Source organism: Numida meleagris, chromosome 3 (assembly GCF_002078875.1).
Source record: "Numida meleagris isolate 19003 breed g44 Domestic line chromosome 3, NumMel1.0, whole genome shotgun sequence".
NCBI lineage: Eukaryota > Metazoa > Chordata > Aves > Galliformes > Numididae > Numida > Numida meleagris.
This window is the reverse complement of record NC_034411.1, coordinates 42078553-42150641: the sequence shown is the minus strand read 5'-3', so window position 1 is coordinate 42150641 and position 72089 is coordinate 42078553. Positions and strand designations below refer to the sequence as shown.

At 41.5% G+C, this 72089-nt stretch overlaps 1 protein-coding gene and 1 long non-coding RNA gene across 2 annotated transcripts; one reads left to right on the top strand and one right to left on the bottom strand.

The window, feature by feature from the left end:
* On the bottom strand, nucleotides 53241-67436 carry DACT2 (dishevelled binding antagonist of beta catenin 2). The gene is made up of 4 exons (XM_021392402.1): nucleotides 66708-67436; nucleotides 61082-61214; nucleotides 59176-59463; nucleotides 53241-55852 (listed from the first exon to the last, which is right to left on the bottom strand). Exons 1-4 carry the CDS (start codon nucleotides 66933-66935, stop codon nucleotides 54057-54059), a joined length of 2445 nt encoding a protein of 814 aa, XP_021248077.1. The 5' UTR covers nucleotides 66936-67436; the 3' UTR covers nucleotides 53241-54056.
* Nucleotides 61226-69324, top strand: LOC110396627. Its single transcript, XR_002437116.1, has 3 exons — nucleotides 61226-66656; nucleotides 67537-67674; nucleotides 68865-69324. It is a non-coding gene; the product is annotated as an uncharacterized LOC110396627 (long non-coding RNA).

Sequence of the window (72089 nt, the reverse complement as noted above, 5' to 3'; positions counted from 1 at the left end):
TATCTGGCTGCAAACACTTATTTAGTCATCTAAGTAACTTGCACCAGGGCAGAAAACGGGCAGTTTAAGTCATGTTGGTCCTTAAATCCCAAAGGGGCTAGACTAGGTTTGCTGACAGGTTCGGTCCTGGGGAACCTTTGCATCACTCAGCCCTATGCCCATGATCCCAAATGTCACTGGGACTGAGAAATCCCTGCTCTGCTCCTGTCCTTTCAGTGTTGTGAAGTTTTAAAAGCCAGCTGCTTTTAGGAGAGGCCTGGCTCGTCTTGCCCTTGAAAGCGCTACCTTTTTGTCCGAAACCCCTTTGCTACCAGAAGCATCGGGTTTGGGCAAAAAGACATCAGAAGGGCAGTTAGCACCAGAGTGGTTGAAAAAGCCACAATTTCAGCAAAGAGGTTGAGAAAGTGCAGATGGCTTTAACCTCTAGCTGGCTGCTGAACATGAAGATTAGGGTGTCAAACCCCAGCAGACAGAAATAGAAAAATAGAGAGAGATTTAGGTTCTTCATTCCGAGAAATAGTGCCAACTCTGGAGTTAGAAGAATCCTAATGACTCTAATAGCTGCACTCTTTCATTGGAACATTTTAATAAGTAGGAAGGTAGCCTGCTAACAGGTCTCTGCCACAGACAATTGGCAATGCCTATTTATTACAAATGTGTACAAAATGTCAATAACTTACCATTTCCACTAGAAAGAAGGGGATAATGTCTCTGGTCTCAGAGTCAAAATGAGAACGAAGTATCAAAAAATTAATGATTGAACAGCACTGTTAAATTTCTGCCTTTTATTTCATAAACAGAGCGCACAGAGCAGCAACAACTCACAGTTCAGGAAGGACACAGCTATCCCCTATGCTGACATCCACTTACGCTCTATTTAACATGTGGAATTTAAGTGGTGCAGAAAGTACACTTGGCCAAGAGTCGTTGTTTCTAAACCTTCCCAAAGGAAAATGCATTTACTGCCAAAAAATATTTGCCAATTTCTTAATTTCATGCCAAGTCATAGATTTTTCTTCCACTCTTCAATTAGACATCAAAGGAATGTCTGTTATTTAAATTAAAATATACTGATTGAAATCCTTTGAAACAGCAGCACTGTATATAAATAATTAGTCATATTTCTTTTAGTTTTAATCTAATTAATCTACTGTTGAAAGCCATTGTTAAGCAAGCAGTCTGACACTGGAAAGAGTCCTGTTAACTTTCACAGGCTCTGGAATAGGCTCCAGCACTTAACAGGTTGTGCTGATGAAATAACACCCATTATATGTACTACGCATATCTGTCCACAGTTAGCTAGGACAGGTTGCATTTATTTCACTTTATATCTGGCAACTGGGTAAAAATGAATGGCCTTTACTATGTGGGAGGTCGCTCAGAGCAAATACCCAAACCATGCCTGCCAGTCTCGGGTGGTGTGCATTGCACATGACATATTAGTTAGGGTATGACATGGCATGGGAAGTCCAGAAGGCCTTTGTCAGTGAAGAGAAGCCAGTGAGCATTGGAGGCTTGCCAAAACCAGAGAGGGTGGAGACAGAGACTGGTGATCGCAGGCGAGTTTGGAGTGGAGGAATATGGAGGCTCCCCATGTTCCATTTCAGTGGAATATAGCAGACCAATGGCCGTGTTTGTACCTGCCTGTCCCTGTCCCTGTGAATATGTAAGCTCAGGTCAGTGTAAAGACGAAGCTGGCAATACAGGACCTTTACAGCCTAACCATTGCTTCTGGGGGGATCATTTGCTTAACCTTTGTTGGTACAGGAAGACAAACAGCAAAAGCCATTGGGAACAAAGCAAGCCATAAAAGAAGGGATGGTGCCTAACTAGTAATCAGAGGTGTGGTAACTGGATGCAGATAAAGTGTTTTTAAAATGTCAGCACACAAGTCCTTGGCATTTCCATCCAGCCTATTTTCTTTTTGAAAAGATTGTCTAACAATTGTACTGCATAAAGTATAATAACCTACCTTGCTGTGTCTGAATACATCAATTAAAAGAATCCCAGCTGCACAACTGAAACTCTTCAGACACTATTTGTTGTTGTTAGTAGTAGTAGGCATTGAGTTTATGTCAGTTGTTCACACAGTGCACCAATGGATGTTTGATGTATGTGATAAAAGAGAACTACAAAATAGCATTCATCACTGACACGCCTACTCTGGATTTCAGAGGATGTTAACAGTTTTTTTCCTGATACTCTGCCACTCTGCCTTTCTTTTGCCTTGTCACCTAACCAAGATCAACAGAACAAAGTCAAAACTAAAGGTAGTAAAAGGTAAGTTTCTGTTCTGTTTGATTTTTATCTGGTAGGACAATCTTAAACTCTCATGAAAAAAACATAGAGCAGTACAAATATTGATGTGTTTGCTCAGTCACTCATAAGTATAGAAAGTGGGTCCTAAACAGCCTTTGATATTTCTTGATATCTCTTCTTTGTGTTACAGTAGCAGTGGGAGACCAGAGCCCTATTTTTGTTTGTCTCTGAAGAAAAATAAGCAAAAAAAAAAAAAAAAAAAAAAAAAATCAGAGCAAACTCTGATTCCCATTAAAATGCTCCTAACACATACCTCAACCAAGAGGCAAGAATGAATGCAACAGTGAGTTGCAGCGTATTAAAACAGTTCATCTGCAGAAATCACGTCCTCTTTTTAGATAGTATCCATGCTCCTTACGGTCATATTGACTGAGCAGTTGTTAGCAGTGGATTCCTCAGAGTGTTTGTTCAATTAAGGATTTTTCCATTTACCAGCACTTTGGAAACAAAAGGATTTTGAAAGGTCACTCACTGTCCTTAGTCTTCAGCACATTCTTCTACGCCAGACATATTTTCACAAAATACACCGAGTTCCCTGTAACTGTGCATCCATAGAGCAATACGCACCGGCTATATCAGCTCTCAGACTCAGTGTTTCATGGTGTGTTTTTTATTGTAAATCTGTAAATCTGTTTTTAAAAGAAAAGCTACTCCAGCCAATTTCTTACCAATTTCATTATAAAAATCTTTGAAAGAGGAACTCTGAATGTAACATGCAGTAAATGTCAATTATTTCAACACGCCTTGTTCATCAGAGCCCTGAGATTAAATCTGTCAGGCTGGAGTCTCTGTTTCTGAGGCTGCTAATGATGTTATTCCTGTGCTGAGGACGGGAACCAGGATTCCACCTGTCAGCATTCATTTGCTGTGATTTACCTGAGGCAGTGAGCCACCTATTAGCACTCCTCTCCAAGAGATATGCACCAACAACACTTATTGTGCATTTGGTTAACTCTCTGTTTATGAGCCATGGGAGAGCTCCCTTTCAGTTTATTCTCACCCTCACCTCCCTTTCCAAGTCAACGCCTTCCAAAACGTAGGTTGGAGTACTCTAGTCAACTTATGTCCTTTGCTCTGAGATGTTTTTTCTGCATTAAGCTGTACTCAGCACATGCTCGAATGACCCATCTAACTGTGCAAACTAAGCCACTCTGTGATGCTGCCCTGCCCTTGGCTATATTTAACCAGTGTTTGCAGTCTCTGGGTGTTTTATCAGTCGGACTTTTGCCACAGAGCCTGGATTTGAAGGTCATGACTTTCCCAGGCATGAAATCTGGGTGATGTTGCTGTTTTTGAAAAGCCAAGAGCTTTCTGCTGCTTGATGGCCTGAGGCACTTGGGTAGGCACTAGGAGCTGCAAAAGAGAGATGGCTTTATATAAGAAATCTTTGGTGTTGGTTTGTTGTGGGATAACTTGTTTTACCCCCTTCTCTCTACCCCTGCCACCCCAACAATGTATTGGCACCTCAAATAGAGAAAGGCTTTTAAGAGCAAGGGATATGCTAATTGCAACCCTTGGTTCAAACTGTGGTGAGGGTGTAATGAATCTTTCTCATACAGCAAAGTGGTGTCTCTCAGTAGCGCCCAGATCTGCAGTTATTCTTCCATCTCCTTTTCTCTTTTCCATGTTAGGTTTTCCAGTCGACTGGCATCTATTCTCCCTTGGTGGTTTAAGCCCTGCAGAACAATGATATTGTTTCTTCTGTTATGTGATTCTTATTCTGAGTGGGCCTTTGGGCGGCTCTACTCTAGATAAGAGGAGCAACGTGATTTAGAGTGGAAGTGCACCTTAATGAAGGAAGACAAGTTATGATTATCAGTGACACTCACCCCATAAGCACATGCAGGAGACCAAGGAATAGATGCCTCTCCCACCTGGGAGAGCTTCTCTATACACATTCATACAAATATATACATCGCATAATTTTAGTATGAGTTGAAAAAAGGAAGCAAAAACACATTAAAAATTATGCAATTTCAGGTTGAGATTTGAATTAGGCTTGTGTCTCCAAATATCTATTCAATCCTGGGCTTAGCTTACCAGCTGCTTTTCAATCTGCCTTTCAGTTTCCCTTTTGGTGCCATGGTGGCCCTGCAAAGCTGAGAGTTGTTGTAAATGATGGTCTTTGTATTTCATTGTGCATTTACACAAACAGAAGTCAAAAGGCAAAGCACAGAGCACAAAAATTGAGATAGTCTTTTGTACTTTCAGAGGGAGTGGAAGATGAAACAGTTTACAAGAAAAGGTGACTCACTGGTCTGCATGGATGGGCACAAACAGGTCCAAGTTCCTTTGCTCTACCTAGGTCTGGTTCAGAAACCACAGAGCTGTACTTAAGCTGTGCTCAAGTTGACTTGCCTTGCTGAGAAGCTCGTATACTTGTGTGGCTTTCAAACTAATGCTGGACCATCACCAAGCCTGGAGCACAGATAAAGTGAGCTCATGTCTGTCTGAATCCACTCAAGGAGGTGAGGCCATCAAGGCTCTGTTTAACATGAGGTGATCTTGTAGGTCTTTTCCAACCTAGCTAATTCTATGATTCTATGACTGCAAGGATACCATTTCTATGTGTCTCAGGCCTTAATGAGCATCACACTTAGGAACAAGGGCTTTGGGGTTTGCCTTGATCAGAAAGAAAAAACAATGCATAGGATGTTCCGGGGAGCACTTGCTGAACTCAGCAGAGACAAGGCGACAAATGAAAACCTGGGGTAACCTCCTTTTAAAATATGGCTTGTTGGATGACAGTGCTACCTAGCAGACGATACAACTTGTTGAAGTGTTAAGTGTTCTGCTTTTTTTTCCTGAAATTAAATTAGCTTCAGAACTGTTTTGTTTTCTTTCATTATCTTCTGCTTTTATTTCTCTATCTTGTGCAAAGCAGAGGGTTCTAATTGGAGTTCTAAACATTTCAAAATCAGTTGCTCAAGTCTTCGTGGGAACAGTCTGGTTATATAGAGCCTATTTATGTACACTCAGACAGCAGCTCCAGCTTTCTATACTTCTAACATCATAAAAACGAAATTCAAAGAAATAATTGTTTTCCATATGATGTTAGATTTATTAAACCAGCCAAAGAACAAATTGGCATCTGTCTCTAGCATTTTTTTCCATTATTTAGCCATAGTCTCTTTTGAAATCATGACATTCCTTCCAAAATACTAACGTATAATTAGGTTGTAAATTCATCCTATATATTCTTATAATTCTTTAATTATGAATCTAATTGAAGAAGATCCTGTGGTCAATACATGCGCCACTATCACAAAGCCAGCAATCAGATTTCCAACAAATGAATGTTTAAAAAATGGTATCAATTTACTGTCAAATTTTAATCTAAGTAGATTCAATACATTAAATATGCAGACACTTCTTAAAATATCTCCAAAGTGGGAAAAAGAAGTTGATTTCAAAAGTACTATATTCTGTAATGAGAACATCTTTAAGGTTATTGCTTCATTATGAACTGCCTGTTAAAATTTCCAAAACATTAGCAAAGCAAAAACATTGCTTTGGTTTGGAAACAGATACCTAAAGTTTGTTTTCTAACACTATAATGAATGTCACACTATTCCTGCAGATAGTGACACTAAGATGCAAAAAATTGCTTAGGAACATGATGCTGCCGTCTGGATGAGACTTCTGATATTTGGACTAAACTGAAAATCTGGGCATCTTGGTTTTGCAAGATTTATGAGATGAGGAGTAAATCGTTTTTTTATCACAATGACTTGCCCAAACCTCCCTCGATTCAAGGCAGGTCTTCACCAACAGCTCCCCATGGCTTTTTTGAGACACTGAACAGAACAGGATGCTCACAGTGAGAGCTTATGTTCTCACAACAGTAGCATGTTTCCAGTATTGTATTGTGGCAACACAGTGTTTTATTTATTAACCAGATTTCAGTGAAAGACTGAACAGAGACAATGTTCCTGTGAGTACTGGAACAGGTTTTCATGATCTGCATCCTCCCACTGATTTTAGCAGAGCTAGTTGAGATTTTGCCATGCAGCTGGTATTTAAATGAGTACTTTATACATCTATATGAAAGGAATATAACTCATTATCTCTTTACATGCCATCAGTAAAATCCTTTGCATCAATAATTTCAGTGACTTTCTGAAGTCAGTGTCGGGTCTTTCAAAGGCTTGGCTTGTCTGTATTTCTGAGGCTTGTCAGAACAATGGTTAGCAAATTCAAGATATTCCATTATACGCATACATATGTCAATACCTCCTTCACACAGCTGTGAGAAGATTTGTAGGTTGTAATGAACACTTTGCATTTGAGATCAAGCATATTGTTTCACAGCAATAATAGCAGGTTTCCATTGTTTTTTTTTCTGGGTTAAGCCAGGATTTGGTCCTGGGTGTTGGGACAGGACAAGAGGTTGGCAGATCAACAATCTTTAAGAAGTATTGTAGTTAATGACAGAGTGCAGTTGGATCTGCCTAAATAAGTGCGGCTTATTTATGGAGAGTTCCTGGGTATACAGTGGAGAGCAGAACTTGACCCAGTGTACATGGATAACCTCTTTAGCATGGAAGAAGAGCAAACAGACAGGGAGCTCCAGCAGTTCCTAAGAGTCTTGTCAACAAGAGGGAGAGCCTCCATTCATTATGACTAAGAAAATCATGCTTCAGCAGGTTGCCATAGCAGTTGAGCTCCTGGCCAGCACCATGAACAACTAAGAGCTAAAGGCTGACAATATACTTAAGGTCTGTCGCTGAAGATTAAGATTAAGCAGCAGCTGCCTTTCAGGGAAGACAAACAGTGGAAAACACCCCTGGAAATGTGCTTCTTCCACTGACACATCTACTGCTGCACTCTCAGCCAGCTCCTTGGAAACTACCAGGGAGCTACCTGGGAGGTTTGCTGCTCCAGGAGCCACCAGAAGCACAGGCAGATACTGAACAGTGCTTCCATCAGGGCTGCTCAAGTGCATCGCGTGGACATTGAATGTGCACTCTCTTGTTACTGATGTAAGAGTGCAAAATCTCCCTATTCCAGAATTTTGGTCCTCTAGTTATTTTTTATTTCACTGATCTGAGTGTCTGTTTGTTTTTCCCATTCTATACAGAAAATCTTTCCAATTCTCCTCTTTCTTCTGTGAAGAAGAAATACTTATTTCAGCTAACTGAAATAAAAAATAATGCATCTGAACCCTGTAATTTCCAAAGGGAGTTGCAGAAGACTCTTCTGCCCCCAAGGGACATTCCCTCCTATTCAGAGAGGCTCTGGTGGAAAGTGCTCTGACAGGAACATGAAGATTTCTCTCCCTTCATGTATAAGGGTCTTCCCCTTAATGCATATTATTTTATCTGTTATTTTAAAAAGATCGTTTTATTAATCACCATTTATTAACCACACAAAGTACCTTCTGTTGAGAGAAGAATTAATAGTGAGTCTGAAATTCATAACCTCTTGAGGCTCAAGAGGTTCTGATGCCTCTTGCATTTAGTGTGCAGACTCCTGGCCAAGCCATCTATGAATTAAACAACTTGAGTGCTATCTCTTGATCAGTCTAGCAGAAAATTTATACTCAGCCATATTTCCCAGCAGCACTGAAACTATTGCAAAGGACCAAAAACAAAAGAAGATCCACAACTCTGTTTCACTAAATTTAGATAAGTTGGACTAATTAAAATTATCAACTCTCTCTGCAAGCTTTGCCCTTGTAATGCACATCTTAACTGTAAAGGAGATGTGACCGTGCTGCAGTAGTTGTTGTGAATGGGAAACAGTGATTCCCCTTTAACCTTGGGATAGTGTTGTACAAGACTCTCAAAAAAAAAAAAAGTAAATGATGAAAACTTTTCTAGGAAAATATCCGTACATGTCAGACCTTCTCCTTTTAGCTGAAATGGTACTCATAAGGTCAACAGGGTAAAGAAAACCAATGTGTATTTGGGCTGGTAATTTTAAAATGCCTATAGTTAGCTTACAGGGGATTTCAGAAGTACTCAGGAGTTTCATGACTAACTTTATTTTCCTATGTACCACTGAAAGAAAGATTGCAACTGCACTCCTGAATAGTGAAGAGCTACATGCAAAGTGACATGACGCTGTTGTTTTTCTTCCAGGATGAGGAAACCAACTCTAATGTTATAACTGCCACCTGCCCAGCCAAAATGTCAATAGTACACAATACCTCTCAGAGCAGTTAGGATTGAAGTGAGCTGAAATGGCAAGACATGATAGAATAGGCAACTGTTGTTTAGCATCATAAGAAGGGAAGTTTCTAACAGATTTATTTTTGAAAAAAGCATGTAAATGCACAGGGTGTCTAGTAGCAAAGTAGGAATTAACCATGTTACTAGTATTTAAACATCTGAGCTTGCCAAGCTGTTTTCACTAGGAAAGCTGGAAATAAAGAAAGCTGAAATGAAGCATGTGCTACAGCAACCACCAGAGAGATATAGAGTATGACTGACCCAGTCCCAAGTTCCTTTATGTTTATGAAGAGGGAGAACAAAATTCACAATGGAGGTTGAGTAGATAGCAGGTAACAAGCATGGTCCTGAAAGGAACAAGCAGAACCAGAATGTGGTTAAGCAAATACTCTAAAGGAATAAAGAGTCTGAGGCATGCTATTGATATGGTATTATAAAATCACATTAAAAGTAGTATCAGGCCAGATCAGATGTCCATATCTCCTTTGTGGCCAACAAGAGCCATGACGCAAGAAAGAAGATAACAAGCATCTGTGGTTTGTCCCCTACTATTCCCCAGTCTCCAGATATTCCTAGCTCAGAGACTTCCCAGGTTTGATGCTGGGCATCCTCCTAAGCTGTTCCTCCCACAAAGACCCAAGGGACAAGGAATAAGAGGCATATTCTCCTCTAGTTCTTCCTTAATAATTGTCTTCCTTAAGTTATAATCACAGTTATTCTTTAAAGTTAGGCTTAGCTGATGGTCATATTCTGCATTTTTTATGTCCATTCCATGTCTACAGCTACCACAAGATAGATATATGCGTACATATGTAATTAGGCATATAAATATATATGTTATGAAATAAGAAAATAAGTATAGTCTTATGTAAAGTTACTTGAGCAGACTATTACCGAGTTTTAAAAAATAGCATAATTCAGAAGAATAATATTAATATCAAGATCCAAATTAAACACAGCCTAGACGTCAAAACTTGTAATATTTTCTTGAACATATGCTTCTCTGAGAGTGTACAGCTGGAGTGACTTAGAGAATGCCAGCTGAAATAATTGCTGTTTGTATAACGCAATATTGAATACATTTACATTACAGATGATTGCTGTTGTTACAGAATGCAAGTAATCAAGTTAAGTTCAATAATATCCAGCAATGCAGTCCTGAATTAGAGAGGATTTTAATTTCCTTAGGAGGATGAATACATTGATTTTCCAGTTTTCTTTGCCTCCATCAAGAATTATCTTGGCATATCCTTTTTCTTACATTGATTTACTCTTTTCTGTATGCCAGGAAGACTTGAAATTGTTTTAAATCTATTTCTCTCCACATTCCCATCAGTGAATAAAAATGAACATCATAGATTAAACTTTGATGTAAGCAAAAGAAACATAACACATCTCATCTGAGAAGATGGATGCTTCAGTTCAAAGTGTCTGCTTCCTAAGTGGATTCAACATGTTTGTGATGTAACAAGGCATCTGAGCTCAAAGACTCTTCTCTTAGGAATACCATGTCTCCAAGGGTACTTGATGGCATTTGGAAGAAATGTAATTTCAGTAAGAAAAATTTCAGCAAAGTGACCTGGCAGAAAGAAATTGCAGAATTTGCACAAGAATTGGCCAAGAAGTGTCATCAAGAAACAAAACCAGATTATCCCTGGGTTCAATGTGTACTGGTGTATATAGTGGTATCAGAAAAATCTCTCTGCTACAGTATAAAATACCCATGAATTAAATTCAGTGCCATTTTACAGAAGATCTGTTTAGGCAAATAAAAGTGATTAGAACATATATTTTAAATTTTATATTCTTTCTGGACAAGAGGATCACTTTTTTTTTCTGTGCACAGAATAGAACAGAATGCTGAGATGAATACAGCAAATTAAAATTTTGTGGCATCTTCAGTCAGTGATTAAATTATAATCTGAAAGCTGTTGGGTCCACAGAAAATGGGACCATTTTCAACCCTTGGAGAAACAATGTTAACCTCACATTAAAAAAGAAAAGCAGGCATGAAAACTGTTGAAGAGATCAGCTGGGGAAGGATTAGCCGAACTAAAGAAAGAATGACTCATTTATAATGCATGAAGCCCCTTGGCCTTCATTAAAATATAAGTATGCTCTCTTGGATACCGTCTTACCTCACCCCAGCATCTATAGCCCTTGGTTTTGGAAGATGTCCAGATGAAGGCAATAATGATATGTAAAGATAAAAGAGAATGTACTAATGGCTTTGAGGTTACATCTTGCCCAGCCATGTAAAGGGAATCCAGCTGGAATATACAAGCACCCGTGAGAGCAGTGAGTACTAAAATGTCCTGAAAGTTGCATCAGGTGCCACTGCAAGCAAAGCCCACAGTGCGTGTGTGTGCAGCCAGCAGTGAAGGTGACCGAGGATGGAGGAATGTGCTCTGACAGGGAAACAACACTGGGAAAAAGAGATGGACCTCAGGAAGAATCTCTGCTCAAGGCTGTGCTGCACAGATGTGTGTTAAAAAAAAAATTGCTGGCTGTTACAAGAGTCCCTGCAGAAGAGTTTTGAGGTGAAATGCCCAGGGGAATGCCTGTCTAGCCTGTTGGCTTTGTTGCTTGACTGATCATTGCAAGGTAGAGAGTAGGGAAAAGACAATAAGAAGATGTGAGTACACTCTTTGGAGACAAATCTGCAAATCCTTACTCAGAAAAAGTCAGGGTTTTCAAAACTGGATCTGTCTAAGACCCAAAGAGAAGCTCACAATTCAGGGCCTGGCCCAAAGCCACCTGAAGCCTGTGGGTTATGGACTGGATGGGCTGCTGTAAGCAGGATGTTACAGTGTGTCCACTAAGGGTGCAGAAACATTGAACATCAGACTGGAATAAACATCTTCATTCCCTTTCTATCAGTCAGCCATGAAATATAATCATATTTACATGTGCACCAAAGGATATTTTATACTGTTTTGGAAACTTTGTTTTTATACGTAGAATGAAATCAGCTGAGCTGTGCTTAGAGGCAATGGAAATGGAGATGAGTACAGAAGAAGATGCTAGATGGAATTATCCTTGTAGAAACATATGGATAGACAGCAGGAAGTGATTCAGTATTTCTGCCAGAACTCTCATGACACTGAAGGAAAAGTCTCAGTAACAGAGTAAGCAATGGAGAAAACAGAGAGTCAAAGCCTGTAATTAAGTAAGATGTTCAACTGGGTATTGAGAATATCTTTTCAGCTTCCAGTCCAGTTACCTGCATGGACACTATACTGAATGCATGTGTTTTTCTGGGGATATCCGTACATCAATATATACATCACAAAAGGGCATCAGGTAGGGTAGGAGTTAAATTCTTACATGGACAAGCTGAAACTAATGTGACTAGAAAACATAATCACCTACAAATGTAGAAGATATTGTAAAAAGTTACATTTCTGAAAACGTCAAACATTAAAATCAATTGCTAAATTCACCGCCTGGAAAGCAGTGAATTTAAAATTGAACTTTGTGGTGTAGTGGGAGCAGTAACAGACTGATGAGACTTCGGCAGGAGGTGTGCTATTTTAAGTAACTGTTATAAAAGCACCTAGATGAAAATTAGATGATTAGGGAAACTGCGCTGACTTATGCCAATGGAAAACCTTCTTTCCAACTGTAACTACATGGATTCATTGAAGTGTCAACGAATCAGTGGGTAAAGAAGCACTGGAAGATATAATTATTCAGATTTTTGTTAAAGTCCCTCAAAGAGGCTATTGAAGAAAACCAGGCACCTACAAGGTGAAAGGTAATGCTTGGCTGTGCTGTGGAAACTGGCTTGGAGACAGCAATACAAAGGATAAAGAGCCAGCTTTCATCTAGGAATGAGGTTAATAGTGAAGTGTTTGCAATGTATCTGCTGGGACTGAGACTGTTAATAATCTGATGGCAGGGCAAAGTAACAAAATTTGTAGATGGTGCTAAGTGATTTAGATCAGTCAGGGATTAAGACGTGCAGACATGACAAAGCTAAAGCTACTGGGCAATGTATCAAGAGTCTGATTCTAGCCTTTTTTTTTTGTAACTAGAAATGGGCAAAGTCATAAGTATTAAAAGAAATTTGGGGAAGCATTGGACGGTATTCTAAACAAAGTGATAACAGGTTCAGAGGATGAATTGCATGTTATTACAGATGGCCCAGAAGAAACCTCTGCTTAATGCCAATGGAGGCAAAAGGGTTTTGATGGTATTAAGAAGGAGGCAGCAAGAACAGGGCAGAATGCTCTAAGGCTGTCATATCTCAAACCCCATCACCTCTTCACTTTTAATAATGTTTACAGTTGTAGTCAGCCAGCCCTCATCAAAATGTAGCCAGGAAAGAAAATCAGTTCCTTCTAAAGAGCAACAGATACGATCTCCAACATGGAAATCTTTCCAGATACTGAGAAAGATCAATGAAGACATTAATAGGAGGGAACAGAAGCTGAGAGGCTCATGAGAAAGAAAGGAATGCTCATCAGTTTTTAATATAGCTTTTCATAACAAGAAAGAGATGAATTTGGTAATGTTTAAAGAGAAACAGTTTTGAAATAGAAAAATAGCTATTCATGTACAGTATGTAATGAACTCGCAGAATTTGCTGCAGAAAATATTGTTAAGGCAAACAGTTTAGGAAGACTGTCAAGATGAATAATAAGAATACCATCAATAACCATAAGAGCTGGATGAAAACTTGGCAGAACTGCATTTTTACAACAGTGCTGACTCTGAGACATGAGCTAAGCACCGTGATAAACCCTGTATGGGGTTGGAAAAATGATTTCTATTGCCAGACTTTCTCATATCCTTGTACTACACATAGTTGCGGCTGCAGTGAGGTACACATTCTGTCATAGAACTTTATGGTACTTTTTCCTTCTCCATTAAAAAAGTCAGAGACCTGTGGTACCCTCCAGCCTCTGGGATTATATTTTCATTTAATTATTTAGGAAACAATTCAAGGCAGCAATTGACCCTCATCAATGAAGAAAAGCTCTGCAGTAAATATGTTGTCTGAATAGTAGTCAAGCTGTCATCTGCTTCCTTGGCAGGGGTAATTTTAGAAAGACTGGACGGTACTTAACATGAGAGCATTATTTCAACTGTGTTATTAGCACCAGAAACTTTGAATTAAACAGGAAGGAAAAGAAGTATAGAGAAACTTCAGAGTGAAATAGAATGGAGCGTATGTGTTCTGAAAGGTCAATATAAATATAAAGGGCAACAGGATAAAGAAGAGACATTTGGAAATTAAGAAATGCTTTGTATTAATGGATTATAAGAAACTACCATTGACAATCCAGTAAGCTGCCCTTTCCACCCACCTTCCCCTTCTTTCTTCTACTGATGGCTAGCTTTTATGTGCACATTAAGATGCCAATCATATGTTTGTAGATGTTGAGTATAAAATAAATGTCATTGTTGTCACACTCTGATGTACTGATCTGTCCATTATTTCTCTTTGAACATCATGTAGAAGCTGAATCTAAACTACCATTTTCTTATTATAACAGACTTACCTTAAGGGTATACCTTTATTAGCATGTATGGAGAAATTTAAAAGTGAAGTGTCACTCATTAATGGATACGAACCTCACCTGACATGAGGAGGGGCAGACTAAGGGCCCTCAGAACTTTGATCCCTCCCTGACATGATGGATCCCTGGGCTCCTTTCCCTCTCTTTCCCCTTTCCAAATTTCATAGCCCAGTGGACTGAACAGTATTTGTTATCACAGACTCAAAGAGGCTGTCAGTGTGAAAAATCAATTCAGCCCTTCCTGTTAATTATTGGCTGTCCTGTGGGCACCAGCCCTGCAATCTGGCTCATTATCACTGTGGCTTTCCCGGCTCCACCACTCAAGGCTGTGTCCCCTTTGCAGAGGGCAGAAGTCCATGCACAGGGCTAACCATAGCATGGGGGCGTAAGTTATTATGGGGGGACTCAGCCCTGTGTGACACGAAGAAAATGTTCCCCAGCCTGCCACCCTTTACTTGGGATCACAAGAGTCCTGTCCCCTGCCAGAAGGGGATGGACTTCGGGCTCATGCTGCTGAGTCAAAGCTGTGCTACCCTCCTCATCCCTCTGCATTTGGAGCAAGGGAAGAGGAGCCCTTGTGTGCCCATTACAGAAATGGAGGGACTTCAAGCAGGGACTGTGAGAAGATTTTACTACCCTGTGGGTTTTTATTACATTTTTTAATTAATGCAATGCAGTATTAGTCCAATTTTAAGGTATCTATAAACAGCATTGGGCATTTCTAAACTGAACCAGAGGGATTTATAAACAGAGGTGCCTGCTACTGTGCTCATAACATACAGTAATGAGGCAGGTGGGGAAAGACAGAGTTTTACATAGAGACTAACAGCTCTGACTAAACAGACTGACAAATAAGGGAGTGTTCCTAGTGACTAGGTACACATGATCACAACTGGCTGTGTTCCCCTCCCCTGCTAGGGCAGGTCAGAGCACATCCCAGCTCCTCCTCTTCCACCTTCCCCAGGTGAAGGAACGCACCTGTGCCTGGAGTGCAGGGGACAGCTGCATGCTCCAACCCATCCACAGACATCAGTGGCCATCAACCCAGGACCCCATGGTGGACCTTTGTCCTTGACAGAGCTAATCTGCTTGCAATCCTGGAGAGGGCCGATAAACTCATTTTCCACTAATGAGTGCTGTTTCCTGGCTTTCTGAAACTCAGATGGGGAGTAGACTGTGGGATTCCTGAGGGAATTTGGCTTTGAAAGTTTGTACTTGATGTGTACTTGAGCCATGTCCTTTCTTTCTTCCTGCCTCTGAGTCTCCCACTGGAGACCTCACCTAGTGCTCCACTTTGCACACAGATGTCTCTGAAGCTGCTTAGCCATCAGTCTGTCAGTAGAAGTCACGGGGCTCAGGGAAACTGTGCAGAGACCATGCATCAGTGGAAGTGAGAGTGTTTTGGACACTTTGGTTCCCAACCTCTCCTGGATTGCAGCTCCAGAGAGAAATGAGACTTCCCTCAGGGAATAAGACAATGTTATCCACCAAGCAGCCATGAGATGCCTTTAAAAGCAAAATGTTTTTCTTTGAAGGTTTATTGCCGAACTTTTAAAAGTCTATAAGGCCCTCTGAAGGTACCAAAAGGCACAGGATAATATCAACATCCAGTTATACTTACCTACAGTTTGGTTGTGTTTTTCAAGTCTGCTCATTCCTCATTGCACCTAGATGCAAGACAGTCAATGGCGTTCAGGTCCCTAAGTAATCTGTGTGGGGAGGAGCAGGGTTTCAGACTTCAACAGTATTTTAATGTTGACCATTAAAGAAGATAGCATCACATTCTGAACTATGATAAATTAGGATGTGCGTATTTCCAAGGAGTTACAATGATTTATATCATCCACCTGGTTTTATACTAGCCAAGGGTGTAAGGTAACTTACTGTTAGTTACAGTACTACTTACTGTAGTTTAATAAAAATGACTTGAATTTTGCTGTTGAGCTCCGTAAGATCCCACCTTCAAAACTCAAAAGCAGCCAAGTACCACAGAATTCGTTTCAAAGCATCATATTTTTCTTCCCGAGGGCTTTTTGTTTCTTTAATACTCTATTTGAAGTATTTGAAGAGAAGAAAACTGCAGGTAGCAGAAAAACTGACATTTGGAGTTGGTTTTGACCTCATTATGGTGACAGAAAAGACACTGTAAGGAAAATTAATAAAATTCCACAAATCGGATAGAAACTAAATCACTTTTTTGAGCTAAAGGCACCAGACATGAGTCCACCCTTCTGGTAAACTTTGCAGGGAAAAGACTCTTGACTGGACTGCTGTCAGAGAGAGAGTCTTTCCTAAAATACCAGCGATTACAATTTCTTTGTGTCAGAAACTGGCTGACACTGAGGCTCTGGAGAGAATTAAACTGAACCTAGTTGATCTATACACAAAGCTTATGCAACCATGTATTCTTCTGGGTGGGGGAAATTCTTCGATCCATCATTGTTCAGCTTCATTCTTCAGTAAATTAACATCTCAAATGACTGTTCGGGTCACATAGGTTCAAATCGCTAAGGCAGAAGCAGCTTTGCCTCTTGAGGACTATCAGGCAGCAGAGAAGGTAAATAAAGAGTTTTGTTTAATGTTTAAAAGAGCATACTAATGGACAATTAGCCAGGGGATTTGTGAGTACTTTTTAAATCCACAAAAAAGCAAAGCTTCAAACCCTCGGCAAACTGCCGTGAGAGTGCTGTGTTTTGGTTTTAACACCACAGTGCACATTTTAGAAAAACAGAATTGTTGGCGATGGTATCCCAAGATTGTAACAGCTTCTGACGGGAAATGATGAAAAGAAGGTTGCACCTGTTTTGAAAAGAGAGCAGTAATTTTAAGCAATGTGAAGTCTGCAGGGAGGCAACATCTAGACCAAAGGATTTGCCTCTAACCTAAGACTTTGACTCGTATCTTTAGACCATCATGGCTGTGACGTTGCTATTTGTAGTATGGATGTTTTGGGAAGAAACACTGAGTCACCTAGTGCAATAAAATTAATAGAGTGGTGCAATACTTTGGGTGCTGTTAAGCTCTTCAGAGAGAGTAGACCATCTCTAAAAGAACATGGCTAGTAGTTATTTCATTTCTTATTTACAGTAGGATGAGAAACAATTCACATGGTTATGCTGTATGTTGGTCACTTCATCCCTGCAGTCAACTGAAAAAAAGGAAATGTTTTTTCAGAGGAGCAGATAATTTCAGAGGTGTTTCAGAGAAATTGTGGCTCTGGAAATTAGGCAGTAGAATAGGACTGGCTTTGCACAGTTCAGTTTCCAAATTTAGACACTACCCTCATTGTTGAAATGAAAAGCAAAAGGGAAGAAAAGAAAGATGGCACATTTGCTTGGGAAAAGCAAAACCAGCTATTTCTAAGATACTCATTTTTGAGTTTCACATTTCATTTACAGCAGAGGTTACTGGAGTTTATATCTCTGTTGCAGAAGCAATCCTGCCTCTGAAATGAGTTCAACAACTTTATGGAATCTTTTTAAAGCAATCTTTCCATAGTGGCATTTCCTTCTGAGACAGCATCAGGGCTCTTTCTAGCTTTTGAGGAGTAAAATTTTGCATTGCTTTCCTAATCAATTGATTGATGCTTCCCAAGTCTACAAACAACCTTTGCAGTTCTCACACATCAGAGATTGATGGAGAAACCCTGGACAGAGACAACTAAGTACAAATATACCTGGAATTAATAAAACAAAGTCAAATTAAGTAACCAGCAAAGAGCTAAACTATACAGTTTGTGTGTCGTAAGTATCAGATCATTTTTCAGTTTTCTGATCTGGAAGTGGGTTACTTGTTTCTCTGACAAAATTCCTTCCAAATTAGGGTTGGCAGACACCTGAGATGTACATTACACCAGCAGTCTGTTAAAAGAAATCTGAAAAAGTCTTAGAAGTCCTGCTGATAACTTCATGTCAACAAATTATTTGTTTCCTTCATCAAAGCAATTTTATTCCCTCTCAGGTTGTCATTTCCCAAACCATACTTGTCAACTTTTAGATGCAGCACCGTTACAGTGTAGAGTGTGATAACAAGTTGATATTTTCCAGACATTAAGTCAATTCTTGCTTTCTTAACACAACTAGACCCAGTTAGATTACTAGTCTCAGTCTGACTGGGCCAAGGATGTCAATAAAATAATCTTTGCAGCACAGAAATGCCACTCGCAGCACAATTCAAAGAAGTTTGAATTTATCAAACCAAGTTAATGGGCAAGTTTCGAGGAGAGGCTATCTTACACTCTGCCGAGACAAGGGCTGACATTGTGTATACATTATATTTCTGCACATAAAACTGGCTGCAAGTATCCTTACATCATGTACATGCCAAACCTGACTAAATGCCTAATTAAATCAAGATGAAGCCCTTACTAATATTTATTACAAATGTAAGTGCCAAACAGGAAAAGTTATAGTGTGTTAAGGACATTATTTGAACATTTCTTATCACATTATTTTCTTCCCTATTTAGAAATGTAAGATTATTTCTGCACGTTCTACACCACAGGTACTAGAATAGAAATGGGTTTGGTACCCTCCAAACACAACACACATGACCTGTGAACACACAACTGTTTCCTATCTGTGAGCATCTCTAAGATCTAAGGATTAAAAGAGAGAATTGGAGACAAAATATTCTTACTGTTGAAAGGAATTCGCTTCTCCATGAAAAGATTATTCAGTACTCTAAAACATCTGGAACTACTTCACCTAAAACCCTCTGTAGACATCTGTGGTTTTATCAGGTCTGTGTCTGGTGCTGGAATTCATTTGTGGTGTGTCAAAATATCTGTGAAATCAGCTTCTTTCTTGAATTTGTAGCCATGTTTACAAAGGAACAAGTAATTAAAAATGCTTCCTCCGCAAGTATTTCAGTAGAGTTCAGTTGTGAATTTTGCTGGAAGATGCGTTACCTAAAACAACATTATAGGTGCTGTTGTATTTATTTAAGGGGCTGTGTAACACATGACAGTAGTGTAACAGCCCTGGTTAACCATGCAGCCAATCCTGGCAGCCTGCACCCAGGCCAAGAGCAGAACTCATCTCTGAAATGTTTATAGCGTATCATTGATTGACCTCTGACAGATACATGGCTTGGGACAACTTCGGACAATGGCAGTGGTTGCCAGGAGCCTCCAGTCCCTGGACTTGACCATTTCAGTTGACACATGCTTAAAAGGGTCCAGGGATGGTTTTGGCCTCTGCCAATGAGCAGTTGTGTTCTACATGAAACCTTCCATCCTGTTCAGATGAAAACCTGAGGCACGCTTAGTAATGGTAGAAGGATGGGAGGAGGAAGATGCAAACCAAGTAATGCCGTGACCCATGACAGCACTACAAGTGCTGGAAATGTGTGTCACCTCTCATTTTCTCCCTCTTGTCTTCCTTTTGTGCAGGAGAGTAATGGGCTTTCATGGCAGTCAGGAACTTCTCAGCAGGCATAGCACTCACAGGATGCAATGCATCCTCTCTTGTCTAACACTTAATTTTTTATAATCTGCTCCAACTGCCACTTAATCAGAACAAAACTGAAATAGTAACATAGGCAGAAGTGGAGCAGATGTTTGGAAACAGGTTTTTATCCTAATGAGTTATAGCTGTGCCTCAGACAGTCACAACGCACTAGTTTTCATTTTATGGTTTTGGTGTGGTGGTAGCCAGGTGCAAATGGATGTCTCACAACTGTTGGGCTTTTAACCCTTTCTCGTGGCCTATAAGGGCCTTTTCAAGGCTGAAAACTTCTTTTTATTGCAAAGGTGATTTAAAAATTCTGAGGGAGACTAGTTCACCTTTGTGCTACCTCCTGTACTCTGCAGACAGAGGCAATACCTTCTTGAAGGAGCAGTCAGCCTAAGTGAAATACAGTGGGGTAATAACAACAGAGAGGCAAAACCAAGAAGACAATTCTGGTGAATTTAGAAGGCAAGAGATCAGCAAGTCAGCTGCTTTACTATTTTTAAGGTGACATAGACTTCTTAGCAAAGTTGACTCACTGATGCTCAAAAAACAGCAAAGAACAGTTAAAATAAAGTTGTAGGAAGGTTTGGTGCCTTCGTAGCCTTGGGCCACATCTCTCATCCAAAACTTTATGTGACAGGGGAAGTGTTCAGACTATGTGGAATGTCATGATTAAAACAGTGGTGACAAACTAAGGTTACAAACTGGGAGTGAGGTCTTCCTGCACACACAACACCTTGAGCCGAGAGCTTAGCTGGCCCATAGGCATGCAAGCCAGGTAACAACTTTATCACTCTCTTATACCTGATAATTTGCCTTTTTATGTAGCTATGTACTTTACACATTCAGTGAGTACTTGAGAGTTGAGGAAGTTTGCCAGTTTGGAGAGTTTTCAATCCTTCAATTATCTTGCTTCATTAACATTTCCTCCCTTTGTTCCTGAGCTGATCTAAGTGTCCACTTCCTATCTTGCAGGGACAGTTTCTCACAACATATCACTAATGTTGGTTATTTCTGCCTCAAATTAAAACCCTCACTGGTATTATCCCTAGTGCATATATTATCAAAATAATCTGCAAAGAGTCATCTTGGAAACCTGCCTCAGATCCAGCAGCAAACTTGAACCCTCGGGCACAGAGGTGAGCTAGAGAGGTTTAGTATTTGTAAAGGATTGTAAAAGCGTCCAACCACAAGCTCTAAGAGGAAGGATCCAAGCTAAAGCATTTCACTGTGGCAACAGAGCTTTTTGCCCTGCCTAATTTCTGAAGTGACTTCTGGCAAACCAGTTGGGACTTTGCTGTTCAGTGTATATAAGAAAACTGAGCAGGTCTGTAGCCACCTTCATCCCTTAGCTGTAGCAAAACCAAATGGTATGAAACAGGCTGAGGTCAGTTATAATCCTTGCAAGTCCTCCAGTCAGTCTGCCATGATCTACCCTGTCTACAGGAATAGCACTCCCAGAACAAGGCTGCATCAGCTGTGCAAGCCCACAGCTCATCTTAGTCCTCACACCTCCCACATTGAGAAGAGAGAAGAAAAATTGTTTTTAGGGCTATCAGTCCAGAGTATTTCATAACAAAAATTCTCTAACCCCTCAGATCTTGAGGCAGTCTTTTTTTTTTTACAGAATCATTTAAAAATTATTCATAACTATGAAACAGAAACCCTCTGCACCTGTGACTCACAGAACACAGGTTAATACTTCAGTACTCTGCGTCAAGAACAGTGGAGTAGTATAAAAATAGGCAAAAAATCATTTTTTTTTCCCAAAGATATAGCTTCTGACTAGCTCAACAGAAGCAGACCCATCCTCTGGATGCTCCTTAGAAAAGAGGATCAGTACAACCACAACTTCAGATGATAAGCCGTTAGATATTACAGATGTTTCTGTTCTTCCTTTCCCCTGTGGAAGGAACACATCTACCCACTGACAACTAGGAATGGAGTTTTGGTCTGAAGCCGTAGCATGATGCCATCTGGGTGCAGTAACCAGAGCACTGACTAGTTATCTGCATCCTGAGGGCAAGCTTGTGTCTCCACCAGGTCAGGATGGGCCTGGGTAAACCTGTCACAAAGCTGGAGTCTCACTCATTGCCAGTAGTACTAGGTAGGACTCACACAGTCAGTGAAGAGGTTTTAGAGAAGAATGTTACTTGTTATGAGCCTTTATCTTTTGTTTAATATATTTGTTTAATCCTGAGGGATACAGCCTGTCAATGAAAAATCTAATATGTGAGATTTGACATTAAAAAAACAGCACCATATTCTGTAAATTCCAGCCGGGTGTATTTGGCTGGAATTTCTCTTTTATATTTTCCGCAAGAAAAAAATGTGAGGGATAGTTTACTATAATGATCTCAGGTACCTCTCTGGGAAAGCTCAAATGAATCTTGGTCCCTACGAACCAGGAAACATTTCTCAGAACTCAGACAGACATCAGTGCAAGAAAATTGCAATGTAAAATATAAATAAATAATCCTTCAATGCAGACTTAGAATCTGCAGCCAGTCTGGCACAAAAAAAAGTTACTGAAATGTGTATTGAACAATTTTCCATGTGCTCTAGGCACATCAGTAAATGAAGTTTCATTGCTCGTTCAGCTATCATGACGTTTATTTGCTGGATGATTATCACACATTTTTTTCGTGGTTTAGATCTATTTACCATCACAGTCTGCTGACAGGATGTTGGGAAATAGTATACCTGTTTCTTTTTGTTCGGAGGTGTATTGATTTCTAAACAACTTCTTTGATAGCTGACAGTTCCCCAGTTTCTGGCCAGAGCTTGATGTGTATGCTGTATGAAGAATCAACTGCTGACAGCTGGAGTGCATTTATTTTTAGAGTCTATCCATGATTCACAATTAGGAACTTTCAAAAGCAAGTTTTTATTCTGAAAACAGGTTGAATCAGATGCTGATATGAGGTAACTGATCAAAATATTGTCAAAATAAGAAAATAAAGTGGCAAGCCATGTTAAGTTTGACACATAGTCTCACGCAAAACAGAATTGCTATTAGTCAGCAATTACCTGTGCAAATTCATGATTTTCTCCCTGCATCTGTCAAATTTATTCTTACATGAAGGAACACTTAAGCTACAAACTGCGATTGGAGCCTCAGGATACATGCCTCTGATTGTTTATGGCAATTAGAATACAGTCTAAGTTTTGTTCTGAAGTAGGTCAGTACATGCACTTCCATTTCATGCAAAAAAACAAAGCGTACAGTCGAGGCAGGAATCAATCCTGTGCCTCTTGATCCTGGCCTGCACTGACCATCCAGCCAGACTTTCCCTTTTGTAGCATAATAGCATGCAGGAGCTGAGGAGGGGAGTGTGCATGGAAGGGCTGCTTTCTGACTGCATGGACATGGAGTGACTCTGTACTCAGGGTTATAGGACTGCGTGAGCACAGCCTCTTCCTAGACACTTTGCAGGGAAGAGTTATGCTGCATTTGAGCCTCTTGGCCCCTACACTAGATAACTGCATCAGCTGAGCCTATGTGCCCCAGGGCACACATAGGTGACAGAGCCACCAAACAACATAACAATTCTGACCACACAACCTCCAGGTGAAAGCAAGCTCTCTGGTCTTGTACAACTGGGAACAAACAATTTCTGTAGCAGCACTTTGGGAAGAAAGGGGTAAGATGCTATCTGAGTACTTTTGCAAGGTCTGAGTATCCACCTGTTGCGAGCACATAAAATACATAAGCACTCCTCACTAACACTTTCAAATATCAGCATGATAGCAGTCTTGGATTGTGTCATTATCAATAGAGAAAGGTATCCTGATGTGCCTTAGCAGCTCTTGCCTGGTGAAAACAGCACAACTATAGCAATAAACAAGCAGCTGGAGTGGCTGGGTAATTTTGTTAAGCTGTTGTGTACTTTCTCTTTGCTCAGCATGGAGGAACTTCATTGTTTTGTTCTAAGAAACACCAAAAGTAGAACCCTACCGCTCTTTTCATTTCACACAGAGCTTGGGGACTGCTCTTTAACAATGAACAGCTGAGTTACACTACCCAGGTGTGTCCATTTAATTTACTAACATAGGCATAGCCTAAGTCCTTGAAAGGATGGACCGTGAGAGAGAGCACAGCTATAAGAGGTGAGCTCTGAGTAGGATAAAGTAGTGTAGAATCTGTGGGGGAAAGGGGTATTGGGCTGATGTGAGCATTGCTCGTCTCCAATAATATTTCTGCTCTAGAAAAAGGATGGCTAAAACTTTCCACGCATGCATTAATTGTCATTATTTTGTGATCCATCTCTTCTTCTTTCATTTTTCTCCTTTGTAACTACAAGCCTTTCCTGGAGCTGATATCTCTATCCAGAATGACTCATAGAGATGTCTGAGATATGTCTGAGAATCCTTTTATTCTGGATAATAGTGATGGCAAAATTCCTACTGATGTGAGTGAACTTCTACAGACCACTGTAGATTTATTGTACGCTCTTAATTCCAACTGCCCTGAGGTAAGAACGTTCTCAAATACTTGTATGTTCTCAATTTCCTAACAAACCATCCTTTTTTTTTTTTTTCCCCCTCTGATTTAAAAGCAGAAATCTGTAAGGAATAACTTTTTGAACCAGCTGGGCTGAAGAAAACTTTTTTCCTGGCTTTTAAGCAGATCCAATTTCTTAAACCGCTACGCTAGTTTCTTATTAACGTTCAGCTCTCACTTTTATCTATCTCCTCTCTAGCACAAAAGCTCATCTGAATGCTATTAGTGTCCCAACTTTGGAGCTCAGAACAATGCATCTGTTGCTTATAAGCGTGGTCTGATACCAGTGAGAGATGACTCCACCATTCAGCACATTTATCATTCTAAAGGGGAAAAACCAACTGAATACGCTGCTAGAAAATGTACGCGTTCCTTAAGTAAACAGGCCTCTGTCTGAATTTCCTATAGGTCTGGAAAAAAAATGAGAAAAAAAAATTATGCGCTTTAACTAATACCAATAAATCTCCATGCACTTCTGCCCTTAAGGTGGGAAGGTATTACAAATTCAAGGCATCTGAAAGGGGTATGTTGGGAATAAAACATCTTTCATGTCTACGGACATTATTTGGATTTCTCCTGTAAACTGATTCTGTATAATAACATATTATAATTTGTTTTAGAGTTGGATTTTCTTTCCTTACGAATATAGAGGTGTTATTTATAGGTAATGAATTTAGGCATGTTATTCTGCCTCATGCTGCATTATACCTGGCTTTTTTGTTGTTGTTGTGGAATTGGTTTCAGTGAAAATACCTGTTGTGCACAAGTCAGAATCTGCCTTTTAGGGAATATTTTTAGAAGTGAGCGATGGTATTTAGTGCTCTGAGGGTGTGCTTTCCACTCACAGAAGTGTTATGTTCATTACAAGAGTGGACAGACACCAAAAAGCCAAAATGCTAAGTACTTGTTTAGAGGACTAGTGCCAAGACTCCATTCAAGAAAACAAGTACAAGTCCTAAGTTTCAGAGTCCTGGTGGATAGCAGATAAGGACATATCTGCTCACAGAGAATGCTACCACATCTTCACAGCTAGAACTTGTGTAGACACACTTGCACAGAAGTTGAGTGACTGAAGACTTTCTATGTAAGTGCAGGATATTTTGTGGCAAAATGTCAGCTGCTCTGCCCAGGCTTCAGCTCAGTACGTTAGCTGAGCTTGTCTAGAGATGCCCCTTCCTATGGCAATGCTTCTCAGCCCTGGGTACCAGAGTTTCACATCTCCTGCTCACCGGGGAGCACTGGCAGCCCTCAGTTGCCTCTGGCTACAGGAAACGCTGCAGAGAACAGCCTCAATAAATTTTGGCAGCAAAATTTACTCAGCTTCAGCGATCAGGCAGCAGTGTGTAAAACAGTGACAATCACTGAAGAGCTTGCTTGCAAGTTATTGACTGAAGTTGTTCCTGCATGGAAAGTTACTCAAGTAATGTTTTATGGATTTCCACACACAAGCAATATAGGCTATTTTCAGACAATTTGTTAGAGGAAGAAGCTATGTTTGTTAAATCAGTTATTGCAAAAACAGTGTTAGGAGTACAATAAAGCTTCCTTGATCCTTTCAGAACTCGCAAAGTCAAGATAAATGGAGAAAGAATAGCACAATAGCTAATTTGGTGATTGGGAAAGATGTATGACTTTCATGTAGCCAAAAAACTCCCTCCTCTTTAGGGAAAGGGTATTCTGCGGTACAGGAATATGTAGTATACAGCTTGCATAAGCATTCATGATTCATGAAAGCTTACATTTCTTCTCTGGTTCAGAGGTTATAAGATAGATAAAATGGATAGTTGTATTTAGGCTTTAGTGGTGTTTATTCCTGGGACTGATTAACTGGAGACCAAAGACAGTCGGAAGCAACACGTTTCTGCCTGCTTGCCACGATGTATATGAGTGTGCACTAAAGTTCACTATTGTCAAGTAAATTAACCAGCTTAAAATATATGTAATTTCTCCCTGAAAACATTTCCTTTATTATAAACAAAGGTGCAGAGGGAAAAAGAAATCATGTGAATTATAAAGACTATCATGAATACTGTTGTGTATGTACGTGATAGAGACCTACGTTATCACAATGTCTTCTTTCATTCACGAAAAGAATGAGATTTCTTTAGTACTTCAGTTATTGCTGTGCAGTAACTGATTTGTTTGCAGTATTTTATAAAACAAGTGCAGCTCCTGGGATGCTTTGTTCTGACTGTTCTCATCATGCTTTCACTTTACTTCTACTTTCACCATAATACAATCCTTTTACTTGCCATTTCAGATGAATGAAAGCTCAGTTATCAGCACAGGACTTACCTCTGGTGAAGGAAGCATGTACTCAGAATAGAAGTATTGTGCCACCAGCTGTGTTAAATTGCTGCCTCTGAGCTATTGCGGGACAATTCAAGCCTGCTTGTAAAATAGATAACAGGAAGGCATGTGTGTTGCCAAGGAAACCCTTGGCTGCAAGTTTATTGTATAAATAACACCGAGGTGGAGAAGATGTAGCTCACAGAACAGAGGGAGGAAAAAATGAAGAAGTGCCTGGCATGTCTCTGTGGCTGGGGGAGGGTCAGGGGCAGAAGCAGTGAAACAGCTTTACCACCTCAAGTGGCCGACCTTCATAGAGCCTGGAAAAACAGGGAAAGTGAGTCCATCTTTCAGAAGTGTTTGGGAGAGCAATTAGCGGCTGGAAGGTGGAAATATGACTGTGATAGTCAAGTCAATGCACTGCAGGGTGGAGAAGCAAGAGAGACCCATGCACATTCTCACAGTCACTAAAGGAAGAGAACCGCTACTGGATTTGCCCAGAGCTACACAAAAGAAGAGGCAGATCAGGTCTGTGCAGTGCAGTGCAGTGACAAGTAGGGAAGGAAACTGAAAACAAAATAAGGAAGACAGAAGCCAGTATAGTACTATATCTAAACTTTGTAACAGATTAAAAAACAGCAGCAATACATTTATGTCCTTTGAAGCTTACCTATGTATAGATTCTTAGGTCTTCTAGGCAAGATGCTATGGGAATTCAAAGCTGAGTAGTGGGCAACAAATCAACACGTGTGCCATTGACAGCAGGTGTGTGCACTGAAAACCTGTCGCTTACCCTAGATCTTGTAGATAGTGTCCACAATTAATTAGTAGCTTCTGCAGTCATCTGTGAAGAGGTCACATTAGATTTCATCCATTTGAGATGCTTTACTGCTTTGTAGCTGGAACCTGAGCACTGCAGTGCTATGAGAAGGACAGATGGGGCAGGGGTTTCTAGCAGAGGAAGCAGCAGGCTTACAGTTCAGAAAGGCTGATTTCCTTGCTGCCAGTGATGGGTATAGGTTGCTTCAATTCCTCATTCCTTACGTGCTTCATTCAGTAAAATGGGATAACACTGTTTAGTTGTAAAGCATTTTGAGCTATGGACCAAGAGAGCACTGTGTAAGAGCTGACAGTATTATTAACTTCAGGCATCTGTGTAAAGATGCTGAAGTACTCCAGAGCAGATGAGCAGTAAAAGTACCCACTTGGCTATGGCACCTGGCTAAATACCAAATAAAATGTTGCTAGTGGGATTAGTTTGAGTGACATTAGTTATTCATGACAATGTTTTTATTTTCTTTTGATATTGTGTGCTTACGTGCACCTTTATGAAGCTAACAAAAATCCAGACAATCCTTGTGGAAAGGCAAAGGTGAAAGCAAAACAATTAGATATGCAAAGTCCTAATGAATTCTTAAGAATTCTCACTACCGGAGAGCATAACCTAAAGTGAACGGATCAGCATGGTGGTGTGCTGACTGCCAGAGCTCTCCTCCACCAGAGGCACAGTCCAACTCCTCTTTTCTTTGTGCGGTCAGTCTTTGCATCACTTCTGAAAAGTGTTCTCAAGTGCATCTCTAAAGATCATTTCAGGTGGCTGCCCTGGCTTCTTTTTGCCTCTCAGGGGCTGTGTGGACACATTAGCCTCTTTGCCTTCAGAAGAAGTGAAAGGCCAAAAGTCCACAGAGTAAGCTGCGGATGAGGCAGACTAATTGGTCTCAAAATCAAAACATATGGCTTCTTTCAGGATCTTGACTTTTTAAATACTTGTTTAAAGTAAACATTTGCAATTCCTCATGAAAGGCACTTTCCTCCCTGAATCCTCTTGACCCTTAGTGACCTTTCTTACCAATTGCACATTGCTTTACCCTTGGGGATGATTAAATCTGGAGAGGCTTTTTTTCTTTTCTTCTCTTATCCCCTACATTTGTCTCCAAGGACTAAGTTAAGATCCAGCTTGATGAAAGCCAACCTGGGTCAGAAAGACTGAAATCTGCCAGATGCCCACCTGAGGGACCCACGTGGGGTCTCTGCTGGGGCCAGAGGGTAAGGAAGCTGCTATTCACACTTGTTGGCACAGATATTTGTAGGCCAAGAAAATAACCTGGCTCACAAAAGCTAATGCCTTGTTGCCCCCAGGCGGAGGGGGTGGCCTGAGGCAAAGCCATACCCAAGAGGAGGCATTTGGAAGCTGCGGCCTGTGGTTGCTCTTTTCTCTGGCAGAAGGCTGACAGAAGCCCTTGACTCCAGGCTACTGTAGCTGGGGAGCAGTTTCACTTTATCTCATGTGTGTCTGTGCAGGAAAGTTGATTGAAGTCTCTCTGAAGCCACTTTATTCATGATTTGTGTCCTGGGCTTGGAGGGACTCCCTATCCCCAGTGTGTAAGAGCTGGTATGAGAGCCAACTGACGTGAGTGTTGCCCAGTTTCCTGCTCCCCAGCACAGCAGGCCCTGTTCTCACTGGAAGTACAGGGTGAGAGACATTGTTTGAGTCAGGACAATTGTTCAAGTGTTTCTTTCACTCCTGTTTGCGAGAAGCTAGGCAGAAGGATAGATCTCATCAGGAAAAAGCCGTATCTACAGTTCCTCAACATGCAGCCGTAGTGAAGGATTCAGCAGGAAAACAGACATTCCCATTGCAGGGTGAGGGCTCCCTTTTGCAAGGAAGTAAGCCTGTGCAAGAATTCCCATTCTGCTCAGTTTGAATTAGGACCTTGAATCCAGATTTCTCATGTCTACTGAGTGTACCCTCACTTCCTCATTGCTGGATATCCTGGCCTGCTTAAGCAATTTAAGATGCAGGGAAGGTACCTGACTTTGTCTGTTTCATTTCTGGTAAGTGCTTTAACTGGTGCATTATAAAGTCACAATTTTCTGATATGATTGATATTTATTTATTTGTGAAGAGTGGACTTAAATGCAAGAATCAAGGCAAGCTAGGCTGAAGAAGATTCTTGAAGTAAGAGTATAACCAAATGTCAAACTTTACTATGGCTTAATTGGATATCTTCATAAGCTTATTTATAATTCTCTTTCATGGACATCATGTTTTGTGTATATGGCCTTACAGATTGGCAAATGTATATCAAAAATATGCAGTTTCTTGAGGCAGGAGGCTTCATAGCCATTTTGCAGGGAATCTTTCTTCAGAGTTTAATATACCCATACATATGCTCATCAGTTGTCTTTGCTGATTAAGTTATCCCCTCAATTACTGTTTTCCTTAAAGTATCCTACCTGATTACATTGGCTGACACCACATGTACATTAAGAACTACGTGTTTTGTAGGATAGATGTGTTGTTATAATCCTGAAAATAGAAAGGTTGGCACTTAAAACTTCTATGGCATGCAAAAGTTAATGGCTGGCATGCTGTGCTGCTGAAATTAATCACTGGAAAAGAGAAGATAAATCTCAGCAGTATCTGCATGAATGACAGAATGAGACACAAATGAAGAAATTCAAGTCCCAAGAGGGATACTCAATGTGTTAATATTAGATAGACTGCACTGAGTGAGGATAAGTGTCCATCTATAAATTTTGTCTCACATAAACATAGCTCCTGAAACTAGATGGGGAAAGTTCTTTCCTGATTGCTGATAATGAGGCACCACTCTTCTCATTTTCAGGTGAGATGGAGACATGCCTAAACTTATTTCTGTCTATACCTACTCTGTGTATTGGTTGTTTATCATCTAGATCTTGGTCTGGATGGAGTGTGCCATAACCTATTGCAGCTTGCATGCCTGAATTCCTCTGGACATTTGGGGAAAATAGTGAATGTGCAAGCACGGAGCCTGGGTGGGGCTGGGCATCTTCTCAGAGCCCTGGAGGAGCTTAAGGCAGGCAGCTGCTGAAGAGCCAACCATTCATCAGGAGGAGCATCCTGCAACTCTACAGGTTGGTGCAAGACAGAATTATGGTTCTGAAGGTTTTCCATAGAATCCTTAGATTGTTTATAGATAAGCTTACAGTTTGATTCTGAAGGGAGCTTGCAGTACTCTGTCAAAAATTTAGGCTGCCACTGTATCTGCTGGTTGAAGAAGTTGTAAAAATAAAAGAAAAATTACCTTGGAAGTATCACACAGAAGATGTGCAAAGAGGTTTCTTCATCTAAGTTATCTCTTAAGGTGCTGATAAGAAATTTCTTCCTCCCCACTCCCATCCCAAACCTCATCATGAACCCTCACTGAAAACAACTCTCAGTCTCCTGAGAGGTGAGGCAACTCCTTGCACTCCACCCTCCTTTCTGCTCCAGCACAGACCAAAAGCTGAGGATTGAAATACCATAGAAGAAGGCTGCACTTCACACAGTCATTGCAACAATCACGCAGGGTTTGCAGATGTAATGAGTACAAGTTGCCTCGGGAGAGACCAGGCAGATGTCCACTTGTTTGTAGAGTGACTGAGCCTGATAATTTATCTGATAACAAGTTTGGCATTAATTTCATGGCATGGCTGTATGGACATTTCACTTCCACATGTAAGATGGTGACTACCAACAAGCACCACTATCAGTTAACATACTTGGAAGTGTGTTTGATGTTTAGCAAAGAGTTGAGCTGATGGCACTTTGTAGCCCCCTGAAATCCTGCCATGTAAATCCTGTATGTCTCAAAGGCCCCTGGACATCTGAGCTGGCTTTGGAAATACCAGCCTCGTTAGCAGTGACATTAGCAGATATTCTGAAATCAGAGTGATTCAGGTAGTGTAGAATGAGGAGAAAAATACCCACCTCCAGAGCTGTCCTGAGTTGCTAGGCTGCTCTGCAGTCTGATGCCTAAGAGAATTATTTTTAATGGTAGGAGAGCACTCTGGGACGGGGCTGTCCCAGTTGATGTCAGACACACCAGCTCAGCTTCCCTGACATCATTTGGCAACATGATATAAAAAAAAATGACATACTTCATGGAAAAGGCATGAGGCACACCCTGACCTTGTTGCTCTGCACAATAGTCACCAACAAAAGAAAAGTCTGCATAGCTAGACTGTTTCCATTAGCTGAAGTAAACACCACTTTAGCAAAAGTAGGAAGGAGACATACCTCCTATTGAAATATCTGAGTGCTTTCTAACAAGGAGATCTTTAAATGTTTAATGTTCTTTTCCCGAGACTGTATTTATAGGTAATAGTATTGTGCAGTAGCAGCTCAGCCCAGCGCTTCTCCTATTTTTTCATGGATGAGTTTTTGAATGGATTGATTCAGATTCTCTTGCTGGGGGAAATGAATCTCACAGAGAACACAGAAAGCAAATTTGCACCATGAACAGAGACTATTCTAGTGGTAAAAAAAATATATATATTCTCTTAGCTCAGTTTTAATCCCCCCCCCCAACACCCTTTGTCTCAGCTGATTCTCTTTAAAGAACTGGAAAGTTACATTTTGGCTATTCTGATAATCAGGGACTCAACATAGGAAGAGGACTCCAAAGAGTGTACCAGCCATTGCTCAAGGGCCAATTCCTAGGCTGAGGGAGAGAATGCCCTCTGAAATTCCAGCTTGCACTGTTACCTGTCTTGATGACTGCAGTCCATAAACCCCTGTGCAGAATGGTATTAGCAGCAGTCACCACCTCTCACATTTTTTAAAATCAAGTTGGGAAGAGCATGTACAGGATGCTAAGCCCATGCCATGACCAGCTGCTGCAGAGCCAATGATCTTGCTGCCTTCCCCAGCAGCAATCCAAAGCAGACTATGTGACTGTGGCTTGGAGGGTTGCAGAGAGGCTGAGCTGGTCAGAATAAAGTGAGCAATGCTGCTACAAGCAATTTGTAGTAAGAATTTTTCAGCATGGAAATTCAACAGCAAATAGTTTGGAGTATAAAATCTGTGTTAAAATGTTTTGGCCTGAAAACAAAACTCAAAAAAACCCATATTCATTTTAAAGACTGACTCTTAGATTGTCAGGGCACTGGCTACAGCATCTACTCAGGCAAGGTGGGCTTCACCACCGCGCAGATGGGGAGCAGACAGCAAGGAGCATATCCATCAGGTGTCCTCCAGCACCAGAGCTGTGCTCTGCTCCCAGCAAGTGAGTCAGTAGGCAACTATGAGTGTCCAAGCTGAGTGATGGCACAGCTTCCCTCCTGGATGCTTTCTCCAGCTGATGGGCTCTATTCTTGTTTTAACCATCATATCTACTCCCATGATACTCACATGCTTTCCACTTTGTTTGCATGTAGGAAACATCCATTTCTGTGTGACTGAATATACCATGCTCTCCTTTGATTTCCTGTCCAGCTGCAGCCAAAGTCATCTCTTGTTGTTATATACAAATGGAGTAGGTCCCTTCTGCCACAGCCAGAGCTGACCCTAGCTTCTTTCTGCTAGTCTGCACTACACTCTTAGGGCCTGCCTTTAGTCTAGAGGAACACAACAGACATGTTTAAATGGGGCCTTTCCTACAAGGTGAAAGCCTCTTTAAGCCTGGAGCTCCAGAGATGCAGATAGGATGATGCTGAACACAAGTGCTTTTAATTATTCTCTAGTGGAAATAATCTTTTTCTCTGGGATTAGGTAACTACTCTTCTGAGCCAAGGACTTTTGTATATATTGACAATCCTCTGCTTCTACCACCTTCAAAAGCACACTCATCCACAACTTCCATTTCATCTTTTTGGTATCCCTACCATATTCTCTTTATTAAAGCTCACTGACCATGCTTTGAACTGTACCCCTCCAGCATTTTGACCTGGTTTAGCCCTTTCCATTCCACTAGAACTATTTCTTCCAAAGCAAATCCATTAAGAGAATCATTTGTGTCCAAGTTCACGCTCTTCTCGTTAGCTATCTGCTCTTCCTCTGTCTACCTATTTCTGAAACTTCGTCCTCTGTCAACTTTTCTGACATTCTAAGTGGAGCACCTCAAAATATTTGCATCTTTTCTTAATAATTGGCTATTAAACTTGGGCCTGGAGCTAAAATGCTACTGTGCAGCATCAGTCAGATTTGGAGTGTGGGCAAACAAGTGCTCTCTTGCTAGCCAAACACAGTGGACTAACGCTGGGGCATGTTGTTTCTAAGACAGGAAGGATAACAGCTCCCAGATAACTGGCATGTTGTGCAGAAAACATTGTAAGGCCCTCAGATGCATTTGTGACTGGGGGCCACATAAATATCAGCACGCAGATTTCAAGTAGGTAGATTGCAAGGAATGGATAACTTCGTGAACTTCTAGCTTTCTTATACTACTTTCTAAATGAGAAGAATTACAGAGCTTTTTTGCCAAAGGATTGAGAAAATACTCATCTCTGAGATAAAGATCTGTCTTGTTATAGCAGTAAAAATTGTAGAATGATTGATTTCACCAATACGAGCACAAGCTATCGCTGTGTGCAACTGGCAGTAAAATTCTGCAGTATTAAGAGATCAATGAGAGAAGACACTGATATAAAGCAGATAAAATCTAGATCACTCTGGCTGTGTGTTGCAAATCCATGCACATGAAATATGCGATGCAATGAGTAGTCAGCAGAGAATTTCAGGCATCATTTGATAAATCTTGAGTGTTTCTAAATAAAAAGGAATAGGAGAACAAAGACAATGTTTTGCAATTATATTTCAGATGAGTTTCTTTTAATATGTATATATTTTAAAGAAGCATGAATTGTTATGTAGAAAGAGAGAAATGAAGAGTGATTTTACATGACCTATAGTAATGTGAAGAATAATTTTGGCTGCATATGTTGTCCAGCCACAGTTGTTTAAAACTTGTGTCTCGACAATCTGTCCATCACTGCAGCCCGTTACATGGCCTGCTCTGCTTTTTTACAGGTTTATATAGGAAAAAGGGGCAATAGGCTACAATGTGACCTCTGCAAATAGATTTGCAACTTCACGTTCCCGGTCTGTGCCTGAAATTAGATTCCTGAAGTAGTGGGGGGAAATACTGCAATGAACTGAATAGGGGATCTGGTGCTTTTGTAGGGGATTATAGGTTGGTGGTGCCTACAATAGCCAGGAGGCAATTGAATTTCCACTGGTAAACATTGGTAGCAGAAAAGGAAAAAAGGAACAGAGATTAAGTCAGTATAAAATACGCAGTTCAGAAGAAGTAGAATGAAAGAAGAGTCTCCACAGGACATGGCTGCTGTGCTGCATCGCAGCAAGATCTCGGGGAGCAGATCACAGATTTCTCGAGGTTTGAAGCCATTACTGAAGGTAGCCTGAATATATCAGGAACATTTCTCATTTTTATAATCCCTTAGCAACGGGCTACACTATCGTAGGGTATGCCAGGGTCATTAACTTCTGGTATAAACTGCAGGAATTGCGTGGCTGTTTTCTCCCAAAGAAGATGATGAGAGCCATTCGTGCTCAGTGAGGACTGAATTATTTTCATCTATGTGGGTCAATTTAGACAGCATTATTAAAAACAAGCATAAAATTTGTCATCTTAATTGTAGGTATTCCTGAGGGTAAAAGCCACAGACAAATCCATTAACGAGATAGGATGCAAAGGAAGCACAATACTGCCACAAAGTACTGTGCGTTCCCTCTGAGTGACCAACCTGTCTGAGAAGCAATTTAGTCTAGCCCCATTTTAAAAACAATAAGAGCTATAATCTGTCCAAAGGCAATCACAGCTTTTAGGCAAGAAAGCTATTGTCTAGTCAGAGATGAGAATTTGTATGGACCTTGGCATAGCCACAAGTTTGCAGTCAGGGTCACGGGATGGTACAAATGAAAGAGCAGAGAAGTGAGTTTTCCTTTAAGCTAAATTGCTTTGAGACATCAGGGACAGCAAAGCATTTCCAGCTCACACTGTTGATGGGAGGAGAAACATACCAGACCAGGACATAGCCAAGGAGTGACGGTGCTCACTTTGGCCGAGGGCGGGATGAATCAACTTAACAGAAACCAGCAATTACTGGTCTTTGCCCTGGGCTTTGATAACCTAAGGAGCAGGACGTGGCTAGACGGGATGAGCCAGGAGAGGTGAGACACAGACACCACAGGGCCAGACTCAGCTGGGTTCTTGACCTTCCTATTTCAGAGCTGGATCCTGAATCGGAGTCCTTACCATTGCACTGGAGTGCCCTTGCCATCAGTTTACCAGCCATTCTGCTCATCCCTGTCTCACCTGAAAAAGCCAAAAAAGCCAGCCACAACCAAAGACCAAATACAATTAGGCTGCAAAAAGAAAAAAAAAAAACCAAAAACACACAACAGTCTTTAAAAATATAATTAAATAATTAACTTCTTAACTTCTTCTTGTTTCACGTACCTTGAGATGGCACTGCATGAGAGTGCATATTTATGTGTTTTATTAACCAAACATCATCCATTAATTTATTTCAGGAAGGACAGGGACAAAATAAGTTGGAAAAGCAGCAGCCAATGCCATGGAAATAGGTGCCAGAGAAGGGCACAGAGCCAGCAGTGGTGTGTCTCTCTGTGGCTTTCTCAGATAACATTTCTTACAGTCAGTATCACACTAGCAAACAAGAACTGCTTTGTGCAGCTTTCTCCAAAACATTTGGCTCTGGGTGGAACCTAAGATGCTTGAGTTCCAGGAGGACTGCAGCCAAGGGATACAAAATAAGTGAGATTATTAGTTTAGATAAAAAAGACATCTGATTGATCTGTAACAGGCATTTCAGAAAGAGGAGACAAGCGCAAGTCTCTTGGGATCCTCAGGAGAGATCTGTACAGAACACTTGCAATACTAGATTAAAAAAAGAAAAGAAAAAGGAGTGTGAATTAAAAAATATATTAATCAACAAAATTAGTCTATTCTAAACTTCGGAAGCCCTATCTAGCATAAAAATCATAACAATCACTTAATAGGCTTGGTCACAGCCTATATTCTGCCTTTCTACTCCTAACCTATTTCCTTTCAACTGCCTAATGGCTTCCTCTGGAAAAGTGTGACACATTTTACTTTCCCACTTCAAAAACTGCTTTTTGTTTATTAGTTAATAATTTCCTAGCAGCCTCAGGTAGTTTCTCTTTTTAAAAAATGCCTGGGTAATCTCAGCTGCAAAGGCAGCCCTGGCATATTTACACCTCCACATCCTCATTAAATTACCTCACAGCCATTCAATACAAGGTGAAGAGACTGGCCACTGCACTCCTGCTTCATCAGTGCTCTGTATGATTTGTTATTAAAAAATCTGCCTCCATTTGGAGGCATTCTAAAGGGTCTGAAACTCTAGTGCTACTTTTACACCAAGACATGGGGTTCAGGTCTAAAATTCTTGGAGCCCCTCTGCTTTTGCAGCTCCTGCCTGGAGGATCCACACCATTTGAAGGAAAAGAAGACCTCGGTGTATTTACCATTGAAGCATGTGAGAATACATGTGGATGTTCTCTTGCCAGGCCATGTGGATGAAAGGTAGGGTTTTACTGTTCTATCATATACCCTGCTGTATCACACATTCAAGCGGGAGGGCTGACACACAGGCAAGGCATCCTGCCAAGTGAGTGCTTCAGGGTCTTCATGGTGGGAACCAAAAGAGTCTAATCTGAAGAGCTGGTTTGTAGCCATACTTACCTGACAGTGCAGGTGTACCCCAAGGAGTTTAAATCCCTGTGGGAACTCATGGAAATGATTTCCCATAGAAAAATGTATATAAATCCCACAGAGTCGTCTTGGTAGCATTCCAAAATTTAAGTGTTAGTCACACAAGCGCACTCTTATGAACAGAGTACAGGCTTTCCATCTGAATGTGCAGTACTACTGCAGCGAGGGTGACCAAACTTTGGGCTGAGGGATCTCAGTTTGATTTCCACCCACTCCTTCATTCTTCATCTTTATGCCAGCGATTCAGAATGGGTGGCAACTGCAGAGAAGTCCACATTCACTAACAAGATTTTAGCTATCTAAAAGATAGGTGAGCAGCCTCTTTTAGTTATCTACCCTTTTGTTTGCTACTGGGGAGAGACTGTCACTTTCAGAAGGGATTCCTGATTGCCAACTTCTGCAGAAACTTCCCAGGAGAGACGAGTGATTTTTTCAAAACTAAGGTTGACTACCTCATGCCAAAGATTATTTCATACAAAATAAAACAACTGCCAACACATCTGTCAAAGTGGAGATGTCTTTGGGCACGGGGGTCAACCTCAGCTAGTGAAGCATGTGTATGTATTTGCTGAATAATTTGGAAGATCACAGGTGGTAACACACGGAAAGGCCCATTTTTCCCAAGGCCTCAGAACACAGCTTCTCTTGCTGGCTCACCTCAAGATATTTAAAAATCTTGACCTGCAGGGCTTTTGAAACATTGTGTATGGGTTCCTCCTTTTAGGGGTTCTGTTTTCTACCTAACATCCCTCATTCCTTCACAAAGACCAAAGCAAGGATGTTTGGCAGACTTATAAGTAAGTGTAGAAATACCTCAGGAAGGCAAAGTGCATTGTTTATTCTGAAAACAATGACAACAGCAACAACTGTATGAAATTGGCATGCTCATACTAATTTAGTTGTTTGTTTGCATGTCTTTTCCTGAGGCAGATCAAGTGTGCTTTTCCACAATTAAATTTCATTTAATATTAGAATTGGTGCTGTGGGTAAGTTTTACTAAAATGAAATCAAAAAGGATGCTCTTCATGGTGTAATTTTTTTGTGAGAAGCCTCACAACTAATATCATTTGCTCTGTAGTGCTGAAAGACCAGTAACTGGAGATTATGTGGGAAAAAATCTTACAAATGTGATTTATGCATTTAAACAGTAGATGCAAATCATAATACATGAGGCCAAACTTTACTGAGTTAAAATTTTTAGTATGAATTATACAGTTTAAATGCTCCAAACATTCAATTTTAGTTCATAATTACATCAGTCAGTTCCTCCTCTGTGTCAACTACATGGGGAGAACAAACTTTGTGTGAATAAACAAACTTTAGTTTCTGTCTGTAAGCTTGCCTTACATATACAAATACTTTGGAAACTATGAATAATTTTGTGTGATCATTTAATAGTAAGTCTTAAAATCCAGAACTCATAGATGTATATATATGTACATATACTTGTTGCAAGCTAAAAAATGAATGCTGGCTCTGGCCCAAGATGGGCAGTATATCTAAAAGAGAGTTTCCATGTTTAATAAAAGCTTTCCTCAGTCAAATTGATTTAAAAACTGCAGCTGCTGTTGGAAGCTGCTGTATTTCTTGGAAACTCATTATAATCCCAATTGAGTGTTTTATATTGGAACAACAGCAGTGCATTCTAAAATTTTGTTGCTCACATGATGCAGTATATGTGCAGAACACCATTTAATTTCCTTAATTATCTGTATTTCTGTGCAGTACACCCATGAAAGCCAGATACTCTAGTGGTCTGTGTAGAGATTTAGATGAGTTACATTGGATGATGTATAAACCCTGGACCAGATTTGAAAAGGTTATTTTATGAAAATTTGTAGCTATTCCTTTTACAGTTCTTTATGAAAGAAAAAAATGGCATGATCATTTTTTTTATGTTGACAAGTTCTAACAAGTAATATTTTCTAGATTAAAAGACGTCTCTCCTCTTCCACTGTTTTTTTTTCATGCTTTCCTACTGTATATCTTTTTCTTTTAAATCTGGTTTAATATAGCAATTGATATCTTCATGATATCTTCCAGTTACTTCTTATTCTCAGTCTTCTTCTTTCACCTTTTGCCTTCATGCCCCCCCCCCCACGCACACACTGCACTTTTGGCATGACAAACCTGTACCATGGTGAGTGGAGAAGATGAAGCCTACTACTTTCTCAGTAACAAATTCCTCCCTAACCCCAGTCAGACTCAGACATCTGTTACAGATTTAAGTTTTCATGAAATTAGAAGCTCTGTAAAGGTGGAATTCCAGTTTCTATAATCTGTATTTTGCCACACACCAAATCTGGTACATCCTGTTGCAAGAGCTGACAGCATTGCGAAGTAGTAAAGTTACTAGTAAAGGTAGTAGTAATGTACCTAGCACTATTCTGACAGATGTCACCTTAAATTGCAGTTTATAATGTATTCGAATAAGCTGCACATAATTAGGATTAACGTTGCTATCCCCATAGTCTTGACTGATTCATGATTGGTGTGTGTGTGCTTTAGTGTCACTTAAGAGAAGGATCAAGTGGCGTTAATTGGTGAGGCATTGGCATAGAGGTGGACTCCCTGTCATTGGAGACACTCAAGGTCAGGCTGGATGGGGCTCTGAGCAACCTGGTCTAGCTGAGTGTCTCTGTTCATTTGCAGGGGAGTTGGACTAGATGATCTTTAAGGGTCCCTTCCAACTCTAAGGATTCTATGATTCTGATTGTATCCAGCTTGCCCATTTAAGTGCTTGATTATTTTCTGAAAGAGCTGCTTATGTATGTAACACATCTCAGTGAAGTGATGCTGATCTTGCAGCAGCTGATCTTGCAAGTTAAGTTTCTTTTAAACATACTGTAAATTGTAATTTTAGTTATTCATGTCTTTTGCAGAACTGTACTTCTAAGCATTTCGTGTTACAACTGCTAGAGAAAAAAAGGCAATGTAGAGAAGTAGGAAATAAGGTTCTGAAACCTTATTTACATGCATCAGAATAACTACTCCAGTATATAGAAGTGTTTCTTTTTGAGCTAAATATTTTCTTTTCCAATTCACTGCTAAAGCAAACAGAATATGTATGTTTTTTTATCTTATTGTTGATTAAGAAAACCCTCCTGAAACCCTGCACCAGACCTCAGAGGCATCATTGTGCAGCGACAAAAGCTTTTTATTGCTAATTGCAAAAGCAGGGCAGTCTCCAGCTGCGAGTTGCTTGGTTGCTGACTGATGCCTTGACAGATAACAGACAATCGGTGCAACACTCCAAGATTCCTGGTGGAAAAACAAAAGATGCTTAATTTATGAACAACAACCAGGCATCCATTTAGCAATACCATTATGTACTGAGAAAGACTCTGTGCCATACAGCCATACAATGAGCTCACCAGAAGCTCCTCTTTTCACAAGGGGAAAAGTTGGGTTTGCCTGTAAGTGGGCAAATAAGGAAGGAATGACCATGCCTCTTATTAAAAGGCCCAAACCTTTCTTTTCTAGTTTGGGTGGGACTGTCTAGTGTTTGCACAGTAACTCTCTGCAACAGTCTGGAGGAGAATTGTGTCCACCTTGAGATTCAGAGTTACTTTAAAAGATTTTCTGTCCCTCTGCTTGTCAAAATGAGACTATCAAGGATTTCAGCCATCTACTGCATCCAAATGGGAGTGTGACAGCAAGTAAAGCTACCAGAGAAATTAAGAGATGAGGCACTTAAAGCATTTTCTGAAGTTTCCCAGTGGCTGGTTCTTCTTCTTCTTATTATTATTAAATGGACGTTCCCTGGGGTGAACATTCTGTCCCCCAGCACCAACAGTGTGAGGCAGAAGTGCCCAGGCAGAAGACAGGGAAATATATGACAACAGCCAAGGATTAAAAAAAATTAGTAAACAGTTGAGGGAGACTGCAGTCTAAAGGTATTTCAGAGCAGGAGCTTGTTTGTTCGCAGTGCTGAGAAGTGAGAGGTAGAGCAGAGCTATCACATCAGCACTGAGAATGCACAGCAGTTTAATTGCTGTCATTAGTTTTACTAGGTCTTTCTGTTTGAATGTCACTCCAGCCTCTCTGAACTCTGCTGTCTCAGTGAGCATCGAGATTAGGTGTGAAGATATTTGTCTTTTGTGGAGTTATTTGTAGCTGTAGAACAGAGGAAGAGATGGATAGCGCTCATATAAAATCTGTGTACAGTTATGTGCTTTGCAGGAGTTGCTCCCACCCTTGCTTCCTACATGATTGAAGCACCACGTAGTTAGCCAGTGCAGAATGGAGCACTGAAATGGGGAATGGCAAACTAAAAGCTTGCACTGAAACCCTGGGTAGGCTTGCCCAGACATGGGGAAGTGTGCATGTGGGGAAACAAACCTGGTCAGCCCTTGGCATGAAATCAGACCAGCTGAAAAAACCTGAGAACAGAGGCCTGCCCAACAGATAGCTGAAAGCCATATGAGGAATAATAACATGATGATAAATGACTGGCTAAGACTTGGTTATCCCAGACAGCCTGCATCTGGTGAGATGGCAAAGCTGAGCAGCTGCTCCTCCGCAGACAGCACACAGAGGCACATGCAGCTTCCTTGCCGTGCAGGGTGCTCCAGAAATAGCGGGCCTCAGTCCGAATGGTGCAGTCGCCAGAGCTGAGCTGAGCCGCGAGCAGTGACCTTTTGACCATGTTTGGTGGGTTTTAACACTGTGCTGGAATGTACATCGAACAAAGGGAGCAGTTTCTATGAAAACAGGTGCATTTGAACTGGTCAACCAAATACAGACTGCTGAACAAAATGGAAATGCTGCGGAGATTCCTGCCAGACCCCCTGGGCAGGAAGCTTTCAGTTAAGACCAGAGGGAGCTATCTCTTGCATAAGATACAGTTAAGTCCAGTGGCACCCTATAGCTGAATGACCTGCCATCAAAAGCTGCCCTCCTCCCCGGCATGCAGGAAAATTGTCCCTTCCCATTCATATGTACACGAAGAGCTCATGGAGCTTGCGGGAACTTGCTCTGAAGTTTGCTGTTATTTTTCTTTTTTAACTCCCAAACAATATCTGAATTACATTCCAGAGCTGAAACAAACACAGCACAGCAACTGCCAAAACTATTCAGCAGTTTCCCTTATGAGAGTTACGAAAGTGCACCTCTTAGTAAAGGAAAAAGAATGCATGTTACCTTTATGCAGCCCACCCAACGCAGTATCCTGCTGGGAAAATCCCCATCTCTGGGGCCTACGCTTTTCCCTTTAAACTTCTTTTCTTCAAAGTTTGCTTTTTGTTGTTGTTGTTTTTACTGTAAATTTCCTAGAAAAGACCCAGGGCTTCAAAAACCAACCATGTGTGCATGTCTAAGTCAATGTAGCTAATTTACTTACAAATTGGTATCGGCAAAGGGAATGAGATGCAGTGCTTCACGTTATCGTCTTTTTCTCACGTGTATGTCTGTAATAGGAGATCTGGCTTCACTGCTTGAGACTCTATGTGTTTAGATGAATCTGCAGAGGCTTAGTGACTCCGTTCCCTCTTACCCTTCCCCTGGCAATTCAGACTATTGCAAACGGTACAGGAAACAGGACAAAAATATGAAGGAATCAGAATGAATATGCCTAGTTTTGGAGTGGTCTCTGTGAAACAGGCATTTTTCTGCCTAGAGAGTATGTGTAGGAGACTAGTGGCATCTAGGCTACCAAAGCCACTTAGCTTCCACTCAGCAGCTCTCAGCTGAGAATGAAACTTTTGTCGTGTCTTGGATTTTGGTTTTGGGCAACCTTGACACATGTTCTTTCATGAAGAATTTATGTTCATTTCTTACTTCTTGTTCTTTTGCTTGGAATTAAAGATTGGTGATTCAGAGAGGAGTCTCTTTTACCTCTTTTCTCTGTGGAAAGAAAAGTTTTCACACCTTTGTCTTTGGACTTGTGGAAACTCACATTAAAAAACTCATTTTAAAAATCAGCTGCGCTTCTCAAGGCCTGTGGAAAACCAGTTATATGTGAATTCCTTTTGATTAGATTTAAGGGACTATATAAGAAGCACAGGAGCGGTAATGTGCTTCTGATTTTTAAACGGAACCAATAAACCAGTTCTTAAACAGACTCAATAGACTAGAACCTTACAGAAAGAGGAGCGCAGTGTTCAGGCTGATGTCAAAGAAGGCAGACTCCGCAACTTTCCAGGCACTGTCGGATGTTACTGTTTTCTTACAAGTCTGTTCAAGCTTTGCTGTCCTCTGGAGTAAAACTAATTCGTCATCTCTTCAGAACAAGATGAAAGAAAAGCACAAGTTTAAGGGATTTCTAATGTAGCAATTTTTGACTGATAGATTCCTGTTTTATTTCTTTATTCTCAGATAAATCCAGGGTTTGGATATCATTTACAACAATGTCACAGTGTATGCTGTGTGTTTGCTATGGCTTGCCCTTACTCGTACCATCTGTATGTTTAAGAGCTCTGCCTACCCTGAAACTTGTTACTAGCATTGCCAGGGCTGTCTAAAATAACTCCTTTATGAAAACCAAAATGTAGAAATCCCCTTCCATTTCTTCCAACAATTCCTTAGATTACTGCAATGACAAATATCAGTCAGCAGCAGCTCCACACCCTCAGTAATCAAATGAGTCTCATCTGGTGTTACGTCTTTGAAAGACAGGCATCTACCCAAGTGAGTCATTTCGGCTCCTTTGGAGTCGGCACTTCCCGAAAGCAATTGAGCCCCCTGTCTGAGACACCTTCCTTGGAAGGAGATAATTTCACTGCTGGAGGTGCTGCTCACTCTCGCCACTGGCAATGAGGTGCCTTTGGGTCTGGTTTAGCCCAGACTCCTAAATTCTAGATGCCTCAAAACAGACATAACAAATTCCATCCTAAATCCACAGATATTTGCCTCTGAGACATTGGAAGAGACATTTTTCTCCAGTTTGCTGGGAAATTCTAAAATTTCTTGTGATCTAAAGAGCCTTCTCCTCTTAAAACAGAAATACAGTGTGGGAAACAGAATAAAAGATAATAGACTCTAAAGCTCAGAAGGATTACAGGGGAATTTAGTCTGATCTCCTGCACATTACAAGCCAGGCAATAAATGAGATGATAAAGATTTTTTTTTTTCAGACTGTCAACATGTAAATATTACTTCTATAACAGAAAGGGGCTTCTACGGAACTACCGGAATAATTTCCAATGAATACAATTTAATGGCAAGACAGAAATTCTTTCTCACTTTTTAACTGGGAAAAACATTATATTCTTCTAGAGAACTGTTTGGGTCTGACTTGAACTCACAAATGCTAATTGGAATGCTGGAGGTGACTTTACAATGCAGAGATAGTTTTGGCTCTGAAGCTCTTTAAAATGAGGTTTGTTTTAAGGAAAAATTAATTATTTGTTTCTTTGAACATAATTTTGCAACATCATAGATAAATATTCAAAGCAAACTGCAATCATTATCCAGTTTTCTTTTATTTAAAGGAAGAACAGAATGTCTGCTAATTCAGGCAGCCAGGTAAGCCACAGACAGTAGGCTCTGTGTTTCAGAATAAGACCTTTAACTTCACAGAAAAAAGGTACTTTCCTACAGGTGTTTGAGTAAAAGAGAGCAATTAAAATGACGTAGCATTATGCAGCCAAGCAGGTATGACATAGCATGGCTGTCTTTATTAAAGGAGATGTTTTATTTGTTGCATTTGTCTTATCAGTATGTGAGCAGTAATTATCGTTGCTGCCTTCCTTATAGTCTTACCTAAGCCTGTATATTTATACTGAATACTTATGTATATAGTGTAATCCTTCTAGTCTGGATACAAACTTGGCCACCTAATACGTGAAAAGTTGATGTAAACTGAATCCACATGGAAACATAAACAGTGGCTCTTTGTTGCAAATCACATCATCGCAACGTGTTCTTTTACAGAATGCAATTTTATTAATGGCAGTTTGCACTCAAATTAGCCCCAGAATATGAAAAAAAAAAAAGAAAAAAGAAAAGCTCTCTCCGTCAGCAAATCAGTAAGAATCATAGAATAACTAAGGTTAGAAAAGACATCCAAGGTCATCCAGTCCAACAGCCCACCTACCACCAATATTTCCCCAGTAAACCAAGTCCTGTAGTACAATATTTAAATGCTTCTTGAACATCTCTAGGGATGGTGACTCAACCATCTCCCTGGGCAGCCCAAGATGTCTACTGAGATAAAGGAGACTGCAGGTTCTGCAATGTCACAAATGCACCACAGAGGGCCCAAAGCCTGACTGTCACAGGACACACTTGTACACTGCCAGGCTGGCGTGGCTTTCTTGAAAAAATCGTGGGAAGCATCATGTAAATGTGAGAGTGAGGGAAATCAGCTCTGTAATTGTAGTATCTAATTATAGGTGATGGTGTAGAGAAAAGTTTGCATCCCAGAGTGCTGAGGAAATTGGCTGATGTAGTCACCAAGCCACTCTCAATGATATTTGAAAAGTCATGACGATGAGCTGAAGTCCCTGGTGACAAGAAAAAAGGCATCATCATACCCATTTTTAAGAAGGGTAAAAAGAGCAGATCCTCTTGGAAGCTATGCTGAGGCACGTGGAAGACAGGAAGTTGATATAGGAGAACCAGCATGGCTTCACCAAGGGCAAATCCTGGTTGACCAACCTAGTAGCCTTTTATGATGGTGTCACTGCCTCAATGGACAAAGGAAGAGCCACTGATGTCATCTATCTCTACTTCAGTAAGGCCTTTAATATGGTATCCCACAACATCCTTCTCTCCAAATTGGAAAGTTATGGATTTTATGGGGGGACTGTTCAATGGACAAAGAACTGGCTGCAAGATTGAGTCCAGAGAATGGTGGTCAATGGCTCAATGTCTGGATGGAGATCAGTGGTGAGTGGTGTCCCCCAGGGGTCAGTGCTGGGACCAATACTCTTTAATATCTTCATCAATGACATTGACAGTGGGGTCAAGTGCACCCTCAGCAAATTTGCTGATGACACCAAGCTGTGGGGTGCTGTCAACATGCCCAAGGGATGGGATGCCATCCAGAGGGACCTAGACAGGCTCAAGCAGTGGGCCCAGATGAACCTCATGAGGTTCGTCAAATCCAAGTGCAAGGTCTTGCACCTGGGTCTAGGCAACCCCCACTACCATTACAAGCTGGGAGATGAAAGGACTGAGTGCAGACCTGCTGAAAAAGACCTGAGGGTACTGGTGGATGGGAAGTTGGGCAGGAGCCAGTAGTGTGGCCTCACAGCCCAGAAAGCCAACCGTATCCTGGGCTGCATCAAAAGAAGCATGGCTAGCAGGGCAAGGGAGGTGATCCTGTCCCTCTACTCTGTGCTGGTGAAGCCTTGCCTGGAGTATTGTGTCCACATGTGGAGTCCTTAGTACAGGAGAGACACAGACCTGTTGGAGCGCATCCAGAGGAGGGCCACAAAAGTGGTTCAATGGATGGAACACCTCTCCTATGAGGACAGGCTGAGTCTGGGGCTGTTCAGCCCAGCGAAAAGAAGGCTCCGAGGTGACCTGATAGCAGCCTTTTGGTATCTAAAGGGGAGCTGCGGGAAAGAAGGGAACAGGCTCTTTAGCAGGGTCTGTTGTGATAGAACAAGGGGAAATGGCTTTAAGTTTAAAGAGGGGAGATTTAGGTTGGATATAAGGAAAAAATCTCTTACAGTGAGGGTAGTAAGGCACTGGAACAGGTTGCCCAGAGATGTGGTTGTTGCCCAGAGATGTGGTTGATGCCCTGTCCCTGGAGACTTTCAAGGTGAGGCTAGATTGGGCCCTGCGCAACCTGATTTAGCTGTGGGTGTCCCTGTTCATTGCAGGAGAGTTGGACTAGAAAACCTTTAAAGGTCACTTTCAACTCTAAGGGTTCTATGATTCTATGAAAATAGCCATTCTGTTTCTGTTCTTACTTGTGGATGCCTGTGGAGCTTTCAACACACTTTGAGCTGTGGCTGATTCAAACATTTTTGTCACTCTACAGCACCAGGCACTCAGCTCCCAACCCCACATGTTTCTGCAGCAAACACACCTCCTGACAGGCACAGCAGTGGTGCCTCGTGCTGGGGGCTGGTTTGGGTATGTGCTAACCACAGGGCTGGACAATTATTAACCCTTCTGTAATAACCAGGCTTTAAAGCATCCCTTTTTATCACTCTCCCTACCTACTTTGCAGCTTGTTTCAGTCCTCCTCTATACTTATTTAAGACCATCTATGGAGCGCTTTTCCCTTCAGTTTGCTGCAACTTACCACCAGACTGTGAAATTGGTTTTCTCAACTCAGCTCTCCTGGAACTCCTCCTAGTCCTGGTTTTGTGGATTCTTTGCTCTGAGGTCCTCGTCCTCTCAGGTACCTGGGACAGACTTGGTGGTTTTCAGGCTTCTTTGATTTGTGAAATCCAAAAAAATTTGGTACAGTGAAGTTAAGCCTGCTGGTATTAGGCTTGTTCTTCATGATTACCTCTCTCTGACCTCCTAGAAGCAGCCTCTGCTCTATAAATACTAGTTATAAAGCTGTGGCTGTAGGCATACAAGTATTATATCATTTCCAGTGCCACAGTGACAACAAAGGAGACTCAGGACACAAGTATAAGTAAACCCAGAGAATCTAAATGTAGCATGAAAAACTAGAAAATCCCTTCTACAATCATACTCACTTTATCAGAATACTTTGTACTTTTGCAACATGTGCCTGCTGTCTTTGGGGTGAGGGAGAAAAACAGGCAGAGTTTTTTGGTAGGTGCTTATGAACACACTTCAGATGATTCAGAATTCATGTGCAAATTGAGCAGGCACATATGAAGCTTCCCTAACATCTGGATTTAACAAAATACATCATGGAATGATTTTCAAGGAATTCAGCCTACTCCAAAGTCAGATTGGATAGAACTATTGCCAAACTCATTGGCTTCTGCAGATGTGATTAAAATAAAAAGAGGAATGTTCACAGTACTAATTTTAATCAGCAGTATTTCATTCTCAATACTTGCTCACTACTAAGACTTTGGAAAATTCAGTCAGTCTGTGACAAGAGACAGAAACAGTGATGTGTAGCCCAAAGCCCTTTTCTGCTCTACTTCCAAGGCAATGTCTGTGGACTTAATTATATCCACTCATCCACTGAACTGCCTCTGTCCAAATCTTCATATTCATCTAATGCTATGAAGTTGTATGGCAAATTTCCACTTCAATAAATAACCTCATAAGCCTCACTCCTTACGGGATATATGGATTTTCTGTGCCAAGGTGAGGTACCCAGCAATCAGAAACCACAGTGTAGCTGATGAGCTCTCTGTTTTTCCTCTAATGCCACAGTGAAATAGCTATATCGGGGCAAAGAGACACCGATCTGCTTATACTCATCAAGGCAGCATTGAGTCAGGTGACCTTCCTAATGAAGAATGTGAAAATGAACCTTTACAATTCTGTATGTTAATAGCAAAGATGGAAAACAAATTAATCACTGAGGGCACAAACTAAAAAATGCATGCTGGGAACATCAGAACGGAACAGATTTTACAATGTCTTGCTTTCTCTTAAAAGTGACCCAGCACTGTAGGCTGCAGCCTCCAACGGCTGGGGAGGTAATACTTTTGCTTATTAAGGAGGTGGAATAATTATGTTTTTCTTCATCTTCTACCCTTTTCCTGAAGGTCTAATTCTCTTTCTTAAAAACAGACTACGAGAACAAGCTTCCAAATAACTGCTCAGAACGAATGGGGAACCATGTTCTGTTAAAATGTTTTTCAGCCTTTCAAGACAAGCTTAAGCAAAGACTTTCTGAATATTTGATATTTTTTTGTCTTTTCAGGTTCATGTCTTTCTAGGTTCATGTCTTTTTTCCTTTTCCTCTTAATTTTATTCTTTTGGGAATATTAAGTAGAAAACTGAAGAACTGCATATAAAGCTATCCTGCTGCCAAATTATGTATTCCCAGAGAATTGTCAGACTCAAAGCCTGTTTTCATGATTGAACTTTTTGGCTTACATCAGTGATTGAGCTACAGATCTTATAATATTTACGGTTTTATTGTGTTTTATTCTGGACTGTTGCAATGGAAAATCTTATACATTTATATATTGAATAGTAAAGCTCCTGTTGGTCTTACATCTCATTGTGTGGGTAGAAGTTTTGTTTCTGGTTTTTTGCTTAAGGGCACATCCAGTGGTCTGGAGAGTAAATGTATCCATATTGCTCCATCTTGGAGGCTGTAAAAAAATTTCATACAGAATCTTGAATGTAGTAATTCATTGAGTGAACTTTTGGCTGTACATGAACCTTTGGCTTTTTATACCCATTTCTGGGTCAATAGGAATGGAGAGAGAGTATTGCATGTGAATGTAGAAGTAAAGGTTGCAGCGATATACATTTCTCAGAGCAGCTTGTTGGCCTCAAATCTCTATCTTAGATGCTGAAGAGTGGCACCCGGAGTGATTTGGTGGAGCTTTTTAAGCATATCCAGCTGCTCAAGTCTCCTGCGGAAATTGAGATTCTTAATTTGGGGCTTGTAAATCTGTAGTTGGTTTCAATATTGCTTGGTCAATTTGATCTGTGCACTTTCTCCTCTCTCAGTTTGTAGATTTTTGGGGACAGAGATCACCAGATTGCTGATACTCTTTTCCTTTTGTATTTAGAAGACCAGAGTAAGCACAAAAAGCTATCACTGTGCACAGCCCTACCCACCTCCCCTGCTCCCTTGCTAACACAGATGTGATTCTACAGCAAACATTATTTCCACAGCAGCCCAATCAAAAGCTGAAGGTCTGAAACCCTTCTTATTTTCCATCTGTTGCTCCCATCATCCCACTTGCTGACATCTTGAGAACTGCGTGTGAGGGATAAAGGAATCTGTGGGATGGCTCCCGTGACTTCCCTGGAATTATGCCATGGGTAAATTTGATGCACTAACTCCCTAGTTACAAATGCTGAGCCAGGAAAGAAAAAACATTGGAACGCTTGAAAAAAAAAATCAATATTAGCTAACAATAATTTCCAGGCTTCATTGTAGTGATAACACACTGAAATAATAAATTGATAGTTCCTGAACTTTGGCTTATTTCTGCTGTTATTCTGCTAATGTTCTGCACTGCAGTATAATGAGACATACCACAGTGGTTTTAAATCTGAAAAGTGCAAACATCAGAAAACAGCCCTTAGCTGAACATTTTCCTGTTGATTTCACTTCAACTGTAGTGAAGGACCAGAGCTAATGGTGGCGTACCAGATTTCCCTCACATGCATACTTGAAAATGGAGGCTGCCACTGCTGCATCTGAGCAGCGGCTGGTGAGTCCGTCCCTGGCATGCTGCTGCTTCATCCTCTGTCTGAGGCAAAGGTCACAGATGCCTTGTTTATTTGCATGCCTACACTGAGCAATCGTTGCTCCTCTGGGGATTTTACACTTGGTCTAGAAGGATGTTGGGCTTGGGGTCTCCCTTACCTTGTAGCTTAGGAGAGGTTGGCCCATGGTTTGCTTCATAGATATGGACTAAATAGCTAAGATTGTGTCAAAGCCAAGAAGGTTGCTAATTATCCAGTTCCAAAAGTATTAGAGTAATAAAAGGATTAATGAAATTTTAAAAATCATAAGGTTGATCTACGCTGCAAATCATTCTTGAAGCTTCCTTAATTCCCCTTCTAGTCTCTCTCTTTCCACTCACTCTTTTTTTCTCCCCTTTATTTTCTTTCCTTTGCAGTTAAGGATGGCTAAGGAGCAATTTGCTTCTACTACAGAGTGTAAACATCATTGGTCTTTGATAGAAGAAAACTGCTGATGTGGTGCATCCATGTCAGCAGTGGATGACTTTGATTCACTAGAGCTTGGAGCAATGACCACAGACATTAGCTCCTGCTGTGGAGATGCTACATAAAGCTGTTTCTCAGATAGCTGTCAGAACTATGCATTTGCTAAGTAAGTCACAGCGAAAGTGCTACACTTCTCACTCCTGAAGTGTGCCAGGTTTGGTGCTAGACTTAATTGAATCACAGTCTGACATTTTTCACATTCTTTTAGGCCTTTGTAGTACTAGTCATCGTGAAGTAGATGGGTTTTGCAGATTGCTTCTGATGGGGAAAGTAGATGGTGAATATTTTTATTGTGTACTGCCACAACAATCAGTAAAGTTGAGCATCCCTGATTCTCACTATAAGGCTGCATGTGGAGCTGAAAGCTGTTTGTATGATGTTCAGCATACATGTATAAAATAATATCGCATCAAATTGTTTATAGATAATGTTTCAGATCTGTTTGTTTTAGTGGTGTGTATTCCTCAGTGCTGTCAGCAGAGTCAGCCCCCAGTCTTTGATGGACTGAGTACTGATAGGCCTCACCCCTTGTACCTGGTTGTTACTAAGATTCTCAGTGTATGCACCACCACAATATACTGATTTTTATCAGTGTAGTGAACCACAGTCATATTTTTGGTGCCAGTCTTCCTGGAGTGGCCATCCAAGACTTTGCATTGCCTTACTTCATGCCTCCAGGGCTTTGGTCCCAGTACAGATTTCCTCCAGCTGAGTAAAGCTATCAATTTCCAAAGGGAAGTGCCAGGGAGAAGGTCTGCTCTCCTGGAGTGATTGCATTGAAGTAGATCTGAGTGCTTTCCAAGGGACTTAGTGCTACCATGTCTAGCACTGCGAGATGAAGCTTCCCAGAGACAACCATCAGTTCTACATTTCACAAAGAAAAGAAGGGAGCAAAGGAAGTTAAAAAACTACTGCCCACACTGCCCCAAAAGCCACAAGTCCAGCTCTTCCCAGAATGTCATGGCCCAATGTTATCACTACACATTGTGAAATGGTGATTCCTCAACGCTTAATAGCATGTCTTCTGCACAGCTGGGATTCTCCAGGACTACAGGTTTGCTCTGGATCAGGTGTGGGCACACAATCATATTTCTGTCAAATTAGCTAGGGCATAGGATGATGAAGCTTGTGCCAGCTTTATGCTTTTATGTTGGCTTTATGCTTGCTTTGGGAGGAGAGACATTATCTGACCTGGCAGAAGGTCTGAGCAGTAGAGGCAGTGATACCTCATCTGGCACGAAACCTGTCAGTACAAAATTAAGTCATCATTTTTCTTTATTTGAATTGGCAGTGTGAGTTCATTCTGGATCAGCACTTTCATCATGTGTCTGGCAGCATTTCTGACGGAGCATTAGCAGCCCTAAAGTGGGATTTACTGAGTTGTGTGATCACAAACTTATTGTTTCAGCTTACTCTGATAAAAAGGCAGGGAGCTACTGGGTGGTGGTGTTTATCAGGTTTCAGAATGCTCCTTCTCAGAACTGTTTTCTAGTTAGGAACAGTATCTCTTCCCCCAAGAAAAAGCCCTCAAAGTTCCCATCCATCCAGAAAACCTCACCCCAGCACAGAAAACTCAGGGATTAAGGTTCATATGTAACTTTTGACACATTCCCCCAAACCAAACCTTTTGTGTAAAAGGGAAAAAGAATCCTTTTGTAGTGTAGAAAGTCAACACAGCATTAATCACTATTTTGTTTGTTCTGCTGCTAGACATGCCGAACAAGAAAACACCACCAGACTTGTGAAATTCTTCAGTTAATCCTACTGGAGTAGTTATGTCCAAGTATTCTTCGGATCATGAAAAAAAACATTTAAATATACCTAACTGACTAAAATGTAATACTTCACTAGTTACAGTAAGGATGGTGTTAGGCATTAGCTCCAAATATTTGAATTACTTTTGTAACTCTTATTTCTATCTCATTTTCCAAAAATGATCTGTAAAAGAGTGGTTTGAACACATAATTTAGCTTCCAAATAACAGAAGGCATTGTCTAAAAGTTTAGTCTTTCAATACTTCTGTTTGTTAATGAATCCTTGGAGTAAACAAGCACTCTTTTACCCACAGTTTCTGCTAAGCACTTGTCTTTTGTTTCAGACCCAGTACATTCTTGAATGAGGTAATGCCTACATCTCTTAGGCCAGGAATGTTTTCAGATTGGGTACTGAAAATGGGCAGGAGGATAATACCTGATTCTTGGTAAACACGGGGTGAATTTCAGCTCAGCTTCCAGATTCCTGTGCTCAGAGGAAAGAATTAGGACTGCTTGTCTGAACGCAAAATAATCACTTCATCAGTTTGTTAAATAATATAAAGCTTCACATGTGTGCCCTCAAGTCCACTCAAAACATGTTGTGTATATATATAACATAATCTTTTAAATATATATCTTTTAACAGTGTCTTACAGTAAATTTCCATCCATTTAAGCAAGACGCTACTGTCAATATAAATAGTTTTCAAATTCACTCTTTTACAAGCAGCTGCTGAAGTGTATGTTTCTTGACACAGAAGCTGAAAAGGACCCTGGTTCCTACAAAGCTGTACACAAATCTCTAAAAAATAAAGAAAAACCCCTCTGCACAATGATTATGAAAAAGCTCATCTGTTCCACCAGAGAACACTCCTCCTGCGTGCCTCACGCATCTTACATTTTCCCAGAACCTTTTACTTTAGATACGAAAGCCAGACATGCACAGTTTTTAGAAGTACATTAAATAATTTTTATTGAGTCTAACTTCAGGGACAAAGCTGTAATCTCAGTCCCAGTTACCCACACACTGTTGTACCAAGCTCTCATTCAATAAATGAACAATAACATGGAACATTATTAAGAGGTGGAATTGAAAAAAAACCCTATACTTTCAGTTTTGAAAACAAGACAAGTCTTGTTCTCATTTGCAAACACACTGCCATAGTATGTTTACACTAAAGGATAAATTAATTCTCCTGAAGTTTTGAAGATGGTACATGAATAGCTGTCCTGAAAGAAAGTAGAACTATGGAGAGCACTGAGAGCTTTTCCGTATCAGCAGAATGAAAAGTAAGCGATTAATGTTGTTTTAGACTAGAAAGAATTACTCATAAGAGGGAGGGACATTCCCAAATCTCCAGTTGGAAAGAGCCTCTTAGGAGGCCTTTGTGTCTGAGGCTTTTTCAGTGGGTGTGTATGGACAAGAGCCTCCCTGCAAAATGTTATGGCAGAAGTTGTTTCGACATGTTGTCTCTTACTGACTTTTTATTTTTATCACGACGACCCTTCTGCATAGTTAAAAAAAAAAAAGGGCATCACACAATATATACGGATACGTATTTACAGAATAAATGGCAAAAGATGAAATTAGATACAGTGACGTTTATGTCCAGGCATTAACAAACAAAAAGGTCCCTTGTGCCGACTCAGGGGTTGTTCAAAGTTCGTTAAGCAAGTCCTTTTCTCTGCACATCGGTTCTCTTGTTTTGCAAATGAGAGCCAGCAGGATGTCTCAAGGCAAGAAACAGATGCTTGCTCTCCTTTAAACCATGGTCATAACCTTCAGAGAGGCAGGTTGGAATCTCCTAATCTTCTTCTTTAGTGCCTTTGACGCTTTGATGCGGCAGATTTTGGGCACTGGGGGAAGAGGCTTGGAAGAGGCCTGGACAGTCCCCAGTTGTCTGACCGATCCTTCAGGCCAAATCAGCTCGCTTTCATCCCCCTCATCGTAGTCAAGCGCAAGGCTGCTACTGTTACTGCTGTCATCTGAATCACTTTCACTGGACTCACTGTCCCCAAAACGGTTAGCTGTGAAATCGCTGACCTCTCCTTCGCTTGTCTCTGCGATAGTGGAGTGGAAGAGGGAAGCACACTCTGCCGAATACTCAGAATGGTCTGACTCACTTTTGGCATAAGCTCCATGGTGATGACTCTTGGAGCGAGCCCTCATACTGACAGTGCGCAGGACACCAGCTCTCCTTGCCGGCTGCCTTGGTGCCCCTACACCAAAGCTACTGGAGAGGCTGGTCCCATGGGCCTTGGCTGAAATTTCCACTGTGGACTGCCACTTGCGCTGCTTCTTCTTGTTGGCTGTGTCTTCACAAGTTGCTTCAAGGGAATAGAGAGTGTTGGCAGAAGCTCTGTAGAGCTCCGGCCTGGATGGCACAGTGGGGAGCCTGACCTGCACAGGGAACAGGCTAGACTCTGAGCATGACCTACCGGTCACATCACCAGAGTATGAAGGTCTCCGGGCGAGGCTCTTCACTCCGTGTGGTCTGTGGGGCTGATACCACTCAGCAGGCAGCCTGGCAGCTCCATGGGTCCCTCTCGCCTTTTCCAAGTAAAAGGCTTGCTTCCCAGGACGCAGTACTTTTTCACTGTTTCTCCTCTTTATCTTCACCGCCTTTGTTTTGGAGCTGGCAAACTTGACTCGGACTTGGTGGGATTCTGCAGGGACAAACTGAGCGTGGACAAACTCACCCCGTGCTGCTCGCTCATGACCTCCAGCATTAGCCAATTTGGCACTGGCACATTTTTTGAGGGGCAAATTTTTGGGTGGGATGGCTTTAGCATTCCAGGTACAAAGGCTGGAGTCCTCCTGGCACAGCTGCGAGCATGATGAACTGTGCTCCAAACTGCTCTCCGTTGCTTCTGCCAGGGGAGAACCCCTTGCTGCAGACTTGGCAGGATAACAACTATTCACAGCTGATGGTTCTGTGTCAGGGAAACTGGACGGCTGTTCTTCATTCACACAGTGCATGGCCTCCTGCAGCTTGGCACATTCCCCCTCCGGCAGCTCTCTCTGCAGCTTTCCTTCAGCTTTGTTACTTTCCAGAGAACTTGCTTGTTTTTCCAGCTGGCTGCTGCTGCTGTTAATTTTCACTCCACCGGCACTGGGGGTTATAATGAGTCTCTGGTGCATTGTGGCTGGCTGGCTCTTTGTTGAAACCCGCTCACTGGCATCAGCTCGATTGTTCCCTTTGCATTTTGTCAGCTGCAGTAATTTATTGATGTAACCCCCTGGCTTGGCTTCAGTGGTTGGCCTAGTCCTAATCAAGGTGGGACCTGTCACACTAGGCATGGATTTGCTGGGGGAAGCCTGGAGGTCTGCTTCTGTGGATGTCCCCATTAGGGAGAAAAGGGGACTTTGTAAAGCCACTGCATGAAGAGGGCTTGGGTAAGGGTACACATCAATGCCATTCTTGGAGACCAAGTCATTCTGGAACTTGGGGTCCACACTGAGCAAGTGCAAGTCTGCGTGGCACAGAGGCAGTGAGGATTTGGGATCTGTCTCCTTCTGAAATCTAGCATCTGCTGGAATGAGTCTTTCCAAGTCACCTACACAGTGGATGAAAATAAATAACCTAATTAAATCACAGACAATTACACTCAAACTGGCTTATGTTAAAAACACTATTTCAGAGGGATGTGCTCACTTTTACTAAAATCAGTAGCATCAATGCAGAAAATAGTTTCAGTCCTCCAAGAATATCAAATTATCTCAAGGCTTTAGCAAAACAAAGATTAGAATGCATTTTACTGCCAATGACAAAACTCATGACTTTCCAGGAATTTTTAATTGTCCTACTTAGATGAACGTAAGTCTGTGTATTCATAAAAATGATCTAGAATTTCACAGACCAACAGGAACACAACCAAAAAAAAAGAAAAAGTTATTTTATTTCTTAGGAGAGGGGAAAAGTGAATTCAACAACTATACAGCCTGAAGCTAAACATCAGGGAAAATTATTCAATGCAACAAATAGAGATTTTTTCAAACTTTTTCCCCAGAATAGGATAAAGACTTCCCATGGCCAAGTGACTTTTTTTTAAAACTATAACTCAGAAAGAAATTCCTGATGTTTTCCACTTACAAAGAGTTAATGGTGTGTGTATATATAAAAAAAAAAGTGGTTACACTTAAATTCCAGCTTCTCCTCCAACCCTTTTAATAATGCATTTTGGAAAAATCTGAAGTACTGAACCAGCTGCTTTAGGAGGACTTTAACAGACACCAGGTTATAGTGTTTCTTAGCCTCTTTGTGGCTGGAAGCTGTATTGTCCTACAGACTAGAGTCATGTGATTCTACTTTTCTTCAACCCAAAATCCAATGAAACTTCCTAACCAGATCTCTAATTTAATTTCCTATCATTACCAGCCTCATGCCTTTCTCAAGTAACTTGTTTTATACTCAAAGTTCTTGGAACATTTAATTCCAGTAATAAATATCCAGAGGTTTACTAAAAGGCAGAAAATTGGGACCGCTGTAATTCTGCATGTGGATTTTTAATAAGTCTACCTTAAGTACACAGAAAAACAGACTAAGAAACCTTCTTATTTTGACATAAGAAAAAAGGTATCAAAGGGCAAGTTATATTTGACTGCTGCACCTCCCTCTCAGGAGCATTTCCTTTTCTGTGAGAATCAGGTTGTGTTTCAGGAGCAAGACTGCTCTAAATGGACAAGTCTGCCAGTAGAATGCTATGGTGCTGCGTTACCTCTGGTTCTAAGAGTGCTGGAGCTATCTGCAATTAACTTGGATTTCTTGGTATGACAGTACAGACTGCACTACAAACAAATTCTCAGCAAGCTAATTTCCTGGCTGCTGATTTGTGCTGCCAGGAAACCTGAGTGTTATATCCAAACAGATATTTCAGTTACAGTGACTACTCTGTCCTGCTAGAAGAAGCTTCTAGAAGAATTAAAATCTGGAGTTTTCTGCGATGTCCTACCTATGGCGCTTACAAACCTGCTACAGCAAAGATCAGGATGATGACATCTCACACAATATAATTACACAAGGAACATTCTTTAGGAAATTGTTGGCAGTGTGTAGTGGTGCTCTTTTTTCTTTGCTTTTTACATTCTGTGCAGTGTAGAAGTTCCACAAAAAAGGTGGTTTGTTCTACCACAAACTGATTTTTCCTCAGCATTACATTGAAGGGGAAGGCAAAACTCAAACACGTTCTAGCTCAAACACAGCTGCCTTTGTGTAACAGAAATCCAGACTCACTACAGTGAGATGAGAAAACATCAGGATCACAAGCTTTTGACAAGAATAACTTATTCCACTACAAAGTGAACAGCTGTGTTAAAATTCAAAGAAGTGACTCAGCACTGCAAACAAACCAGGAAAAGGTTAAAAGAAAGCTGTGCTTGGGGTGTTTTAGCAAGCTTTCCTGCTGCCACTGAAAGAATGGGTGACCTGTTTGTACCTGCAGTTACCAGTAGGGGCAAGCTAAGGACAGGAAAAGAGAATTTCTTCCAGTTTCCAAACGATGCTTTTCTGAAGTAACATCTTGACTCATTTCTATGAAACCCGGTCAACTTTGCAGGAATTGTTTTTTCAAGACTACAGGGAAGCAACAATCCCATTATTTATGGTTCTCATGTTGAAGGAGGTAAGAGGTTGTAGTCAGGAAGAAGGGAGTAGGAGGTAGGAAAGAGGAAGGAGAATTACAGGAGGTCTGTATCCTCACCCTGCCTCTATTAACATCAACTATCCCTTTTTCTACTGGTCTATCTCCATATCCAAAACTCATAAAAAGCTCAATTTAATAAGAATACAATGTTGCAAGAAACAAAAGTTTCTGATACAACAGCAAGTCTGTAATCTGAACTTGGAAGGCATAGACTATGAAGACCAGCTCCGCTCACTAGCATCTGAGAACACTCGAGAAGATTGTGCTTTTATGCTGCAATTTACCATAATCACTTCAGGTGTGTCTGCACAGACAGGTACATCACAGGTGGTCTTTGCTTCTGCTCTAAGCAAGCCAGAGGTAAGCTAGGCTAGGGCAAGAAACTACAGAAATCACTCCACAGAGACACTGTACCTGAAAATATATTGTCTATGGCTTTACTACTTCTATAATGGAACCGCCTCACACCTGGTTGGGTCACCCAAAGAACTGCTCTAACACAGGGCTGTGCTGAGGCCATGGAAGGACTCAAGTGAAAAGTAATATGATGGCACTTAACAACTCAGTAAACAAGAGACACAGTAAAAGTATGACGTAAATTGACAATTGATCCAGTATTAGGGTCAAGTCTGGTTTCTAGATAGTTGATTAACCTTTGGTGTTTGTTATCCCTAACTGTACATAGTAAATTATGAAAAAGAATATTGCACATCCATGTTAATTTCAAAAAATATGGCTTTGAAAAAGAGTCTTATCATACTCATTTTATGGCAGATTGAGAACACAGACAGTAAGTCTAGAAATGGATACTTCTCTTAAGATTGGTTGTAAAATCCTTCTCAGTAAAACTTGACAACTCTAATAGTGAATTCACTTCATATTTTTCACACATCCCATGTACTTTCACACAAGGCATTCAAAATATGAGATTTTTCTAATTTCAGAAGCAGGTAAATTAAAAAGCTATCTAGAAATTCATTACATTTTTACCTCATGCACTTAGATACTTTTCTATCTCTAACTGCATATGACTTTGTATTTGTTACTGTTTAAAAGTATCCAAGTATAAGACAAGTGGTACAGTAGTGGCTTGACTCTGTGGTTTCAATTAATTCTTACCTTGCGTACTTAAAAAGAGTGCTTTGTATTGATTACACTAGCAGCTGTAGATTGCTCTAAGAGTAATAACGAGGACTCTGACCTTCTCTTGAATGAGTACCAGTTCTGCGATTGATTACCTGTGGAAACTGGCCTCGGTCTCGACCTGGCAGGAGTCCCAGAAACATCCGTGCCAGCTGTAATCCGACATCCATCGCTGACATAGGTTCCCTGCTGTTGGAAGCTGGTGTTGTGCACAGTAGTTTCATCTGCAGACTTGGGTCGGTAATCAAACACGCTGAGCCTCGCCTTAGGGTGTTGAGAGCTGGGCAAGAGACTGGTGTGGGAGGAGGAGATGGACTCGCTGTACACGGAGGTACAAGAATTGGAGAGTGAGCAAGAACCACCATCGCTCAGGTCGTAGAAGCCTGCAGAGTTTAAATAAATAAGAAAATATTTCTGATTTACAGTAACTAAACATACTCAGCAGAAGAAACAGAGAAGATAAATCTCCATTTGCTATTTGCCATAGATCTAAATTTGTGATAATTTATTTGGGTAAATTTTGCAAAGGCATACTCCAGATCAGATACCTTCTACTGGGCTTCTGCATATTTACTTTGGCCCTGAGCCAGCTCAGCATGGACGTGCACATTCAGTTCTGAGGGTGAGACGGGGTTAAGTGTAGCACCATCATGCTCTGTTCTTCATTGGAGAATGTCTCTGGTGTCTACTATGCAGCTGGTGTAGAAAAGGACCATCATATACTGTTGTAACTTGTGGTAGGTGCATATAAACAGAGTTTGTTTAGGAAAGCAGATGAAAAATAGCCTGTGCTCAGGGCTGTCAAGTCTGTGATAGCTGGCCTATCTAAGGCTAGAGTATGGAGGCTATCTTTCCTCTCCATGTCTTACAATCACTGCCAATTAAACCTGATAGTATTAAATAAGGCTCTTAGAAGTTCAAGATGAGAATTTTCATTATTCCTCTGTAGGTAAAACAAACAACAAAGAATGCACTTTCCTTTCCAACTGTGTCTGTGCCTAAGTGTTCAACTCCTGAACACTCCTGATACTCACAGACACTTGCACTCTTTACAGCTACCGCAAGTATTATCCTGCAAACCCATACGGATATCCATGTAAATATAAAATGCACGACTGAAAACTACTGGAAGAACTAGTTAGTGGTAAGATTCTTCATTTCTGCTCAGCTGTTTGTAACGCTTCAGGAAAGTATTAATATTTAATGCCTATATACAGATTGGGCATTAAAAGATTTTCCCCCACACTAGAAGTTTTCAAGAGTAAAAAAACAAAACAAAACAAAACAAAACTTTCGTAGCCTCAGTGAAGACTTAAGGCTTTTCAAAATTCTGTTTAAGAGGTGTTCCCACTGTCACAGACCAGATAACAGAAACTGGTTTTAACAGACATTCCAGTTATAAAAGACTGAGGATCAGCTCTCCATGTGAATCAGACCAGAAACCTGAATCTGTCTCTCCGTCTGTGAGAACTTTAGTCATCAAAATGCTGGGTTGTGTTTTTCTCAGTGTCTTTTAATAAAGCTGTTTCATTTTTCTATAAATGATGAAGCATTCATTAGTGGTAACGATCTTCAAGGCTTTAGTTAGGTTCAAGATGTTGCAGATTCAAGCGAAGTACTGACTTGGTTGTTGGTCTCCTTCTTTTCTACTAAGTACTCCAGCCACTTTGCCATTCTCCACTGGACAAGGTAATGAATTAATAAATCTGCATCCTCCTTCTCCTTCTGTTTTTGGCTAAAGTATCATTTTTTTAATTAAAAAAAAAAAAACAAAAAAAAAAACAAAACCCACGTTGAGTAAAACAGCATTTTCCAATTAAATCCACTTTCCAGGAAATTTCTCATCACCTCTGCATGCGCACTCTATGCTAGATCACTACTCTCCACCTCAGCCCTGGGGCACTGTTTCTGACCAAACAAAACAGAGTTCTCCTCAGCAGCTGACATCTTCAGTTCTACCCGTACCATATCCCTGGGAATAAATGACCAAGTGCACATTACCTGAGCTGGGGCGGCTGTCGCTGTCCAAGTATTCACTGGAGGTCTTACTGACGTCCAGTTTCAGCTCACTTATTCGCTGGTCAAGCTGATCCAGGTGGCTTTTCAAGCCGACATCCTGTTTCCTCAAGCGAGACTGTTCATAAATCAAGAAAAGAAGGGGGAAATGAAGAATAATCACAGTTAGAATCTCAGCAGAAAAACATGAATTCAGGCCATCCGCGTCGGACAGATTCTGCACTCAAAGTATTTTGCTTAGCTAGGGACTGTTGCAATTGGCTCTCTGTAATGAGAGTGAAGTAATGGGCAAGTACAATACATTTTGTTTCTCAGTATATATTGCCTTCTGCCCAGCTGAACATTTTCTCAAAATGTATCATTCTGAATATACTATTTTTTTTTTGTTATACCTATAGCAGGGACTGTGTCACTAAGGAGGATGGCAATCTTTTCACTAATTAACATATTGATATATGTACTGCATTTTGCTGTACACTGCCTCTGGGCAGAGGATGAGATAAACATTATGAATTGCCTGAATGAACTCTAAGATACTGTCTGATGAATGAAAATTACTGTACATAGGTACACAGAGATATCCTACTGGCACAAGAAGTACAGTCAGCATACTGAATTCTGCAAAACCCTTACCTCTGATGACAGCTTTTTATAGTAGAAAGGGCACGTTACACAAATTGTACCATCTATGTTGCTGAAAAATTCCCTTGTACATCTCATGGCTAGCTACTTCCACACATTTTATGCAAGGAGAAGTTGGCATTTGAATTCTGCTCAAAAGTGACTGTATTTAAAATAAGTGATGTCTCAAGCTTGCAAATAAACCTTCATAAGCCTGCAACATGGCCCTTTGCCTCCTGCAGTCTCTGACCAGGCTGATCTGAAATAACAGCTCCTGCAGTTGCTTCCCCAATACTTATGCAGTCAGCTTAGCAGGGCAGATGGCCAATCATTAGGGTACCAGCCAAAGAACCACAGTTAGTTTCTGTCAAACTTCTCACGTGGCACCTGGCAAATTATCTAAGCCCAGACGCTATTTAGGCAGCTTATAATTATATCATGCCTAGCCATGCATCCTACAGCACTCTAAAGAAAGGTAGTCTCTTGAAGTTGGTCGTAAAGTTGTGCTCATAACCTTTGTTAAGGCCAGATTTCCATTCAGTAATGGCAAGAAAAACATTCTTCTTGAAACACTCTTGAAAAGGATTCTTTTTTATGAGTACATTTCACAATTAAAAGTGTAAACGGCAGTTCTAGCAGCATTTCCAACCCCTTATAAATAAATAACTATGTAGGTCCCTGAAAGTATCTGCAAAATTAAAGAACATACAGAAAATGAAAATCAGCATGTACGTATTTTCACCTCCACTTTCCTTACGTTATGATTATTCAGCTTTTAAGATTTGCATTTTTAGGTTTCTCCCCAGCTACAAACACAAAACACAAGGAAAGTGAAGATCCTGCGGTGATCAGTAAATGATTAGAAACGGAGACTCAAACAAAAGGCAAAAGACAGATGTCCTGAGTTTCACAAGGCTGTTGATGCTGATGAAAAAACTAAGAAGGTATTTTTTGCACACTGTTATAGAGAACTATAAAATGTATAGGACACAAGAAATAGAGCTCCTTTTTGTTAGCATCACGCATCTAGAAATGTTTAAGCTCAACAAGTTTGTTACTGCCTCGTAGGAAAACAGGTGGTGATTTTCACGCTTCCTGTTTCACATAAGCAGAAGGAAGACCGGGATAATAAAGGAGATTTTCTATCCCATCTATATGAATGTATGACCTCCTCAATACTTCTTTATTTCCTTTATGGTGAAAAAGCAAAAACATGCCATGCCTCCTTCAATCCCACCTACTCAGGAAATCATGGCTGGAATTAATTGCTTAATGATTAATGTTTTGCCAGCCAATCCCTCAGTCTGTGGTTTCTGATTAATGACGGAGAGGCCACAAGGCTCTCAGGTATTCAAAGATTATTTATTATACCTCCAGGTTCTGTCTGCGCTTTCACAGCATTTTAACCAACACACATGATTTACATCATCATCTTTAACCCTTTTATGGTGTCTCACACCACTGGGTTTTCATGTTTCTGGCAGACTTTGATCTTTCAGTTAACTCCTTCTGCACTCCAAGACAAGAAGCACTTCTCACACTGGTCGGATAAGGACAACTTTTCTAGTGTGTTGCTTGAGGTTGTTATTGTTCTAATAACTACACTAAGCAAAACCCAGAACAATAAACCCTAAACACACTTTCTCAATTCACAACATGAATTTTATATGAGACAAAACCTGGCAGGTGAAACCATCTGTTTGCTTTGGGCAACGCAGCTGTGAAAACTTCTGCACACTGTGCAGTGCAAGACCAGACTTTTCAAATCAACTTGTACTACTGATGGACTATGGTTTTGGGGAGCCAAACCTGGGATATCGTCATACTATCAATTTTTCAAAAGGAAGAACACTCTTTGCAAAGCAGGTTCCTTTCAGTCAGAGGAAGTGGCACTCAAAATCAAGGCACCAAAAAGCACTAGTTGTGTTTGACTATTCTACTCTTCAGTTCATCAGTTCAGTTCAGCAGGAGGGTTTGTTATATATTGTTGTGGTTGCAGATGAACACCCACTGATTTTATTAATCCAACTACATTTTAGAATGTGAAAAACACAGCATTAATCTTAGCTCAGTCTGTACATCTAAAATCTATTTACCCTTGGGTCTTTTCTGACTGATACTGCAAAGCAGCCAGCTTCAGAGGAAGATTAATCTTACCCATCTCAGACCCTTATTCTGGTGTGAGATGAATCCGTTCTGGAAGCACCTATTTTTCTCAGCTGACAAAAACTTTAAGTTAGTTTAATATTCAAAATATACATATCCAGGATGTACAAGATGTCTTCTCCTACTGAAAACTATTTAAAGGAGAAAAAAAAAAAGTGCAAAATGCAAGGTACCAAGTGTTTTATTTTCTTTTCAGTATAATTTCTGTCCATTCTCTATATTTTCATAACATCATAACACACATTTTGCAAAACAAAATCGTTGGGATTTCAATCAAATCAACAAGGTTTTATACATATATTCTATGAGAAAGTGTGAGAAGTACTGTATGCTGCTGCCTACTTAATGAAAGTGTCACAGATTTCTCTCTTTGTACTGCCTGAATTTGCAACTCTTCTTTCTCCTGTGGGTCACCATGACAGAGTTTGGTCAATAGACCAGCTCAGCAATTTGGGATCATTGTTGGCAACACATCTGCTTCTTTTCCCAGTCTCTACTGCAGGCAACCACAGTATCTTGCAGCCATCAGAAGAGCTCCTGGCCACCCAAAAGAGCCATTTACTAGGGCACAATAAGCCATGATTGCTGGGGCTGCAGAAAGCTTGTGGCTTTGCTTCCTAAGGCAGACATCTGGATAGGCTAGCTGCTGTGGAAGAGACTGGGATGCTGGAGTGACATCCACAAATGGTTCCTTAAGCATCTGATGGCTCTGCTCCATTTGCTCCTGCTGGCTGCACTCAACTCCTCAGGAAACCTCTGTGCCTGACTCCTCAGGAAGCCTCTGTGCTTCAGCTTCCCAACTTCCCATCATAGGAGAAGCCAGGACTGACTTTCACTGATCGTGTATCCACTGCTTGGAAGCCTTGAAACAGTTCCAGCTGATAAAATTTCCCCATTTTACATTGCAAGGACCAAACTTTTTATGAATTCAACTACCACCATACAAAAGCCTAGGGCTACAACCTTACTTGAAACTTGGATCAAGATATACTGCAAGGAAAAACCATGTTTACATTGTTAATGAGTTTCTCAATCTGAAAGCTTATAGAGCTGTGATCACATACTTCACTGTCCCTGAGCCAAGAGCAACAACGATGAAGACATAACACTCCCCGAGCAATGCTGTGCTTTGCATTCCCTGTTGCTTTTAGTTTTAACTTAATTTCCTGCGATCGTGAACAAAATTTCCAAAGGGTTTGACGGCAATATGCTGCCCACAAGGCACCAAGGAACTTCCTTCAGCCTGTGGTCTCAGTTCCTAGGATCTGTGGACAGCTAACAGTTCTTTGAAGACCATGTTTTCACTTATGCTTATTTTAGTATAATGCAAAGTTGAGGTCTGCCCCTCTATTTAAATATATGTCTGCAATTTGCAGGGAGAAAAACAATAGGCTACTGAGATGCCAGACTGGAAGGTTTCCAGCAGCAACAGGTCAATCGGAAGTGCTTGGTATGACAACCTCAGGCATTCACACACAACCGCAGTTTTGTGGAAGAACCTGCCCCTGGTTTGATGCCATTCTGAATCGCCCCACTCAAGCTTTACCAACGCTTCCCTCCCAAGCACCCCCAGAAGGTGTTTCCCATATTTCACTGGCATGTACTTCTGAAACCATCCCTCCCCTGCACTAAGGTACTCTCACCCTCCGAATCATGCAGCTCCAAGGGCCCATTTCTTCCATTTTATCACCTAGTTTCTCCCATGCCCTTGAAAGCCTTCTCAAATGCCAGTGAAGCAACAGCATCATAGAATCGTTGGAAAATAGAACCATAGACCATAGGTCTCCAGACCATAGTCTCCTCCAAGACCATCTAGTCCTGACAACGTAATCTTCTATTGTCAGCTCTTATTTGAAAAATACATAAACAAATGAGTAATTAAAGTACAACAGCTGACATTAAAAAAAAACAAATAGCTACTCTGGTCAGAGGTCATTGAGTGTTTCTGTTAAGCCAGCGGCCCCAGACAGGCAATAAATACTTTCAGTTCTTTTTTCTTTTTGTTAGACGTGTATGAAGTGGAGTCATTAGTTAACATGATCGGTGACAGGTCATCAGGCGGCGGCAGCCCGCTCGTCCTGCGGTTTTTCACTTCAATCACGACAGGGTCTCTACCGTGCTCTCACATCTGGCGGCCCCAAAGGTCTGAGCCAACCTCTTCCCCAGGTGCCACCCGATAGAGCTGCGATAGCAGCGAGTGTCCTCGCCCTGTTCACACCCGGATGATAGCTGACAGCAAGCCTTGCACCAACACTGAGAGGGAGAGGGCTCTGCATTGAGATTATCGAGGTGTGCAATTGCCCGCGTTGGAGATTAAAGCTCTGACCGTTGTCTCACTTTGGGCGCTCGTTTCAGCCACAACCCAGTGTGATTTTTTCCGTCCCAAAAGCGTGCAGGCAGCAAGCGTAAGCCTTCAAACACAAGGCCTGGCATTCAGCAACTCCTCCCTTTGGATCACACAATCCGTAGGAGAACAAAGTGCTGAGGGCGCACGAGACCCTTCCTCGCACGCAGCCATGCACCTGCGTACACACACACGGGCGCCCACGCCGCGCCTGGCAGCGCTCACCCTGCAGCAGCGCTCCGCGCCCTCCTCTCACCTCCTCCGCACAGCGCCGCAGCCAGCAGCGCGCCCTGCCCCGCGCAGCGCCGGCTGAGGGCTTCCTGCAGCGCCCTCCCTGCGCGGAGCCGACACCGCGCCCAGGTGCGCCCGGCCCGAGGAGAGCGGCCGTTATAAGGCACGGCTCCCCACGAGCTTTGGGGGGAAGGAGTGGTATTTTTTTTTTCTTCTTCTCTCTCCCTCCCCACACGTCCCGTCTCTTACCAGCTGCTCCTTGAGGGCGGTGAGGGTGGCCTCCAGCCGGAGCTCCTTGCTGTGGGCGCGCAGGGGCTGCTCGCCTTCGCCCGCCGGCATAGCCAGGGCGGCCCGCACCAGCTCCCGCTGCTGCTCCCGCAGCACCTGGAGCTCCTGGAGGCCGGCTAGGGCCGCCTGCAGCCTTTCGCCCACCCGGCCCCGATCCCAGCCGCCCGCCCGCGGGGCGCCCAGCAGCATCCTCAGCGCTGGGCCGCGGCCCCGGCCATGGCAGTGGGGCGGTGGGGAGGCGGCGGGGCTGGTCCCGCTTCGGGCCGTGTCTGCGGCCAGGGCCGCCCGCACCGCACCGCTCCGCGTCTGGCAGCGGAGCGAGTGCAGCGGGGCCGCGGCGGCTCCTGCGGTTTTGGAGGAGAGGTGGGGAAGAGGGAGGGAGGGAGGGAGGAGGCAGGGAAGGGAAGAGGGCTGCAGCGCCGGGGCTACCTCTCGGGGTGGATACGCCTGTAGAAGAGCCAGTGCCCGTGCCCGTGCGCTGCCTCCTCCCCGCGCGGGGCGGCTCCTGCCTGTTCCTACCCCAGCCCCAGGGGCAGCCCGCGCCTCGGCCCCCTCCCGGCGGCGGGGAAGGGCAGGGCGTCCTCCGTTCGTCCTCGGGGAAGAGCTGCTGACGAGCTGGGGAGCGCCCGTCCCGGCCGGGACAGAGCCCCCGGCCGAAAGTACAGCAAGAGCCTGCAGAGCGAGGTTATAGCAGCGTCTCCCAGTGTCTTGGAAGAACGTGCTCGCTGCATGGGGACGTTTCCTGCCCAGGGCATCCCTGAAAATGCGGATGTTTTCTGCCTCGCTTCAGAGTCTTTGGATCCTGGCTGAGCCCAGTGGGTCAAGGGCTGGTCCGGTTTGCCTCTCAGCGGCTCTGCAAGGTGTGCCCAAGACTGACACGGTCCGCATGAAAATAGTGTGAGGATATTGGTGCGGTGAGAGCTCTCAGGTATACAGTTTCCCATACAAAACGTGGTACTTGTAACTCCATTCCTTCCCCTGTTAGTGCTTTCATGGTAGGCACACACACAGAGGATTGGCACATGTCTCCTTGCTCTCTAGAAACCAACCTGACTGTGTTATCTAATCACAGGCACTTGCTATCTGGCATTGAATCTTTGGTCATCTCTTTGAGAGCATAACAAACATCTATTTTGTGGGTTCAGTGTGTCTCCCAGCCTCCCAAAAAATCACTCCAAGGGCTCAGAATTTATTTTAAATGGGTTCTGAAAAATGTTTGGTCATGGAAATCTAAGTCTGTGGTGCTGTTCCTACCAAGAATTGCTACTGTTTAAAGCTCCCAAGACAGGAGACAGTCAGTTAGCCTGTGTAGGTAGCATATTGTGAAGCAAAGGAGAGAAGAAGCCCTGATACCAAGAGCTTGGTGAACATAATGGAGACTACACAATGTTCTGTTGTCTACACTGAAATAGGAAACATTTGGATCCCACAGAACCTCAGATCAGGTCACTGTGTTACATGCAAGGAGATTCTAATAATTTCAGGAAGATGTATGATTCTCTGCAAAGCAGTGAATGCCATACATATAACATATCTGCCTGTGGTTACCTCCTTTTGGCCCTTTGATGTATCCTTAAAAGCTGGCATACTTTAATTTGAATGCCACTTGACTTTGTTCTGGAATATATGAGTTGAGCCTGTTGCTCTGTCAGCTGTTCTCCAAGTAGCCTTCTTTGAATACCACGTGTGGGTGGCCATTTCCTCCTCCAAGACTGCAGCCAGCCTAGCTTTCCTGGCAGCAGGCCCTAGCTGTGGAAGCACCAGAAGCACTAGTGCAATGTGAAAACCATCTCCTGCTAAGAGGCCAAATTATCGACGTGTTTGTTCACTGAATCCCATTAAATGCATTATTTGGCCATCTCAGTAAGACCAAACCTTGCATTAACTATGTTGCTTTTTACAGATTTCATGGAGCTTAATGGTCTAGGAACTGTATTTGCCCTACAAAGTTGATCTACATCTGAAGGGGTTCAGAGAGATCATATTCTGACCAGTTTTAGATGGAACTCATGAAGAGACTGATGATCACAGCCCTACGGTGCTTAGTTAAGGTTTTATAAAGAGTACAATATGAATGGTGTAATCGATGTGTTTTGTTTTGTTTTTTTTTCCTCCCAGTCCATCTCACTGAAATCCCTTATGCAGAGAAAAGCCTCAATGGACTCAATCTATGAGATGGAAAGAAAAACTGACTACGAAACTGAGATGCTTTTGAAGGTGCTGTCAAAAGACAGCATGAAATGCTGCCTCCTCTCAGGTGGAGGGTGGCAAACTACCAGCTGTGTCCCACATGTGACAAGAATCTTGCAAAATGGCATTGCAGGTATGAGGAGCTGAAGCATTTTCTAAATCCCTCAGCTTGGAGTTTGTTTAAACAGACATACAGCGCAGTTCCTTGTTTTATTCAAACCGTATTCTAACATGACTAAATACAAGTCACACAAATACCAGTTCGTGTATAGATGTCCAACCTTTTGGCTTGCCTGGGCTGCATTGGGTGAAGAAGAATCATCTTGGGCCACATATATGTAGGTCACTCTGAAAATAAAGCCTCCTATTTATTTCCATGGAAACTCAACAGATACAATGAGCACAGTAACACTGACAGAGCAAATTCTCAGCTACAAAACACTAATTTTCAACATAGTCACCACCATGAGCTTTGCATTTTTGTCAGTGATGAACAGGAGCCTGCATGCCATGCTCGTAAAACCTGCACCAGCAGATGTGACCCACTGTTGCTGTTGCCATTGCTGAAATGTACCACCCACCACCTCGCTATGCACACATTTGCTGTTTGGTCTCCATAAATGTTCACAAGTGTTGTTGAATGTCAGTGGGTGCAATTTTTTCTGCATGGTGGAGTTCAGTAACACACTTTTGCTTTGAATGTACTTTCATGTCAGGCACCGTTGTTGTCAGGCTGCCCCTCGGCTGCTGTCTGTCGCACGGCAGCAAAATGTAACAATATTGGTGAGAAGGTTCAACCTCTACTGCCATACTACCAACATCCGCCTCTGACACTGTGGACCAACATCATAAAATAGGAGGCATTACTTTTGGAGCAGACTTCATAAACTATATGATATTGTTAATGTATATAAGTAACAAAACATTTTAATTATTAATTAAAATATAAAAAGGAAGCCACAAAACCCTAAAAATAGTGGGATATTTGACCTTGTTTTTGTGAAACGATTGCATCAGCCTGGTTCGATGGCAGTGGCTGAAATTCTCAGGGAGTTCTTAAGGTGTTTGTCAGAGATTTTTGGTGAAACTTTATTTTTCCTGTTCTTTATCCTTGAAAATAAGTTGTTTCAAATGTACGTACTGCCGAAAAGTGATGGCATGAATAAGGCGTGACCAGGAAGTGAAGGATGCTTCTTTCTGCAAAGGTGGGGCTTACAGAAGTCCAGTAGAGAGACATGATCAGATTTTGGGGGGGTTGAATGTCTGATTGCAACTCTGTACACTTCATTTGAAGATGTGCAGGTCATGCATTTCTGTTGATTGAAAATGGAATTGCAAATATACAAGAAAATTGATAATTTTTTTTGCCATCTTGAAACCCGTTCTCCAGTTCCTTTATCAAAATGGAAAGCACAGCTGCACATTTTTTTTTCTGTTCACAGGACTGCTTAGCCAATGTATCAAAATGCTTAAAATTATTTGCCATAACTTTAGTTAGCACTACTAAATGATGGTGTGGGGCAGGGAGTGGCCACATTGTGAGGTGTGCTAGGCTGCATGTGGGCCATGAGTTGGACATACCTGGGTTAGGGTATACTTGCTAGGTGATTGATATAATATGAGGTCATATATCTTTCTTTCTTTTCCTCCTTCACTTGCAAAGAACTATTATCCCCTTCTTTTTGTTCATTTTCTTTCATCTTTCCGTTTTTTATCTTTTCATACATTAAATCCCAAATGGGCTATTTCACAGCAGTAACTTTATTCTAATCAGATTCCTGATTATCGTCTGTGTTGTACTGATTACTTCACCAGAACCCTTCTGATGTCACCTAATCTTTTCAGATAACTCCACAAATAGCTTGCGCTATCTGATTTCTGGGGGGAAAGAGTAAAAGGTGTGAATTGCCCCCAAGTTCAAAACTATGTGATTATGTGGGGCAATGGTAGTCATAAAGGTGAAAGCTTTACTCAGAGGGTGGTGAGGCGCTGGCACAAGTTGCCAAGAGAGGCTGTGGATGCCCCATCCCTGGAGGTGTTCAGGGACAGATTGGATGGGGCCCTGGGCAGCCTGAGCTGCTGGATGGCAGCCCTGCCCATGGCAGGGAGTTGGAACTGGATAGGCTTTGGGGTTCCTTCCAACTGAAGCCATTGTATGATTCTATGATAGCAGTGAATTCTATGATAGTCTTCTGTTTTCCTTATGTGGATTCTGAGGTCATTACATAAATTGTATTTTAAGAGAAAGCTGTAGTAAAGGTTTAATTAAATGATTGTGAAATCAATTACCAAAACAGTAAGAAATAACACAGTTTATCTGCATAACCTTACTCTGGGCCCTGGTTTAAATGATATGATTGCTCAGTGTTGTTCTACCAGTCTATTTCTCATACTGTGTATAGAATGGAAGTTGTGTAGTGAGTGGGTGACTGTTCCACCCTCATCCTGTTGCCTCATGCTCCAGCCTCATGCCTCATTTACTGCAGATTACTGAAGCTGCTTAGCATTCTAGCTTGCAAGTACCTTACGGTAGGAACTAATACTGTCTTTACAACATCCCAAAATGAGTGCAGGTTTTTTGTTGTTGTTTTCTAGGAGGGGTCCTGAGGCACTGCATTTCATTTCAGAGATACTCATTTTGGTGCTTGTTGGAGATGCCTTTGGCCTGATATTTCAGAGTACTTAGTATTATATTGCTAATATATGTCTGTTTTACTGTTTCAAGCAGAGTTGTCTTTGAAATCAGTTGCAGTTTTGAACACTCAGCACTTTGGTAAATTGATTATGGGGTATTTTTATTTGAATCCCTAGAAAAATGAGGAACACAATTAGTGCTGCTCTTATGAAGTCAGCTTGGGTGTGCCCACACCTGTGGTATAGAAATACCCTCAAAGCCTCATAAGCTACCAGAAATTAGGCAGGTGTTATTTAGCCTGTTTTGCAAATGGAGATGTACAAAGATGTTAACCCTTCTACCTGTGGTAGGACTTGAAAGCGAAGCCACATCATTAATTTGACCACAGAAATGACTTTACTCCCTGTTTTGTGGGTACAAATTAGCCATTTTGTGTGGGACTACTGTTAATGGGAGGACAATTTGTATTGACCTCCAGATGTGTTTAAAAGGAAAATAGTTTGCTTTGGATGAAGTCT

Bases quoted from the DNA above. Each gene is read 5' to 3' on its own strand.
- DACT2 (XM_021392402.1), bottom strand. From the start codon at position 66,935: ATGCTGCTGGGCGCCCCGCGGGCGGGCGGCTGGGATCGGGGCCGGGTG. The intron at 61,215-66,707 runs GTAAGAGACGGG...ATTTATGAACAG, and splicing joins CCGCCCTCAAGGAGCAGCTG to TCTCGCTTGAGGAAACAGGA. The intron at 59,464-61,081 runs GTAATGTGCACT...TAAACTCTGCAG, and splicing joins CGACAGCCGCCCCAGCTCAG to GCTTCTACGACCTGAGCGAT.